Consider the following 72089-nt stretch of genomic DNA (forward strand, 5'->3'; position numbering starts at 1 on the left):
CCTGATTCCCACAGTCTTATGTACTCTTTAGATAAAACTCTCATGTAGCTTACCAACATCCTACTCTTTTGGTTTGAATTTCCCAATCTGACATTAGCCTGGCAAACCCAATGCAATCCACCCATGAACCCTAATGAAGACATGTGCTCAGGTCTTGCTTCTCTATCTGCACTCTGGCTTGACTTCCCAGTGTGACCCCTTAAGATATGATGGGTACTTTCTCCAAAACCTGTAAGTAACAGACTTCTCCATTTCAGTTCCTCTTGTGGTCTATTATTGAAGGGGTGAATGAATGTTGGGATCCATTATTAGAAGTTAAGAGCCAGGATGATGATTATAGATCACCACAGAAGACTTCTTTGAATTTAGGGTGGTCTCTACCCCTAACATTTATATAAGAAGCTGACCATGTATATTTGTGCCAAATTATGTTTATCAATAAAATGAAGTACCTCTTCCTTCCTATAAAGAAAAACATATATAAATCCCAAAATCATGTTAATATTTCATTTCTATTTTGTAATTTCTCTGCTTATATTAACCTAACCTGTGTTAATCTTCATTATTCTTATCCAAGAATAAAATATAAGTTTATGTCAAAAGCCATATACCTTTGCCTAAATTATTTTTCCCATAATGACTAAAATATTTGAAGCAGTCAATGACAGAAAGATATGAAAATATTTTGGGGTAAAAATGCTAATAAAGGTCAAACAATTTAGGTTTTTATATGTACAATGCCAATGTACCTGAATAACAAATATTTAGATAATTTCAAAGCAGCTACTCTTTTGGGAATCTCCATGTGTTTGACATCTGAAAACAAAGAAAAACTTATTAAATAGTTCATTTTTTTGCTGCTTTTTGAGATATTATTACTATTGTTCATCTGTAAAATAGTACTGATTTTTATCTTATTTTACTTGTTTTAGTATTTCCTCTATTTTACTTTATTCCTCTTGCTTCTTAAGGCTCTGCTTTTCATGCACTTTGATTTTAAGTTACACTGACACAAGTTTACATGAAGTCAGTAACACTGTAAATTGTTTTTAAAAGGCCAAAGATGTTTTTTGATTCATCAGTATTTAAATATGAAAAAAATGTCATTTGTATTGCTTATTTTATAAATTTTGCATTCCATTTTTTCACACATTGAGGGAAATCACGTCTGAACTTAATGACTTCTTCATTGTGAACTTTACATAAAACTATGAGATAAAAATGTAATCAAACATGTATTACCTTGAGGCATTAAGGAGAAAAAACATTTTGCTAAATATGAAGACATGAATAATCCCATGAATAATGTTTAATGGGATGGCCGTAGTCATTCTATTTCTTCACTACCTGGACATTCTGATCCTTCATTGACATATTATTATAGAATTAATCACTCATTAAATTACTTATAATTGTCTAAATGTTTTGTACATGCTGAATGGCATAAAGGCTTGCAGAGCATTGAAATAAAATAAAGAAGGCCTAAACTCAGAATTTTACTGACTTAAGCTAGAAAACTGTACTTAGAAAACTGTACTTAGTTACCTTTTTTCACTCTTTCAAAATCCTCAAGAATACTGCAAAATGGCTTTTCTAAATTATAAAGTAGAGGACTAAATAGGAAGAAAGGACCTCTTCCCATTATGGTTGGGAAAGAAGAAGGAGAAGAAAGAGAAAGAGGAGGAGAGGAGGGATGGGAAAGGATAGGAGAGGGGGAGAAGGAGAAAAAACTAAGTAACAAACTAACATAGAAATAGTGCATATACTCTGAAAATTGGGAAAATGAGAAACAAAACCAGACAGAAAATCACTAGTTTCAAACATCCAGTCAAGGATATGATGAGACCCACAAAGCACCAATTACATCACAACCAGAGGAGTTTACTTAAGATATGGTTCTTAAAGGTAGAAATATCCATAAAACTATTTAAAATGATTTTATTTTCTGAAAATGGTTTGAGGTAGAGCCCAAGCTAATTACACATACTTGTAAAGATTGCATGTTGGTAAAACATTTATCTCTGACTTCTCTACCTTTCTTTGGTTCACTGAGAGGCCAACGTTAAAAATCAGAGAGATTTTAGCTTACTCAATTACTAAGTGATTATGCATCATTATTCCATTTTAACAAATGAAGTCATAAGCCCTAAGAAAGTAAGTACATTTTAGGTCAACCGACTTTTAGAGTATTAAGCCTGTTGATCTGAACCAAGGCTATGTCACATCAAACTACATGGTAATATCCTATTGAGACCATAGTATCAATTTCCAGAATTCCAACGTAGAATTGAGAATTTGGTCACTGCTAATCATATACCACAGTAACATGAACTTTGCTTGACACAACAAGAAAACATCATCAAAGGATTACAGAACACTAATTCTTTATTATCTGAAATATAGTACATTCCTTATTATCTGAAACTATGTTAAATAACAGCACATGGCACCCAAAACATATTATCTGCATTTCAATTAAATGGCATGGGAATAAAAATAGTCACAAAGCTATAAAAGACTCTGCCTGTCTCATAGCACATTAAGAAAGTGTTTTACAACATTTTAATACTTTTGTTCATGTGAGACTATGTTAGAGAACCTATCACTTGATTTCCCAATACAGTAAAACTTTGGTTTGCGAGCATAATTCTTTCAAGAAACATGCTTGTAATCCAAAGCACTTGTATATCAAAGTGAATCTGCCCGTAAGAAATAATGGAAACTCAGATAATTTGTTCCACAACCCAAAAATATTCATATAAAATTACAATACTGTATCATAATACAAAATAACAAAGAAAACACAAAATACAAAGAAAAATAAAACCTTCGTGGCTGGTGTGAGGGAGGCAAGAGAAAGGAGAGTTATTGTGTGGGACAACTTTCACTATCACTAATGGAATCACTGCTACCTATTGGCTCAATGGAATCTTTTCCTTTTTGTACAACTTTAACAGGAACCTATCCAATGACACTTGTTTTTACCCCCTTTTGAGGATTTCACGGAAATGTGACATTGCATTGTTGTGAAACAGATTCATTGCTCACACTGCTAAAACCTTAGCTGTGTAGTGCTTTTCTACAAAATGTTGCACTGTTTCCCACATTTTACACATCTCCCTAATCTCATTTGAAGTGAGGGATTCCTCTGCCGTTTTCTTCTCCTGCTCTGTAGATGAGAGGGATAGACTTTTTATAAAATCTTTCAATTTCAGCCACTCGTATACCTCATTCATACTTCTCAATGATTTACTTCTTAACTTCCACCATGATCATCTTCTTACCACCTTATTGCATGGGGGCCATTGTATACGCTCACATGGATGTTGGCAGTACAGTATTAATAAACTCTTGTCATAAAGTGTATACGTAACTGGCAATAAGGCACCAGAGGAGAAAGGGTCTGTATCTGCAGGCAGCCTGACCTAGAATGAAGCAAAGCATTCCTAAGTTTCCTCTTTTATGCAAAAGCAAAGGACTGTCCGTAGGTGTTTTGAAGTGACAAAAAACACACTAGTGCCAGTTATGGGCACCTTCCAACGTTCTGAAAAGCCACTTATTACTGCCAAACACCGTGGCCTGAGACAATAACTCACAGTCCTGAAGCAAGAGAGAGTAAGAGAAAAGATCCATTCCTCAGTTGCGATCACGTGCCATTTGGTGTCATGTGCTACTCGTACTGGAAGACATCGCTCCTTTATCAAGTTAAAATTCATTAGAAATGTTTACTCATCTGCAGAACACTCACAGAACACGTTAGTAACAATCTAAGGTTTTACTATACTTCTAAAAATATATTTTAAATTCAAATCTCAGAACAAAGCTTAAAGACATATTTATGGCAGCAATGTTAGTAATCACATACAAAGTCAAAGGAACATTTTTAAATTACCTTTTTTAAAAAAACTTTTTTAATGTTTATTTATTTTTGAGGAAGACACACAGTGTGAGGGGGGGAGGGGAAGAGAGCAGGAGGGAGACACAGAACCTGAAACAGGCTCCAGGGTCTGAGCTGTCAGCATGGAGCCCAATGCAGGCTCCAACTCCCTAACCATGAGATCACGACCTGAGCCGAAGTCAGACACTTAAACGAATGAGCCACCCAGGTGCCCTGATTTTTTAAATTGTCTAAATCACAGTACCCATTAAAACCCACAGTACCCGTTAGTATTCCACTAACATAGGAACTTGTGAATATATTTCCTTCTAATAATTATATTTATACTTATGTTTAGATTTATAGACATACATATAAAACTAACTCTGGTACATATCCCATTTATTACCAAGTTTATTTCTCTTATTTTAATATTTGTCTCATATTTCAAATATTTTCAAAATTATATTACTATACAATAATGATATTTATCCTTACCTCATGTTTACTCATGCAATTTTAGTTAAATATACCTGTTTGTGGGACATTCAGTGTTACATTCATTTCAATTTGCAACTGTACATTCTATATTGAACAATAAACTTGTATATAAATTATCTTTTTTCAAATCATAATGAAAGAGAAGATAAATGAAATCCTACATGTTATTACTGATCTCAAGAACTATTACAACAGAAAAATTTATCAACAATTGGAAAAAAATAAAGTGGAAAATTTATATTTAAAGCGTATGCATAAAATAAAGCATGGTCAATATGCAAGCATAAATCTTAAATAATCACTTGTCAGGTGAGTACTAAATTTAAAATACTTTACCAGGTAATTAAAATTTCATTTGGCAAGTTTCAAAAGCACCTGAAAAAAGAAGATAAAAATGGAAACCAGGGACATTTTATACTTTCTATCTCACTTTGGTAACGTGCATTTGAGTGAAATGTAGTAATGAAGTAGAATTCTCACATACACATTTGCTATGCAGACAATAAGTAAAAATATAAAAGGCAGAACCTCAGGAAGTACTATGCATTCCAAATTAAATACAGGGTCTTCATATGTGGAAGATGAATAGACCTGGCCCACTATTCCTTAAAGCTCATCTTATGTCTTATAAAAAAAGAACTTTATATAGATAAACACTGTATCCAAAAACACATCATCTCAGTATCTCACTTAAGAACATTTGTAAAACTTGTCTACTAGACCAGTAACATCTACAATATTTATAGGTAAATATTTCATTAAAATAAAAAGACTTTAGCCCTCAGGAAGGCAGAAATTTTCTTACTTGTGCTCAACAGCTGCATTTCACAATAGTGAGAAAAGTGCCCGTTGTCCAAATGTATAATGTGAGTTTACTATTATCTGATGCAAATCATAGATGTGTAAAAGAAGACATATTTGAATTAATTTTGTATGAATTTTAGTACTGGAATTTCATATTTTAGTTATGACACTATGGTTTTCAGAAAAGGACAATTATATTTTATCTCACATGATTTACACACAACCCTGTGAAGTAAGCAGTTACTGTTATCCCCTTGGAACAGTTAAAATAATTGTAATAATAATAAAAAAAAGTTTTAAATGACTGAACCAAAGTTCCACAACTTGTAAGCAGAGGAACCAAACACACAAGTGGTTTTATGGCTGCTATTCTTTTGCGAGTCTTTGGAAACACTGGAGTTGAAAAAAAAAAGTTCTATTAAAACTGAAATAATAAAACCAATGAAAATATGAATGGTTTTCTTTTAACTATCATTTTTATATCCTTAGCACACTTCATATGAATGCCTATATGTGGGAGGAAAAAAATGGGAGGGTATAGCTTTAGTTAAAAATTTAAAAATGTGTGTATTAAAAAAAAACCCTAAACATTAGAGATATTAAGTGAGATCATTAGCTTCATAAACAAGTACCTGCATCTGTGACGTATTGATTTGTGGCAATAAACTACATGTCAAAATTAATTTACACATTTTACTTAAATGTTCTGGATATAACACAGGACCCTCAAGAGATTTCATGCAATTTTAAAAGTGCATAACTGAGTAACAAAATGGCATACTTAATATTTGTAAACTAATACATACAAAAATTGGTAAAGCCAGAAAACGATGAGTTATTGACAAATTTATCAGGTAAGAGTTCTTTATAAATAAAACAATATAAACTTCCCGACAGGAGGGGAAAAAATGCATGAGCATCAGCAGGCAAATCAGCTTGCACAGGGGATTGCTGGAAAGGGCCTGATGCCTCAGCAATTCTCTTCTCTGTGGAAAGAGACCTATTCTTGAATTAAAGCTGGCTAAACAGATAAAGGTTGAACTTTTCAACTGCAAAGTAGGTATAGGAATTACTCCCTTTTTTACTGAGACAAGCAGTAAAATTTTACTACACTTCACCAATTGGGCTTTTCAGCATTAAATACCAGAAAGTCTATTGTGTAGCTGTCTGCAATATAAATGAGGACTGGAGAGGTAAATAGTCATCTAAAATGGTTCATATGAAGACAGAGAATCAAAAGGTAGTAAAGCACCTGTTTTTCTTCGATGAGGTTTCTTTTTGGTATTTCAACTTACACGTGACAAAAGTGGTCTAAGTTGAAGTGGAAAAGAAGGACTGAATGCAAATAAGAAAAGTAAAAAAACTGGAGTTTGTATGGCTGAGCCAGATGTATAAAATCATTAGTTTTATCCCAGTGACAGGATTTTATGGAAAACAATAAAAGCTACATAAAAGGATGCTGATAGCATCACTTTACTCTCTATTAGCATTAGTTTAGATGTGTATGAGAGCGAATATGCACCAGGGAGAAGAAAGTATGGAGAATTTTTTTTTTGACCATTAAGTTAATGGAGCTGATAAATGGAATTGTAACATTGACACTAAGTGACAGTCTTGTTCCTTTAAAATCTGCTGTTTCATTCTAGTTACTTCAACCTTGAATATCTAATGTGTGCAGCTATTACATTTAATAGTTGTGTTTGGTGATTTTATGTGATTCCAAAGAATAATAAAAGAAATGCCACTTCTGCCTGAGTAAAGAAAGTTAAAACACATTAGTGAAATTTCAGATCTATATCCACATATCTGTTAGAATTTATTTAAAATAAAAGTCATTGATTTTTCAGACTGAAGATCAGAAGAAATAATTCCATGTAGCCAATGGGGGGGGGGGCTTTTTTCTCCCTGTATTTAAAGAACCAGTGCAGAGAATAAAATTATCTTTTTGTTTTCACATAACTGTTCTGTTCATGTGAGGGCAAATACATTCACATGTACATTCCTGGAAAGAGAAAAATGGTCACTTTCTGTAACTTTTTTAAATTATTACTATTTGAGAGAGACAGCAAGGTAGGGGCAGGGGGAGAGAGATTGAATCCCAAGCAGGCTCCATGCTCAGCACAGAGCTTGATGCAGGGCTTGATCCCATGACCCTGAAATCGTGACCTGAGCCGAAGTCAAGAGTTGGATGTTAAACCGACTGAGTCACCGGACACCTTACTTTCTATAACTTTTCACATGCAAATCTGACATCCATAAAAAAGAGTAACACTTGTGGCCTATAATTTTTAACAATTTAACAACATAATTGGGAAAGAGTACACATGAAGTTTCCATGTTAGTATTCTTGGAATAATGTGTTGTTAGAAGTGAAGAATAAGGAGTAAGATTCCTTTTATTAAATTTACTTGAATTCCAGTACACACTTAATTAAGCATATTTATTTTCTAAGAAATCTAAACTATTTGTTTTATTATTTTCTTTTTTTTTTTTTAAATTTTTTAACGTTTATTTATTTTTCAGACAGAGAGAGACACAGCATGAACGGGGGAGAGGCAGAGAGAGAGGGAGACACAGAATCGGAAGCAGGCTCCAGGCTCTGAGCCATCAGCCCAGAGCCCGACGCGGGGCTCGAACCCGCGGACCACGAGATCGTGACCCGAGCCGAAGTCAGATGCTTAACCGACTGAGCCACCCAGGCGCCCCTGTTTTATTATTTATTTTCAAGTTAGTTAACATACAGTGTAGTCTTGGCTTCTGGAGTAGAACCCAGTGATTCATCTCTTATATATGACACCCAGTGTTCTCTCAACAAGTGCCCTCATTAATGCCCATCACCTATTTTAACTCATCCTCCCACCTGACACCCCTCCAGAAACCCTCAGTTTGTTTCCTGCATTTAAGAGTCTCTTATGGTTCTCCTCCCTCTCTGTTTTTATCTTGTTTTTCCTTCCCTTCCCCTGTGTCCATCTGTTAAGTTTCTCCAATCCCACATTTGGGTGAAACCATATGACATCTTTCTGTAACTCATTTTGCTTAGCATAATACATTCTAATTCCATCCATGTTGTGGCAAATGGCAAGATTTAATTCTTTTTGATCACTGAGTAATATTCCAGTGTATATATATATGTACCGCTTCTTAATCCATTTATCAGTTGATAGGCATTTGGGCTCTTTCCATATTTTGGCTATCGTGATCGTGCTGCTATAAACATCAGGGTGCTTGTGCCCCTTCAAATCAGCAGTTTTGTATCCTGTGGATAAATTCCTAGTAGTGCAACTGCTGGGTCGTAGGGGGATTCTATTTTTAATTCTTTGGGGGAACTCCACACTGTTTTCCAGGGTGGCTGCACCAGTTTACACTCCAACCAACAGTGCAAGAGGGTTTCCTTTCCTCCACATCCTTGCCAACATCTGTTGTCCCTGAGTTGTTAATTTTAGCCATTCTGACTGGTGTGAGTCGGTATCTCAGTGTGGTTTTTATTTGTATTTCCCTGATGATGAGTGATGTTGAGCATCTTTTCATGTGTCTGTTAGCCATAGGATGTCTTCTTTGGAAAGGTGTCTATTCATGTCTTCTGCCCATTTCTTCAGGGGATTATTTGTATTTGGGTGTTGAGTCTGGTAAGTTCAAAACTGAAATTCGTTATCACACTTGTGTATCTCCACAAAATTCTGGAAAATTAGGTTGTAATTTTTAGTAAGATTAATAAAGATTTAGCACCAGATGTTTTTTTACAGGGAAAATTAATCATAATTCCAGAGAATAAAATGTTCATGAATTTTTATACTGGAAAAACAACAACTCTGGCATAAAAAATGGCATCTGTTGAAAGGGAAGAGAGAGAGAGAAAGAGAGAGAGAGGGAGGAGAGAGGGTAGAAGGAAGGGAAAGAAGAAGGAAGAAAGGAGAAAAAAAAGGTGGGCAGACAAAAAAGATAACTCAGAATAAAGAAAGATCACTGAAGTTGTCCAATAGCAAGTTATTCATTTTTTATCATAAGATTTTAGAAGATTCAAGTTCTTAAAAATACAAAGTTGACTAATCAAATAAAGGAACAAACAAACTCATGGAACAGCTGTTTCCAAAAACTACATCTTCCATATAAAAACAAACAAAACCAAGTTAAAAAACAAAACAAACAAAGAAACAAACAAAAACAGACCAAAGGACTGCTTTTGTAAAGTTATCATGTACATAAATGCTTGCTGGAGGGTGAGGGTGAAGTTGATCTAACTGTTGTGACTGAAATTAAATAGGATACATTGACATAAACATTTTATAAAGCTACATTAAATAAACACTAGCTAATGCTGGCATAGTTGATCAATACGTAAAAGTTCAAGTTGGCTAATGCTAGATTTTTTTTTCCAAAGGACATTTCAATGAATTGTAATCCTTGATTGTAAAGTTAGCTAGCATAAACAGGTGCTTTGACAACTTGGCTATATTTATTGACCATGAGTAATAGTGACTTTGCTTTGAATAGGGCTTCTCTGCTGTGATTTGGTTTAGAACATCTTTGCTGCCTATTCAAGATGTGAGACACAAGACCTTGTTTGTTCTTACTCTCACTTAGTGCTCATTTATTTATATATTCACATTTATATCCTTTAACATAAATCTCTAAGGGTTTGAGGGAAAGAATATTAACCAATCATTGTATTATATATTGCTGTATAACAACTCCAAAACATAGATGTGTAACACAATTCTTATTATTCTCTTCCATTATTCTTTTTTCTGATTTTATTGAAAATATAGTTTACTTACACTATTACATTAGTTTTGTGTGTACAGCAAGCCATTTGACATCTTGTATACATTGTGAAGTGATCACCACAGTATATCCAGTTACCATCTGTCACCATACAAAGTTAATACAATATTATTGATAATTTTCCCCATGGTGTACATTATATTCCCATGACTTATTTATTTTATATCTAGAAGCTTGTACCTCCTGATCCCTTTTACCCATTTTGCCCCTTTTCCTCCTCTTACACGATTTTTTAGAGTGAGCTGAGATCAGCTGTGCTTCCCTTATGGTGTGGCTGCATTTGGATGGAGGGTAGAGATTAGAATCACCCGGCTCACTGAGATGACTGGTGTACTGGGTTGAACAGTAATTCCTTCCAAAGTCACATCTACCCATGATTTCAGCATGTGACCTTATTTGTAAACAGGGTCATTGAAGATCTAACTGGCTAAGATAAAGTCATGCCAGATGAGGATGAACCCTAAATATAAAAAATGGTGTCTTTATAAAAGAAAGAAGAGAGAGTCACAAAGGCAGAGAAGACTTACACACAGAAAGAACATCTTGTGAAGAGAGAGGCAGAGATTGAAATGGTGTGTACAATAGCCAAGGAATGCCAACGGCTGCTGGTGACCACTATAATATAGGAGAGAGGCATGGATAGATTCTCCCTCCAATCCTCCAGGAGGAACCCACCTCACTGACATTTGTTTTCAGACTTTTAAGCTCCAGAACTGTGAGGGAGTAAATTTGTTGTTTTAGGTCACACAATTTGTGGTAAGTTGTTAATGCAGCTGTAGGAAACTGTTACAACTAGTCATCTTTCTCTCTTCATGAATTTAGCATCCTTCCCTTTCATGTGGCTTTGTCATCATGGCGTCTCCAGCTGGACAGATGGAGTTTTTTCATGCATGTGCAGGGTTCCAAAGTAGAAGCTGTCAGAATTCTAAAGGCTGAGAACTGCAAGGAGCATAGTGTTATTTCTGCTAAATTTTATTTATTTTTCAAGTTTTAATTTTTTAACGTAATGTCCACACCCAACATTGGGATTTAACTTACAACCCTGAGATCAAGAGTCACAGCTCCACTGACTAAGCCAGTTAGGCACCGCTCTGTTAAGGTTTATTAGCTGAAGCCAAACCCAGATTTGTTGAGAGGGGACTGCAGCAGAGAATGAGTACTAGGAGGTATGTATTCCATTGGTGGCCTCCAATATCAACAATATATTAATAGTCTCCCTCACACAGTTAATGATGACAAATGTCAATCAGTTGGTGTGGATTAAAACACATTGCAAAACTTTAAGATTTTATATCAAAATAACTAAGAAACAGGCATGCTGTGAAACAGATCAGAATTTAGCAGTTTTTCCTTCTTACTATGTCCATTTTTTTGGGGTACACACATATGGAATCTCTAATATTTTGACCAGTAGCTACTCAGGACAAGCCAGGTTATACCACATTGTTCTTAATTATTCACATCTGACTTTACAGTAATGTGAAGCTTTACAGTAGAATATATTTGTAACATTGAACAAAGACATGTATTTAGCTGAGAGAGTAAACCACCTGAAGATCTGGGGCAAGTTGTAGGCATAGAAAATAGTGAGAACAAAGGTCCACAGATAAAAACACAGTTGCAATTTCAAGAATTTGGGCAGCAACATCTCAATCATTTTAGTTTGGTCCAAAGTGTTATTTTTTCAAGTCTTATTTTTTCCTGATGAGCCAAAACCACACTGGCTCAGCTAAAGCTGTGATACAAATCCTTGTCAATTAGCTCACCATTTAAAAGTATCTTGCTAGATTTTATTGATGGCTTTTAAATCTCTGCTGCCAAAAAAGATTTACTTCTTTAGGGAATTCTTGGCAAAAACTGATGCATTATGAAGGTAGACTCACAACTCAAAATCAAGTGAAAGAAATCATGTGTCTCAAAAGCCTATTATTTATCTCAATTCCATATGTAACTTTCTAAATAAGGGTTCCTAGAACTTTTTGGAAGCTTGCAAATTACTGAAGTATAAAACTTATTACAAAAGTTGGAATGAAAATTCTAGTTTATTTATTTTTAAAATTTCTTTTAATGTTTATTTACCTTTGAGAGAGAGAGAAAGACAGAGTGGAGCCAGTGAGGGGCAGACAGCAAGAGGAAGACACAGAATCCAAAGCAGGCTCCAGGCTCTGAGCTGTCAGCACAAGAACCTGAGGTGGAGCTCACACTCAAGAACCATGAGATCATGACCCGAGCCAAAGTCAGACACTTAACCACTGAGCCACCCAGGCACCCCTGAAAATTCTAGTTTAAAACCATTACAGCATTCGTGTATGTTGATTATCTTCTTACCTCATTAAATAAAACTACACCTCAAAGAGGCAAGTAAGTTGTAAAAAATAAAAATAAAAAATCACAACAGACATTATTGAGTTTATTTTGCCAACATTAAAATAGTTATGAGAAGCGTATCCAACAAGTACAAATGCATTTTTCTCTCATCTTTGTCAGCTGATGTTTTGAGAAGAAACACATTTTCTTCAACAATTATTTCCTTGATGTGGTAGTCACGTTCCAAGTGCTTTGGTGGTTTGTTTTTTCATTTGATTCCATTCCCCACAGAGTTCCCCTTCATTTTTGCCCTGCCTTTGGTCACTCTGACCACTCAAATCATCTTGTCAAAATATGGCTACCATCTTTGAAACAAACAAACAAACAATGTACAGCAGAGATTTCAAAGGCTATATTCTTGCCTACTAACAGTGTTCTTTTGGAAATGTAATTTTTAATTTTTCCTCACTGAAATTAGAGTAATGAACATACTTGTAAAATTATCACTACTGGGGCACCAGGGTCACTCAGTTGGTTAAGTGTCGGACTCTTGATTTTGGCTCAGGTCATAATCTCATGGTTCATGAGACCAGTCTGTCTCAGGCTCTGCTCTGGCAGTACAGAGCCTGCTTGCAATTCTCTCTCTCCCTCGCCCTCTGCCCCTACCCTAATCTCTCTCATGAACACTCATCTCTTTCTCTCAAAATAAATACATTTTACAAGAAATTATCATTACTATCTTTTACTTTTAACTGGTGTGTTCAGATAATTTATATTTTGCATAATTTTGATGTTTGAGATTAAATCTATGATTTGGACATCTGTTTTTTGTCTAATCTTGGGGTTTTTTTTTATTTTTTGTTTTTTGTTTTACTTCTTTGGAATAACTTTTTGTGATTTTGTCTCCTTTTTTTGCCTCTTGCCTATTACTTTATGTTATTTTAGTGGTTATATAAGGGTTACATTATAGTACTGTATTTTTATCATCTTCTATTTTCAAGTAATATATACTATGTCCCATAAAATTATAAGAATCTCCCAGCAACATACTACCACGTGTCCTTTCCTGGCCTTGATGTTCACATTATGACATTTTACTTCTATATGTATTATAAATCCCACAATGTGCTGTTTTATTGTTTGGTTTAATCAGTTCATTATATTGTATAGAAATTTATGATTTAAAATGTATTTTATATTTCCCCACATTATTCTTTTCAGTGGTTTTCATTCTTGTTGGTATGATTTTCCTTCTGTTTGAGGGTTTTCAGTTAATATTTTTTTCCGTATAGTCAGCAGGTTTTTATTTCTCTCAGTTTGTTATGTCTTAAAAAAGTCCTTATTTTTCCTTCATTTTTGAAAGATATTTTTACAGGAGTAGATTTCTTAAGTTGTCAGGTTTGTTTGTTTATCCTTTAGTACTTTAAGAAGTTTCTCCTCTGTGTTCTAAATTACACTGTTTCAAAGAGAAGTTTCAATAAGAATAAGATTTATCTTTGTAACTCTGTATATAATGTGTCTGTGTGTTCTTTGGTCCCATGCTGCTGTCCTCTGAGCCTGATGACCACATTTTCCTATATTTTTTTTGGCCAAAATCTTTTCTCCCAAGATAGGGAACACAAAATATTTATCTTGAGCAGGGCTTGAGAGCCTTGGGATCACAGTCCCTCTATACAATGACTTGGTCTGCAGTCAAGGGCAGAGGTGGAAGCATAGATCTCTGAAGGTTGGACACTTTCTGCCCTTCTTCATCATCTGAACCCTCATCCTTGTCTTGCACTTGGGCGTCCTGATCTAGCTGGGATGGACACTACTCTACCTTGTAGTGTTTCTTAACCTTCTCATCAGACCCCGCCTCTATCTTGACCACCCCACCCTCCCCAAACTTTTCCCAGTGCTCCTGAATGAGTTTTTTGGGCCCCCAGATTCTCCAAGGTGGCGAAGGGAGAAAAGTTCAAGTCCATTGTTTCTGCCACTTCCACCACTGACTGATCTGATGATTTGCAAATGTACATTCGCTCCTTCTCCTCTTCTTTTTCTCATCTTGGAACTTGGCTTGCTCCATTCAGTAACATACCTGGTCCAAATCTTCTCTTTTTTGAGATTATTTTATTTTATTTTATTTTATTTTATTTTATTTTATCTTAGGGGGAGAGAGAGAGAGAGAGAGAGAGAGAGAGAGAGAGAGAGAGTGTGTGTGTGTGAGAGAGAGCAGGGAAGAGGGGCAGGGGAAGACACACAGAAAGAGAAGATCCCAAGACCTTAGGATCATGACCTGAGCTGAAATCAAGAGTTGGACACTCAACCGAGTCACCAAGGTGCCCTTCTTTTTTGAGCTTTGCAAATAAGCCTTTGGGTGGAATTACGACCTTGGTATAATGTTCCACCAGCATGGTGAAGTAGTGTCAAACTGGTAGCTGTGCTATTCTTTCTGTATCAGCTGCGTCAGAAACAAGTGCCCATTCCTTGCCACAGGCTGAGCCATCAGCTTCATCACATCCAGGTTGAAGGCTGAGATGCAGGCTGATTATGAGATGGAGGGGCATGCTATGATGAAGTCAAACTAGAGGGAAGGCTCTTTGGGCATGATGGTCTCCTGAATTACCTAGTGTTGAGCATTCTAGGGCAGCTGTTGTTGGGTGGCTTGCTTCTAATGCTGCCTAATAACCTTGAGGATGGAAGCTGAGGGCTCCTGAGCCTTCCCCTCCTTGCATTCACTGACCTAGTGATGGTGGTAGGCATTGTAAGGGTTAATGGGGTTTAGGAAGTTGTACTGAGGGCTATCTAATTCTGTTATATTCTAAGCTTCAAATTCAGGTCTGTTTCTGGCCACAAATTTGTCAGTGCTATCAATGATATCCCTGATCTTTATAGAAGAGGGTAAATAATCCCCACCACCGGTTTGGAAGGGTAAGAATTCTCTTTTGAAGATGATTCTTCTGTGTGTACTCTGGGCATGGTGGCTGTTGGTAGTGATGAGGACACTCCTCTGCCTGGGTCTGGCCTTCATGACTACAACAGTCAGCACTGCCTAGGGGTTCATGAGTGCTGTTGCCTTCTTCAAGACAGGCTCCCTGCACCATTGGAGGATGGCTAGTATATGTTAAGTGTGTGTATGTGTGTGTGTGACTCCCTTTAAGAGTTTCTCTGTGCCATTGGTTTTAGGCTATTTGATTACATTGTGACTTAATGTAGTTTTCTTTATGTTTCTTATTTTTTGTTGTTTTTAGCTTATTTGTAAGTTTATCATTTCATAAATTTTTTATTTTTTAAGACATATTTATTTAAATATCATGTTTACCCCCATTTCTTTCTTCTTCTTAAGAAACTCCAATTTGATTTGGCCTACATGAGATTGCTTTATTTTGTGGCTCAACTCACTGATGCTATGTTTATTTATTTTTCTTCCTATTTCATTTTAGTTTCTATTTCCATGTTTTAAAATTATTTTTCTCCTATGAGCACTGGGTGTTGTATGGAAACCAATTTGATAATAAATTTCATATATTGAAAAAAATAAATAAAAAAAATAAAATAATAAAATTATTTTTCTCCTATAATGTATAATCTGTTGTTAATCCCATGTAGTACATTTTTTTTTTAATTTTTTTTTTCAACGTTTCTTATTTATTTTTGGGACAGAGAGAGACAGAGCATGAACGGGGGAGGGGCAGAGAGAGAGGGAGACACAGAATCGGAAACAGGCTCCAGGCTCCGAGCCATCAGCCCAGAGCCTGACGCGGGGCTCGAACTCACGGACCGCGAGATCGTGACCTGGCTGAAGCCGGACGCTTAACCGACTGCGCCACCCAGGCGCCCCCCCATGTAGTACATTTTTAAGACTTCAGTATATATCTCTTAAAAATGAGATTTCTTACATAAATTAAAATAATATAATTTGAAAAAAAATTGACAATAGCTTGATGAAATTTTCTAGTATCCAGTCCACACTAAAATTTCACCAGTTCTTTTCAGAACATCTCCTAAAGTCATCTTTCTTTTGACAAGAATGTAAGTAGGGTTTACATATTACAATTGGTTTGTGTGTGTGTGTGTGTGTGTGTGTGTGTGTGTGTGTGTGTATGTTTTAATTTTAGATATTGTAGCTTTTTTAGGGGATATTTATTTACTTATAATTAAATTTTCATTTTAATTCCAGTATAAACATACAATGTTCTATTACTTTCAGGTATATAATATAGTGATTTAATAATTCTATAGATAATTACTCAGTGCTCATCATAAGTGTACTCGTAATTCCCTTCACCTATTTCACCCATCCCCCCACTAACCTCCCTTCTGATATGCTAGATATTGTAGTTTTTATGTACAGAGTTTTCATATGGGACTTCTTTACTACTCACGTTCCTTCTAACATTCTCAATATTTCCTGTATCTTCTTGATATGAAATGCATACTTTAATAATAATTGAAATATACTTTTAAGAATCATTGTAATATTCTTGCTTACTAATCCTATCATCTAGGTCATTTCTAGGCCAGATTTGACTGATTTGCTTTTCTCCCCATATGGGTCATATCTTTACAGTTCTTGTATATACATAATAATTACTCCTAAACTCCTATTCCAGAAAAAGGCCACAGGTGCAACACAATTTCAAACACCAGAGGCATAATGACACTTAAAATATTCCAAAATCTTTTTTATGCGGCATGTATAATATTGAAATTTAATGGTTATAATCTTTGAACATAAAATTATAACCTAAACTAACTTAAATAGCCATATATCCTAGATATATATTTGTTAACAGAGTAAAAGCATATAAAATTATGCATCTTCACCAAGTGTCATTAATTCTAGAAACTTAAAGATGATTCAATATTAGGAAGTTAATGAATATGACTACCATAGTGATAAGGCTGAGAGAGAAAATCACATGATTAACCTCATTAATGTTGTAAATAACTCAAAGTTAAACACGCTTTTGTGTTCTTACTTACACGGTTTCCCCCCACTCACTCTCTTTCAAAAACAAATAAATAAACTTTAAAAAAGTCAGTTTTAGGGATTTAATTACATGAAATGCTCTACCTTTATTTAGGAAAATAGATTTAATTTAGTTAAAACAGTAAACAATACTGTTTAATTCTTGATATATTTGTATTTAAAACTTACTTAGCATGATGTGGTATTCTCATCTTTGTTTCTACTTTTCCAAGGTAAGAAAAGTCATATCAGTATTATGAAGGAAACAAATATCTGCTCTATGGTTTGTCATACAAATTTGAATTTTAAACAACAGTAAACAGGAGCACCTGGGTGGCTCAGTCAGTTAAGCATCCGACTTCGGCTCAGGTCATGATCACACAGTTTGTGAGTTCAAGCCCCACATTAGGCTCTGTGCTGACATCTCAGAGCCTGGAGCCTGCTTTGGATTTGATGTGTCCCTCGCTCTCTGCCCCTCCCCGACTTGTGCTCTGTCTCTCTCTCAAAAATAAATAAGCATTAAAAAAAAATAAACAACAGTAAACAGACTTGATTGTTAATGCATGTCATTTAAAAAAAATTTACTACTGCCTATCAAGCAAAACATGAAATAAAAATATAAAGAAAAATTGGGTATCAATCCATCAATTATATGAAATACTAATTATTTCAGATCTTTTTCATTAAGAAGCAAATATTATGGAAAAATTGAAGCCCCAATATTCCATTTGCCAACGTATTTCCTGGAGTGCCTGGGTGGCTCAGTCAGTTAGGTGTCCAACTCTTGGTTTCAGCTTAGGTCATAAGCTGGTTTCCTGAGTTCAAGTCCCACATTGGGTTCTGTGCTGGCAGTGCAGAACCTGCTTGGGATTCTGCCTTCTTCTCTTTCTCAGCCCCTTCCCAACTCACGCTGTCTCTCTCTCTCTCACTCAAAATAAATAACTAAGCTTAAAACATAAAAAAATAAATAACATTTCCTTTTATTTTTTTTTATTTTAATTTTATTACTTATTTAAAATTTTTAATTTTTGTTTCAGAGAGTGTGTGTTTGAGTAGTAGAGAGGGGCATAGAGGGAGAGGGAGGGAGCGAATTCTAAGTAGGCTTCATGCTTAGCACAGAGATGAATGAGAGGCTCAATCCCACCATCATGGGATCGTGACCTGAGCTGAAACCAAGAGTCCAACGTTCAACCAACTGAGCCAGCCAGGAGCCCCTCAACATATTTCCTAAAACTTTTCCAAGAGGAAAGAATTCTAAATTTGGGGTTTATGATCCTTATTTATTTAATACTTTAACTACATTTGAATGTCCTCTTAAACCACATTTAATATTGCTTCACACATTTTTGAAATATATGTTAATTGAGAAAACCACTGCCTGTGTGATGCACATGATGATGCAGGGTTTACTGGATATGTACAAAATTGAGAAAACAAGTATTTTTTCCTCAACTATCATGTTTTTATGTTTACATTTTTTTTTATGTTTTTTTTTATTTGAGAGAAAGGGGGGGCAGAGGAAGAGGAGAGAGAGAATTCTGAGCAGGCTCTGTTCTGTCAACACAAAGCCTTATGAGAGTTCAGACCCATAAACCATGAGATCGTGACCTGAATCAAAATCGACGTGGACATTAAAGCAACTGAGCCACCTAGGCACTCCAGGTGCCTATTATGTTTATATTTTTAACTTTCATATATCTTTACTAAAATCTTCCCTATTTTGTTTAATGTAGCATATAATTTATTAAACTCTTCATTTCCATTACTAATTGATATATTTGTATTATCTTATTCTATTCATTATATAAACCACAGCAATATCCAGAAAATTAGAAATGAAAGTTTTACCCTTTTTGCAAGGTTGCTAGACTTGTCATAAAGTGTGTTAAGTATATAAAACCTTCCTTTGTTGGCGTCACTCATGCACCCATTTTCAAAAGTTAAAAAAAGTCCCACATTCCATCTAATTGAATACTATAGAACACATAATGCCACTGACATAGAAAATAAATTCTTATATAAGTAGTAGCCAAGAGCAATGAAAGAGATAACACACATAAATCAGTATTTTATATTTTTCCTCATATTCTCTATCTGTGCTTCTATGAACTACAGTATTAATCATAGGGCTTATTAGTGTTAAGTCCTAGTTATTTTTAATTTTTTGAATGAACATGTGTGATTATTACAGTAAATGCAACCAAATTAACATTAAAATCATCTATTTGAAGAAAAAAACCCTGCAATTCCAATCATTTCTCTATGAATGTAGTTTCACTCTATCATGGACAAAAAAATACAGTTTGTGCTTGGGTTGTATTGCCTTGGGGCAATTACAGTTACATAGTTTTGATCAGTGGACCAATACAAAAATAATGCAAATCATATGTTTTAGATTTCTCTGATATATTGAGTATTCACACAAATGCTAACAGATGATCAAATAACATGATTAAATATGTAAACATATCTATGTATTCTGAACAGGTTTCAAACAGGAATAGCTTTATATATAGAAGTTTCCTTAATAATTTCCTCATCCTTTTTCATCTACCCAACATTCACTCATGCTTTAATCTCCACTACCATAGTATATCATGAGAGTAATGGTAAAGGTTTCCTAGTGCCAGACATCTAGTCAGAGTCTCCAAAAACAGGTGTTTGGAAATGTGCCAGTTTGTAATGGAGTTAATAATATAAAACAATAAAGTGGGGTTCCCACAAAGCTTAATGACTTCAATTAAAAGGAGGAACTCTTTCTTATAGGTACTGAGCATATGACCTTTGCATTTTTATTATGCTGTTTTTCTTTCAATGTAGTAAATATTAATGGTAATAGATATTTACAATATGCTTTTACTTGAGAAATTTGGAAGAGAATTATTGTATTTTTATTTTACAATGTAGTGTTTTGGGTAAAAGATGAAATGTAATAAAACAGTAACAAAAAAATAATGTTGTTTTAACTGGTAATAAACAGCCTGCATCACTGAATCATTACAAGGAGACTTAGTCATAGTATCTTCATGTTTCACAGTGCACTTTACCTGAGTGTGAAATATCCACTGTCACAGTAAACCACTGGGAATTATATTTTTACTATTTTGCAACCCAATATATGTTTTCTTTTTTCTTCTTCTTTTTTTTAATGCAGGCATAATTGGCATATAACTTTATATTAGTTTTAGGTGTACAACATAATGATTCAATATTTATATATATTGTGAAATATAGCCACAATAGCCTAGTTAACCACAATAGCCTAGTTAACATCTGTCATACTTGTACATTTTTTTCTTGTGATGATAAATTTTAAGATCTACTTTCTTAATAAATGCTATATATTTTTTCATTTTATATTTTATGGTGCTTCCTGGGCCAACTATTTTTCAAATGAAAGATATTTTAAAAATAACTCAGGGGAAGCATGTTTTCAAATCAGAGGGGGCATAGTTCTTTTTTTGTGAAAATATGTTTTGTAATATATTCAAAATTTTCCATCAACACACTTAGATTTTCCTTTTATTTCTTTCCACACTGTTTCTCAATATATAGCTGTTGGATCTACCTATTCAGAAATGAAAAGTGACCAAAGGAACCAACTAAGGATTTATGAGTAGATTTACCAAAATATGGATAAAAGAGGATTTTATAAAAAAGCATATGTAAAATAAACCACAGGAAATAACGAATCTAGGAATACACATAGAATTTCAGATATATTTCTTTAAGACCTCAAAGCAATTATACTTTGATATTAAAAAATATACATCTAATAAAATAAATAATAAATTAACAGGAGGAAATAAAATGTGAGTTAACTATTAACAAAATAATATAAGAAAAAGATACTCATAAACTATATTACATGCACTAAAATGCACAAACATCTGAATAGAGAAATAGTATAAGCGAAAGGCATCTAAATAACATGTGAAAATAAATGGAAATAGCAGACACAAATAGCAATAGAAAAGCACTGGTGAAAATGGATAAAGAACAAATAGGATGCCATATATGTATGTAAAGGAGAAGAAAACAGAACAAGTAAAGTTCTTCATATGAAAATAAATATTTATGTATAAAAAGGAAATCTGAACATCTATATTGAAAGGTAACTTAAAAGGCACCTGAGTGGTTCAGTTGGTTGAATGTCTGACTTCGGCCCAAGTCATCATCTCGTGATCAATGGGTTCCAGCCCCACATGGGGCTCTGTGCTGGCAGCTCCAAGCTTGGAGCCTGCTTCAGATTCTGTGTCTCCCTCTCTCTCTGCCCCTTGCCCGTTCATGCTCTGTCTCTGTCTCAAAAATAAATGACCTTTAAGAAAAAAAGAAAGGTAACGTAATACCATATGGAAAAATGATGTAAATTGATAAACAAAAAAGCCATATCCTAATAAAAATACCAAACTTCAAGATCCAATTGTTAGGATGTCCTTAGAACCATAGTAGAGGGGACGGCCATCTTGCCAGCACACCCAAGGAAAAGCCCCCAGTAGCTGCCAGAACGAATTGGAGGTCAACCAATCACCCAGCAACAGCATGACCAGCCGGACGGGAAAAAGGCCCACCCGGACCTAAACCAGGAACCGCTGCAGCTTAAAAACCCCACCCCACCACACCTGGATGCGACTTCCCTGACTCCTCTCTCTCTCTCCCTGAGTCATGGAACCTTGCCCGAGACCTTAGTTCCCAAATAAAGCCTTTGACTGCTAAAATTTTTTAGCCTCTGACTCCTATCTTTACCCTGCCTTACGACTGACCCTAACACTAAACATAATGGGTAATTAAGGGAAAAGAGAAATCACATATTACAATACCCTGAAGAAAATAGTAACCCAAGAAATTCGAACTTATTTTTTCTTTAAAATATAAACACAGATGAACAACAGAGAATTTTTGTGGCTGTGAAGTCATTCTGTAGGGTATCATAATGATGGATATATGTCACTATACATTTATCCAAATCCACGGAATGCACATCAAAAGTGAACACTAATGTAAACTATGGACTTAGGTGATTGTGCTGTGTCAATGTAGGTTTATCAGTTTTGACAAATGTAACATCTACCAGTGTTGATAGATGAGGGTGGCTATGAATGTGACAGTGGGCAGCAGTTTATGGGAGAACTCAGTCTTCCTCTCAATTTGCTGTGAACCTGAAACTGCTTTTTAAAAATAACCTCAGAAACAAATAAAAAAAAAAAATACTGGCCAACACAGCCTGAATATTTTCTTAAGTTTAAGTAAACTTGAGGCAGATCTCTTCCTGCCTCTAGGCACATGACCTCCCTCCTATTCTGGCCTTCACAGAATCCAAATAGCTTAACCAAAGAGGTCCCTCCACTCTCCTTTCTTGGAGCATTTGCTTTTAAATCACTTCTAATTGCAAATTCTTCCCCTGCCTCTTTGAGATGTAAATCTTTTTCAAATGTCTCTGAGCAGCTTTATAACCCAGGACTGACTTTCTCCCTTTGAAATGTCATCATCAAGGATAGTAGCTAGCTACCCCATCTCCTAGTATATGTGGGGAATTGGAGCCTAGCCTTAGTGAGCATCTTATTCAGAGTCCTAAAGCTACCTCCTGTCATGAAGAGAGGAGAAAGTTTACATTTCCTATGGGTAAGTCCAAAGAGCAAACGCAGATGGCCTAGGATTCCCCCAACTCTGCTCTTAAAACTCCCTTGGCCCCTCTTTTTAAAAACAGTTAGACTGTTATGTTCTCTCTTTGCTGTTGCAAGAGCCTCCAATAAAATCTCCGTTACCATTTACTGTATCTGGTGCAATTTTTGCTTTAACAATACTTAGTGTCATTTTTATTTTATGAAATGACAGTTTCAAGAACTGCAGGGTGCAAAATACAAATGAATATTATTGATTAGAAATAAACTGTATTAGAATAGTCATCTCTCATTTTCTTCAAAATACCCTTAAATATGGATCCATACAAGTTTTAATTCTAAAACTAGATATAATAGCTTAAAAAGGTTGGACTAACAAAAATTCGTTACTTCACTGTGACTGAAGGATAGCAATTGTGTTCATTTTAATACTTCTGATTTAATGTGCAATCATCAGAATTTGCCCTGCATGTAAAGGAAATTTCTCAGACTAAAAATCAATAATAGCAGTTTTGAAAATCATTTTCTATTGATGAGATTCTGCTTCTAGAATAAGACTTACCCCACAATTTGAAACTTTATCGTAACATGAAAACAGTTCACAATTACTGTAATTTTGAATTTAACTCACATTCAAATTGAAATGGGTGGAAAAATAAAACCCTGTATGAAACTGTTTTCACTGTATGTGTTTTGAAGCATCTTTTAAAATGTAAAATCAACATTGCTATTCTAGTCACAGCAAAGTACTTTCCCAAATGTCATATTAAACTCATTACTGGGAGAATGACAAGGCTTTCTAATGTGATTGTCATTTTCTCATAATAAAGGCAAAAACTGCCAGTGCTTTGGAACTTAAAATAAGATGTGATTGGAGCTGGATGAATTAGCTCTGATGAATATGTATATCAAATGGTAGTATTTAAAAAAATATATATATACGCTTTGTTTCCATTAAAACCTGTATTTAGCCGACTACATTTTTACTTAGAATATCCTCATTATCAACTTTCTTGACATCAAAGTTGCTTCAAAGTTACATTTTTAAGAAACAGTTGACACAATATTTGTTACACATTGAACATATTTTGGCTGCTTTTTTTCAAGTCTTTGTTATTTACTTTTATCATATTCATGCTCTTCATCACTCCGCTTCGCAGTTCCTTGGCTTGCTTTTAGAACACTATAATGTACTTTTCTCTTTGCTTTAATGTTGGGTTGTTAGGAAAGAACATTGACAGATATTCCATGAAACATTTTAGCTATATAAAACATAATTCTAATTTTTTAAATTCATTTGTTTATTGAGAGAGAGAAAGGGTGAGAGAGAGAGAGAGAGAGAGAGAGAGAGAGAGAATGCAAGCGCACGTGCTCATGAGTGGGAGAGGGGCAGCTCCATCACATCAATACAGAGCCTGGTGAGCTCCGTCTCACCAACCCTGAGATCACGCCCTGAACCAAAATAAAGAATCTGACCCTTACCCAACTGAGCCACCCAGGTGGCCCAGAATTTCAACTGTTTAAAGTCAATTATAATAGACCCTTTATAATAGACATTTGCTATTATCTCACGGCTAAATCCACAACTATTATGCTTATAATAGAATTACAATTTTCTTAACAGATTATATTATTGACTTGTGTGAATAATTTTAAGCAAATGATACAAACAATTTTGACTAGGGAGAACGTTTTTTAAAAATAGGATAATTTTAGTCTAGAAGATTAGGTTTTGAAAGATACATCTTTGCATGTAATTTTAATTTCTCTTCAACAATTATTGAATGAATACCTAACATTTTTTCTTCTTTATATCTCATTCTTTTTTGAAATTACTCTATTTTTTTCCCTTTTTTCCTACACTTCACTGAAAATGACCTTGCTTAATAAGTGGTTAAATTGAAATGGAATTTTTCATTTTCCATTTTTTATCTTCTTTAGAACATTCCAAATATTTGACCAACCATCCTTGAAATGCTCTTTGAAGTCAATTCCTCACAGTATAGAACACAGTATTTTTTTTAATGTTTATTTGTTTTAAAAGAGAGAGAGAGAGAGAGAGAGAGAGAGAGAGAGACTGTGAGTGGGGTAGAGGGGGAGAGGGGGGGAGAGAGAGAGAGAGAGAGAGAGAGAGAGAGAGAGAGAGAGAGAGAATCCCAAGCAGGCTCCATGTTGTCAGTGCAGAGCCAGACGTAGGGCTCAATCTGATGAACTGTGAGATCATGACCTCAGCCAAAATCAAGAGCCAGATGCTTAACCGACTGAGCCATCCAGGTGCCCCAGCACACATTTATTTCTGATACTTTACTAGTTGAAGCTAAACTATATCCTTTGCCGAGCCAAAAATCTTCTACTAGAAATGAATGTCAAAGTTCCTTACGGTGTGGTGTTAGGGCACTTTCTACTCTTACTCTTCACTGTCTCCCTTGTCCACTTGTTCCCAAGCATATTCAACATCAGAATCACCTAGGACAAATTGAAAACCTGTACATTTTTGAGACACCTCCTCATAAATTTACTACTAAAATAACAAACAATGTAGACTCTTTCCATAGCTCTTGGAGTGGATGTTGAAGATGGGAGTCCCACCAAAGCAATAGAATATCTAGGTTCTAGCTTTTAAACTTGCAGGAATGAATGAGGAAAGAAATCACGCACAGAATTTTACCTGACCCGTGATCAAGACAAATTTGAACTTCAAACTTCTACCAAGTCTTGGTGTCATAATGTTAACTATTAAGAATTTACAGTTTTCTTCACTGAAAAGATACTCTACTGAATCTGGTTATTGTACACACACACATGTATTATGCTAGAGAAAGAACTGCAATAGTGTCATTATGCTGAGTTGTATCTATTCTGCATGAAAGGTCATGTTTATATTTGTTGCGTTTAGAAAAACATATCATCCTTAATAAGGATTGCTTATATATTTTTCTGAGGTTTGTACTATTTATATTTGCAGATGTTTCTGTCTCTGTATGAGTGCATTGTGATAAGAATCACACACATTTGTGATCAAGTGATTAGAAGGTTTTTGTTCTTTTTTTCATCTCACCTTGGACCAGGGTCTGGTGTGTAATGAACAAGTAAAACATCTGTGTTAGAAAAATCACCTTGAAGAAGATATTCATCTTATTGTTAACCATGGAGGGCATTAATGGAAGAGAAATCTGCTTTGATTTAGAGAATGCAAACTCAATTCAACAAATATAAAATATTCCTGTGGTCAGAACATTCTCATTATCACACTACCAGCTACTTGGTATGGGCTCCTTAGTCACTTGATCTATGTGAGCTAAATATCATTTTCTGGTCTCTGTCATCTCATCATCTTAACAAGCAGGGGGAAAGCTTCATCTTTAATATCTTTTCCCAGCATTCCTATTTTTCAGATAATGACACTTGAACCATTTTTCAATTATTGTGGCCATTACTACATCAGTAAATTTCTCAACAATTTAATGAAGGCTATTATGGGACCTCCAGGGATGATATGATTAGGTGGTGGATGGGCAGGCCACTTATAATGACTCTACACCACCATTACTATTTCCTTGATATTTGGATTTTTGATCTATGATATTACAAGGAATTTCTAATTACTCACTTTTAAAATAATGTCCATCATCAGGTCCCAGTGGCTGAAGCTAGCACATTGGGCTAAAACTAATTGGTGTGCACATTCACATTAATAGATTCAGTCTGGTAGAAAATGATGCTGTTTCTTCTTTTTTTGACAATCATACAAATGAGTTTATGCATACGCTTCGGTAAGTCCAGCTTCTGTTTTTTATCAGAGATATTTACAATTAGAAACAAGGACACAAGGGTCAAAGAGAAAGTAAAAGCATAGATGCTACAGAAGTGTCCCATGCTTGAGGAGACAAATTGACAATGAAGCTCTACCAAGACAGTACAGACATGAGGGATCAAATTTAAGGAGAAAAGGGAACTGTAGGGAACTAAGCCTCACAATGTGAGACATTTCTCCCAATGAATTTACTAATCCCTAAGCTTTACAAACAAGAAATCTTGAACCCAAGCAGAACATAGTGGCTAGGGAGCTGTCACTCTGAAGAGCTTTTTATAGTCTCATTGACCGAGGAAACAAACATGAGACTTTAAAAAATATCCACGGAGGTGTGTTCTTGGCAAATATCCTTGATTTCCATTAAAACCCCAGAAAGGCTATACATTAAGATTAAAATTAAGTAGTTCAATCCTCTTCAAAACTAAATTCTCACATGAATCAATTCAATTACTGTTTAGATATAAGAAATCTGATCCTATTATAATTACCTGTGGAATATTGTTAATTCCCCTTTGCAGAAAGATACCATCAAGAACTTTTAAATTTTTTATATGCAATTCCAATCATTCTGTAAAAAGAAAATAAGCAGTGTGATAAATAGAACCAGATGACAAAATTCAAGATGTTGTCAAATAACTGATGTCAGGTAAACACAGAAAACCATTTCTTACAATTGCAATTTACTTTAGGCTTTATTCTTTTCAAAGAAATTTCTTTCAGTTTTCTGATTTCATCCATACAATAGTCCTGTGAGGTAGATGGGGCAGACAACAGAATAGATCCAGAAGTGATCAATATATGGTAGTTATCATCTATGATCTCTCAAATATTTTGTTATTAATTTCTGAGCAGAATGTTCAATAAGGGGGAAAATTACTCCCTGAAATCTGGAGTCTACATTATTCAATACAAATTTTAGAAAGGAAAAAGAAAATCATAAGATTTAAGAAATAAACAGATTAATAGTATGCAAGACAGCAGCAGATAGTAATAATGACTAAGAAAAGGGGTCTGAAAGAGGTTTCTGGCTCAGTCAGCTGAGTGTCCGACTTTGGGTCATGCTCTCGTAGTCTGTGAGTTTGAGCCCCATGTCGGGCTCTGTGCTGGCAGCTTGGAGCCTGGAGCCTGCTTCGGGTTCTGTGTCTCCCTTTCTCTCTGCCCGTCCCTCACTAGTACTCCCTCTCTCTCTCTCTCAAAAATAAATAAAAACATCTAAAAAATTTAAAAAGAAAAAAAGAGAAAGGGTCAGAAAAAATATCCAGACCGATCATAAAGAGACAAAACTTACATAGAAAGTATGAAGAGATGAGTCATATGACAGACTGTTACACACACACAAAAAGAAGTTCAGCAACCCTCCATGTAATGAGTCCCCAAATGAGAGGAGACTATGACAGAGGTAATTATTTTGAGAAAAACGTGGATTAAATACACTGTGAAAGGATGGTGTACATACAGACTTGGTTCATATTAAGAACAGCATATTGAATAAATAAAAGAAAAATTAGTGTATCAGAGGAAAAAAAACTCCTTAAAACCCAGAGGAAAAATTATGAGCAAGAGTAGAAAAAATATATTATCATTAAAGAAGCAAAGATAAAACCACAGTCAAATTATCAATAGAAATATGGAAAGCCAGAAAACAATGGATAATATCTTTAAGTACTGAATGCTAGAATTCTATTTTAAAAAAATATTTCAAAAAATGAAATAATTTTCATACTATTAAATTTGAATTTCACATTAACCAGCCGTTGTAAAAATAACTGAAGAGAGACTTCAAGATAAAAAATGGCTCTGAACGGAAAATAGCAAATGAAGAAAGGAATAAAGAATATACAAAATGTTAAATATTGTATGAATCTAAATAAATACAATGTAAGACTGTATTTATTTGGCTTTTGAAGTTTTACATGCTGATTATATTAAGACATGAAAAAGTCAAATTTCATGCATCTATTTAAATTTTGAACCTTTGAAATACAATTATAATTCCTGATTAATAACCTCCCCTGCTAATTATAACATATGTCTCATTTCTCATTCAATTTTGATGACATCATTACTTTTATTAACATGTTTCATTTTTCCTGCTTCCTTGGATGCCTCTTTTTTTTTTAACCATTTTATTTAGGAATGATTGACAAAAAAGATAGCTGTACATATTTAGTTTGCACAACCTGATGAGTCACCATAGCCACTGTGTATTCTCCACACCCCTGATGAAGATCAGTTGACGATATAAGTGTGGGTTTATTTCTGGGCTCTCCATTCTGTTCCATTGGTTTATCTGTTTGTTTTAATACCAGTACCATACTGTTTTGACTGTTGCTGCTTTGTAATGTATGTGGAAATAGGGAAGTGTGATAACCTCCCATTTTATTTTTCTTGCTCAAAATTACTTTGGCTATTCAGTATCTTTTTCCCCCCATAGGTATTTTAGAATTGTTTTCTATTTTTGTAAAAAAAAAAAAAAGTCACTGGAATTTTGATAGGGATTACATAAAGCCTGTGGGTCACATCAAATAGTATCAACATTTTAACAATATTATTTCTTCCAATCCATGAACATAAGATGTTTTCCACTTATTTCTGTCTGCTTTAATTTATTTCTCCAGTGTTTTATATTTGTCAAGGTGCAGATCTTTTGCCTCCTTGGCTAAGTTTATTCTTAAGTACTTTTTTTTTCATGCTATTGTAAATGGGATTGCTTTTCTTAATGTTATTTTCAGATAGTTCATTATGGGTGAATAGAAATGCACTAATTTTTATGTTGATTTTATACCCTGAAACTTTACTGAGTTTTTTTATTAGTTCTAAAAGTTTGTGTGTGTGAAGTTATTGGGGTTTTCTACATATAAGAATCTGTCATCTGCAAACAGAAATTTTACTTCTTTTCCATTTTGGATGCCTTTTTTTTTTTCCTTGCCTAGTTGCTATGGCTAGAACTTCCAGTAATATGTTGAAAAGAAAAAGCAAAGTTGGGCATAAGAACAACCTAAGCCCAAAATTAGCAGAATGGAAATGATAAAGATTCGAACAGAAATTTATGATATACAGAATAGAAAAGTTATAGGAAAATTTGAAAAAACTAATTTTTTGAAAAGATAAGCAAAATCTACAACCCCCTAACTATACCAAGAACAAAGAAAGAGAAGACTCAAATAAACAAAATAAAAAATAAAGACAGAGGAATGCCACGGGGGAAAAAAAGTCGTAACAAACTATTACAAAAAAAATTATATGCTAACAAATTGGATATCCTAGAAGAAATGAGCAATTTCTTAGGAACATAGAACCTGCCAAAACTGAATCAAGAAGAAGGGTACCTGGGTGGCTAAACTAGTTAAGTCTCCAACTCTAGAGTTCTGCTCAACTCATGATATCATGGTTTATGAGATTGAGCCTTGCATTGGGCTCTGCACTGACAGCCCAGAGCCTGCTTTGGATTGTCACTCTCCCCCCTCCCCGCCCTCTCAGCCCCTTCAATTCTCATGCTCTTTCTCTTTCTCAAAATAAATATTTAAAAAAATTAAAACAATAAAACTGAATAAAAAAGAAATAGAAAGCTTGAACAGACCAATAATAAAGAGACTGAATCACTAATCACAAACCTTTCACAAAGAAAGCCCGCAACAGGTGAATTTTACCATATTAAAAATAAATAAATAAGTCCTAGCAACACTTCTGAAACTATTCAAAAAAGAGAGCAAAGAACACTTCCAAACACATTTTAGGAGGCCACATCAGCTTGATACCAAATCCATGAAGCTACAAAAAGACATTGAGGATACCTAAATGCATATCATTAAATTAAAGAAGCCAACTGAAAAGGATACATACTCTATTAACCCAACTATAAGACATTCTAGAAAAGGCAAAACTATGAGACAGTAAGAAAATGTCAGTGATTGCCAGGGATTAGTGTGGGGAGAAGGGATGAAGAGGCAGAGAACAGTGTTTTAGGTCAATGAAAATACTTGGTATGATAAAGAGTACTTTAGGGTGGTGAATATTTTTTGTATGATACCAAAATGATGAGAACATGTCATTATACATTTGTTCAAACCTAAAAAAATGCACAACACAAAGAGTGAACACTAATGTAAACTACTGTCTTTGATTATTGTGATTTATTAATGTAGATTCATCAGTCATAACAAATGCACTACTTGGTGGGGATTGTTGACAATAGGGGATATTATGCATGTGTGAAGGCATGGGGTATATGGGAAATCTCTGTACTTTCCCATCAATTTTTTGTGAACCTAAAGCTGCCTTAAGAAAATAAAGTCTAAAAAAATTAAAAAAAATAAAACAATACAAACAAAACAAATTAAGTATAGAAGAAAGTAACCTCACCACATAAAAGGCATTTATGAAAAGCTCATATCTAACACCATACTCAATGGTGAAAACTGAAAGCTTTTAAACTGAGATATGGATGCCTCATAATCTTTGATTGGATACCAGATAATATTAATTGTACTTTGTTGGATGTTGGATATTTTTTTGTATCTCTATAAATAATTATATTTCTTCTGAGCTCTGGTTATTTAGACATAGTGTGATCCTTTTGGGTACTGCAGAGCAATTCTAAGTATTCCTTTCTACTCTAGTAAGACTTTTTTTGGTACTTTGTGAAGTATGAGATTTTCTAGACTGACTGATGAGAAGAGCCCATGTTCCCATCCCTGTGCAGTGCAGGTATTATACTCTATACTCCATAAATCATGGCACTATTTATATTTTGATCTGGATAATTCTATATCGTGAGACCTGTGACAGTCCTGTGCATTGTAGGATATTAAGCAGCAACACTGCCTGCTATGAGCTAGATGTCAGTAGCACATCCCAGCAGTGAACATCCAAACTGTCTTCAGACATTGACAAATGTTTCCTGCAGAATAAACTATCTTTGGTTAAGAACAGCTGCTTTAATTCTCCCTACTCCCTAGCCATACATAGTTTTCTCCCATGTACACACTGACTACCATTCTACTAAATGGTTAGGTGACCACTTCTGCAAATGTCCAGGGTTTTTTTTCGTGTAGCTCTGTCTTATCAGAGATTTTTCATATGCTCTCTAGGTGCCTTGAACTTTTCCTACTCTCAGCTTCATCTCCTTAACTTAGGGATTATGCTGGGCTTTGCCTCAGCTTCCTCTCCCTATCCCACAATCTAATAAGCTGGGACAACTGTAATATTCGTCTTGTTTTATTTTTTTTTTTTGTTAGTTTTGTTTTTTCCTCAAAATGTCTCAGGAACATTGTCCTTTGTTGCTAGCTAACCAGTGTCTCAAAAAGTTTTGTGTCATGTATTTTGCTTTGTTTGCTGTTCCTGTTGTTTTCATGTAGGGAGGAAAATCTGATAGCCATTTACTCCATGAAGTCAGAAGTGGAAATCCCTCAATGCACAGGACTTGTTTATTTCAATATAATACCAGTGAGTTCAGGGATTCATATACATTTTGAAAAGTTTTAATTTTTAGTAGACTCTATGAAATCATAGATGTATATTAATTCTAGAATAAGTACAGAGAATGCTCAGTAATGGACATCCAAAGATATTAGGTCCTATTAGGTCCTGGAACCTATACATCTTAATTTATAAGGAAAAGATGTTCCTTGCAGATGTTTAGATTAAGTTAGGCATCTTGACATGGCCAGATTAACCTGGACTATCTAAGTAGGCCTTTAATCAGTTACAGGTGTCCTAAAAAACAGGCAAGGGGAGATTTCATATGCAGAAGAGAAGGAAACATGGCCATGGTACAGAATTTGGGGTGATGTGGCCACAAGTCAAGGTATGCCAACAGTCACAACAAGCTGGAAGACCCAAGGAACAAATTCTCTGCAGCCTCCAAAGGGAGCAAAGCCCTACTGACACCCTGATTTCCACTCAGTGAAACTGATTTCAGACTTCTGGCTTCCAGAGCTGTGAGAGAATAAATTTCTGTTGTGTAACCCATCAAGTTTGTGATCATTTGTCACAGTACACAAAAGAAACTAATACAGAAACCATCAAACAACAATAAAAAATATGCAGAACAAACACATGGAAGAAGGGATCTGTTGAAAGGAAGGAAAGAAGAGAGAAACAAATGTGAAACAAATAGAAAGAGCAAGGCTTTAAATCCAAATACATAAGCAGCCTGTTTCCTGAACAAAACATGAGATTTCAGTTTTGCCTCATGCTTGGTATAGGCAAGTCCTGGGGAAAAAAACACTGAAGATGTCAGCTCTTCATTCAGTGATACCCCCCCCCCTTTTTTTTTAATGCTGGCCCCTCTAATCTTGGTTACGTCAGCAATCCTCTAACGATTAATATATGAACATATATATGTATGTTGGTGTCACTATTGCATTTTCTATATAAACAGTCAACACAAAAGTTGTAAATTTTATTATTTAAGAAAAATGCCCTGAAATAAAAGCATTCAAACAGAAGTTGACTCATTATTTATTCTCTTAAGTCATTAATAATCTAAATAAATTTATAAAATGACCATCAAGACCAACTACTAGACAGATAGGAGTTACCAAGATTACTACTTCCATTTACTCCAGAAAAGTAACTCATCTGATTATTTTAAAGACAAAGTTACTTCTCATAGGAATATTCTGAGGTAATGGTGACAAAAGGAATTATTCAACAAGTTAAATAATGAATCTCTAGTCATATACTTGAAATAGAAAGAGTGGGTGAGTTTTAAGATTATCCACAGATTTAATCTTTTTTAAAATGAAAACCTAAAAGTACAAAAAAGAAAACGTAAGAAGTTGAGATATGCTATAAAACAAAAGGGAATTTTAATTGCCAATAAATAATTTGTAACATAATAATCATCTAAATGCACTATTGGTTCATAATAATATATTGAAAGTAAGATATGCAAAATGTTTATATTTGCATTATCCTATTACAAAATTTAATCATGTTTATTTAAATCTGTTAACTTTATAAATTTTAATATTCATTAATATTAATATTCAATAATCCATTTGTAGTGTTATTTATATCTGTTTTATGCAGTCATGGCTTATCTTCTAGTACTTTATTAAAGAAATAGTGAGACAAATAATGTTTCTTATTTTATTAGCCCTACCATATGAAGATTCAGAAATGGTACCATTTTTGAGAAAGATAGTTAAGCAATGGGGAAAACTATAATTTAGTTTTTAAGCTAATGTGATTAAAAAATAAATCCTGAGTCAACTAAGTTATTACCTTCCCCATAAAATGTTGTTACTGTCTTTCAGGGAAATTTATCCACTCTATTTCATAAGTTTTGTGATATTTTATTTGCAAATTTATAACACAAATTATTATTTATATTGTATTTTTATTTCTTTCTGTTTATTTCCCCATATATCATGAGTGGTCAAATCCAGAGACTATGGATTAATAATATTTTTGTTTTTAAAATTAAAAGATTCTTTGAAGTCATCACAAGTGGACAGACACAGAGTGAATTTCTCTTGTTCAACTGAAATAATTTTAACAAAATGGTTAATCTTTTCATCAGATAATTTTAAAATTTAGATAACGTTTTTCATTTTATAAATATATTATTCAATTCACTCTTTTCTCCCTTCTTCAATTATAGAACCACAAAGCTGCATCATAATTATCTATTGTACTTGTTTCTTCATTGAATAAGGGCAGAACTTATCTATTTACCATTTTGTTGCAAGATTCTAGAATTCCACCCAGAATAAAGAGGAAAAAGTAACATTATACACTGAAGCCATTATTTGGTTACTGAATATATATGGTTACTTTATTCTTGATCTCAAGCAAGATGGAAAAATACAAAGCAAATCCTTAAAAAGTGTCCTCTCTTTCTAAAATTCCTTGACCACTCTCTTTTTGAGAGAGAAATATTTTATTTCTCTAGCCATAATGATAAAGCAACTAATTTTTGCATGTGGAATTAAGATAGAATGTCAATTTTAATTCAAAAGTAGAAATATGAATAAGACATAGATAGATATGTATTCAGTTTAAAATACTTAGCATTTACATTTTCTATCAAACAAGTTAATTCTCACTCTATTTCAGGGGCCAAATTGTTAATTTACCAGTTATTTATGCTATTAAAATATGACTTAAGGGTTTTAATTTATAACAAACAAGGTTCTTACACTCAATATTATAATATGTCCTACTATCAAGAATATGAAATGTTAATTATCTTTTTGATAAAACCTTTCTTCATATATGAACACAAACTAAACAAAAACTATTGATAAAACAACTTACATTACTTTTATATACAAACGAGGAACAGCATAATAAGTTTTATGTAATTCTATTCAATCATATGTGAAAAAGTTATAGGTATGATTTAGCCATATCAAAAATACTTCTTATTCTAATAAGGTCAGTAAAAATTGGCATTAAGAAAATCTTTCTTCCTAAAGGCAAAATGAATTTGTGGGCCATGAGCTCCTTTCTTGACTTAAAAATATCTAGATATGTTGACCTGTTTTCTTTCTTGGTAACATAATTTTGGGAAAATAATTATCTTTATAGATTGTGAACACATGAAATATGTTTAGTGGTGTTTTCTATGCTGCAATAGAATAATGGACTAGATATAAAAAAATCACAGAATTAAATATGTAAACATTCAAAGTCATTTTTTTCAAAAAAAAATTTCATCTGTTATGGCCTCATGAAGGTAATGTTTATTCCAATTCCTAGGTTTCAGTAATTTTCTTAAGATTATAATTTTTAAAAATCCAAATCAATTTCAGAGCTGTTCTTTTCCTTTATCTTGAGTGATTCTCTAAATGTATTTAACATAATCATAGGTGAGGGATACTTTAATAATGTCAATCTGTTTATAGTATCAGTGTCTTTACCTCTTTGACATAACCTGTGAAATGTCATTTAAAAATGTCTACCATCTATTATTTATAATACTATACATATACTTCAGATTGTGCTTGCTTAACTATTAGATGTTCAATGAGTAAGAAAACAAATTAAAAATGGAAAGAATTTTTCATTCAAATTTTTTAGTACTGTCAATACTAGACCAGAAAATATTTCATGTTTAAAATTGTGATATTTGTGCTTTGAACAGATTATTTAAAAATAATCATATTTACATAAGGATTTTATTTCCAAAGAGAACGTATAAGAAGTGATTATTTAAATATGAGTTAATTTTAATTTTCTGAGCCAGGAATTAATTGTTCAAAATTTTGTGAAAGAATTCATGATAGCTATGTAATAATTAACATTAGGAATAATAAAGGACATAATATTAAGATGAAAGCCCAAACACAAGGTAAATCGGCTGATTAGGTTTGAAAGTATCTTATATATCACAGTATGATTTATTTTTCAAATCTCCTGTGGGAAGACTGCTATCATGTTTCCTTTTTTAATAGAGATTTTGACATTTTTAAATGTATTACCCATATTTGTGTACCCAATGGAAAAATATCAAATGATAATTATTTAAAATTTTTAAGACTCTTTTTGCAAGGTAAAATCATAAATACTTGATATAGATTGTCCCAATTCATTGTCAATGCTCAGAATGCTATACTGCAGAAATTTTAGGGTATATTACTATATCCATTTCACAGGTAAAGAAGTCAGAGCTTAAAATTGTGACTTGGGCAAAATCACAATGGTGTTTAATTGACAAACTTTAGAACTCAAAATAAGGTCAGTTAATCTCCACAAACTTGAACCTTTCCACTCTGCTAATCTATGTAATAAAAAGATGTTTGTAAATATCTGATAAATGGGAAATAAACCAAAAATCAAAGCAGAGAGAGTAAGAGAACGCATAATTCAATTGATATATGTGATATGTAATGTTGGCAACTTTCTTCTAATTTACATTTCTTACATTTGGTAATCATGATAACAGGAAAAAATTAAAATTTATTATTATTATTTTGAATTATTTAAATATACCTTAGTGTGAGATCATATAAGGTATGGTCTTATACATCTCTTGAAGAGATGTATAGTAGAAAAAGGCAAAATAAATATAAAACAAAATGTTGAATCCAGGTAGTTGTATTTAGCATAAGCAAAGTTGAATGAGTGAATGGAGAGCAGGAGGTCTTGTTTTAAAAAATATCTTTACTTGATATTTGAGTATTTGAGCAGAAACCTCAAATGCTCTAAGAAGGCAAGTCTTATGGATACTGGAGACCAGCAGTCTAAGCACAGGCTCCAGCACTGTGAAGGCTGGGATGGGATATCTGTGTTGTGAGGCTGAAATGATAGGATGGAGGTAAAGTTGGGTCCAAACAGAGAGGAATGAATAGAAGCAGAGGAAAAGGGGGCATAATGAAGGCAAAGAATGTTGATAAGGAAAGCGGACTTTTTACTTATTTTTTTTTTTGAGAGCAATAGGAAGCCTTTGGAAGGATTTGAGTCAGGAGTGACAAGATCTGCTATATTTAAATGAGATCATTTGGGGAATTATCTATTTGGGGCAAGCATAAAAACAGAGGAAGCATTTCCATTTAGAGGATATAGAGATTGTCCAAGTCAGAAATGAGGCTGGTTTGGGCTGAGGTGGTTGGTGCTAAGTATTTAGATTCTGCATATAAATCAAAGATAGAGACAGCTGTAATCAAAGATACATTGGATGAGATGTGTACAAAGAGACCCATAAAGAATGACTTCAAGATCTGGGACTGAGAAACTGGAAGAATTAAATTTAGAGCCAATCCACAAAACCTAGATTAAAAAAAAATAACCTCAGAACCTTTTTGCTCCCTTAGAAGGATTATCTCTGATTACTTTCATTCAGATTTCCAATTTCTCTGGAGTAAAACTAACTGAATAAGTAAACTTAGAGCTCTATAAGTTGAAATTCTACTTAGCTACTAGATGCATGAATTTTAGTCCTCCTTCATTAATGGACAAGCAGTTATGTAAAATCCTTTTTATCCTGTGAAATTTTCTTTTGGGTTAAATATTTAAAACCTCAAAGAAGTTTTTGTAAGTTTGGTTAGTCAGAGGAATAAGTGAAGTGCATTTTAAAAGTGATCATCATGGCCAAAGGAGATAGCTGAAAAAGAGCTTGTGCAAGCTAAAATCCTGTCCTTGGACCGGGTTTGAAATATACTTCTTCCCTGTAGTAAGAATTCTAAAGAGTTTTGCATTTGGTTAAGCTTGCTGTGACGTTTGCAATTTTAGAATTGCCAGTTATGGTACAATTAAAAGCTTTCATTTTCAAGTACATTTATGAGTACTTGAGAGACATTTCTGACCTAAGAATACAACTGCTTTGGTCTGTTTCTTTTCATCGGCTTATATATGGTTGATATCCTAGCAGTGACAACATAGTAGCAATTACTACAAATATTTTCCTAAACATCTGTTAACAGCTATCTTGTTTCAATTTAATATAAGTGAAACAAAAATTGTATGGTGGTATATCTTCTATTATTGCTAGAATTCAAACACTGAAATGACTGCATATTTTGAAAATGTGCAGTTCAAATAAAAAAAATAACTTGGAACCCAAATTCAAAACATAACTATGAAATTGCAGCCCAGGGAAGGCAAAATACAGGAATTTATATGTTGATTATCCTAAATCAATGAAAGATTGTACCTGCACATAAAAGCATAGCAAGGAAGAGGAATAATTGCTCATTTCATGTGTCTTTTAGCTTAATTTATGTTTTATTACATTTAACACTTTTGTGTCTAGTATATTGTAAAAATTCTTCCTTTAATTTAGCTTAATCTTTTATCATGTTTTCTTAATTTTAATATGTTGTTTTTTGTTTACTCTTACTATATATTAAATTTTAATTTCCTTGTTTTGTCAGCTGATTTTGTATACTTACTTCTATTATTTAAGTTTATTTTTCTCATTTTGTATAAGCTAAGAGGAAACAAACCCATTAAGAGAATATTTTTTGTCTTTCATGATTTCCATGAAATTGTTAGCTTCCCAACAATTCTCATATTCTATAAAGTAAACTTCAATTCCCTGTGTCTTGAGTCTAAATCTACTAGAAAAAAAAATCTAATACACTTAAACACTAATATAATCTTCTCCCAACATAGTGGTAATTCTGCTGGGTACTCCAACAGTACCTCTAGAAGTTAGAATCTGGCTTCATTGTGGTCTATCTCTTAATCAAATACACCTGCAGATTAACTGTAAAGAGAAATAGAAGTTTGTTGGGAGGAAAATACTCCTGAAACTTTTACTATGGATTCTAACATTTTAACTGAATGAAAAAGCCTATGGTTAAGTCTCCCAAAAAGAATCGCTGAAATGGGGAATTATAAAATAATTACAAGAATAAAAAATAATAAAATAAAATAAAATAAAGTAAAATATATCAATTAATTATAAAGATAATTCAGAACCAGGGTATGAGAATTCTTTCCCTGTTACTTTCTGATAACCATATTGTGCAATATATTCCCTTTCCATCAAAAGAGAGTTTTGAAATATTCTCTTTGTTTCTTCAATAGGGTTCTTTTTGAAAGTAAAGTTAAGGCAGAAAGTAATAGGACTCTGAACATGATGCATCCAATTTTATTCTATGAGATCAATTGATTTCGCATGACTTAATGATGGCAGTTTCTCTCTAGATCAAGTCTAGTCAAGTAAATACCTCATTTTGACATAAAAGAATAACAGAAAATATGTATTGAAATGTGGGTGCAAAAGTTAAACATGAAATTTATATTCATAGGGTAAGAGGAAGCTCTTTTCTCAGGGAATTTGAAACATAAAATGTCTAAAATTCTCCATCAACTTTAGGCACCATCATTAAAATACACTGTTAGACTTTTGTACAAGTTCATAAATGGTACTATTTTCATTCATTTAAATCCAGTATCATTTGATAAAAGATGAAGGTTTGTTATGGCTTCTGCCATGCCTAGGGATTTCCATGTTTGTGTAAATGGTATGGAGTTTATGAAGTTTCCATTCTCATCATAGGTACCATTCTGACTCTGCTAGTTTTCTTTCATTTTTTAAAAATTAAAATTAAATATAATTACATTTATTTAAATTCTTATACAAGCTAGCATTGCCCTATTGGCACAGATTACAAATGCTACTGAAGTTGAGCTTGCTATTGTACCACATGCCTAAGTTCAATGTTATTCAGTAGTATCAACTAGAACTTGGTGTCAAAGGACCACTTTGACAATGTATAATGTGCATAATTAAAAGTTGCCCAACTCAGTGTACAAAACAGAGTTCCTGACCCTCACTCATCACAAACCTGGTCTTTGTTCAGTTTATGATACAATTATCTAGGTGCTAATTCCAGAAATGTTAGAGTCAACCACATTCTCCTACACCCCCTATCCAATCCATCAGGAAATCCAAATTTTGACTATCTTTGACCATCTCATAGCTGAGGATCGAATTACCACTGGGTCACTTAAGTTTTCAAGGCCTTCTAACAAATTTGAGTAGTTTATTTTTCTTAGCCTAATTGATTACTACAACAATAGAATAGTAACAGTGTTGTTTCACACTCAGCATTTCGATCATGTCACTCCTCTGCTCCAAGACTCTCAACAGCTCTCCATCTTCACACAGAAAAAACATACAAAGCCCTATGTGACCTGCTACCCCTTCTTTGACTGCATATGGTACCATTACTCCCTTGCCCTCTTTGTTACAATCATGCTGGCTTCCATGCTGTTTTTACAGCATGCCTGGGACAATTCTGCCTCTGGGCACTTATACCTGGTCTTCTCTTCTCTTGAAATGCCCTTTCCCCAGATATCCACAAGCTTGCTTACTGCACTTCTCAGAACTCAGATCAGAAGTCAGATCTCAATGACATTTTTCATGTTTAACTTTTGGAAATGTCTCAACATGTCTTATCTTCATCTTTGATTTAATTTCTTCTTCTGCACATAAGAATTTTGTTGGTTTTATTCATTGCTATAACCCTGGTTCCTAGATCATTACCTGACACAGTAATAAGCACTCAATATAACTTCACTAAAATACTCAATAAATGAATAAAGCTGTGTCTATGCAAGTAACAAGATCTAGACATTCTCAATAAAATCAGTACTTCTACATCTCAGCTCCAGAAAAAAAAAAAGGCAGAGTTTGGTGGGGTTTTCAAACCACAGTTACTGCTCATACAGTGACTTCATATCTATGAATTCCTAAACTGAAAAGGTAATGGTTTCATTTACCATATGTAGTTGAATCTGGGAAGGACTTCTCAAATCTTATAATACTTTCCTGGAATACTGCAGATTAAGATTACAAAATAAATGAACTTGGTTTGTTACAGATCTTTAAAGTATAATATTTTCTTTTCTTACAAACCTGAATTTAAAAAATAATTTTATTTTTAAAAGAGTTTCCTATGAGTTAATAGCTTATAACAAATTGAGCCTGATCATTTAAGTGGTTCAAATGATTTGGTCATACATATATGTTTGTATATATTAGATTGATAGATAGACAGATAGAAACAAATAGATAGATAAATCTATGGAAATGGATTTTTCTCCTAATTGTAGAATTACTAGCTTGCTTTTACTACACATTATTTTATCTTAACTATGAACCATATAAAGGATTATAACATACTATAAGTTTTATTTCCAATGTGAGTGAAACTTCTCAATAATTCAAAATCAACAGACCAATATTTTCTCTTGGTTGTTCTGGGCGGAGATCAGCCTTCCCTTCATCACTGCAGCTTGTTTGATAGCTTGTTACCTGCAAGCAGCATGGTATGTTTATTTCAGCTTGAACATAGTCAACTTCGGTCAGGCTGAGCCACACTGCTGGGTTAATTTCCTTGGTACTAAGTTCTGCTATGTTATGTCGGTTATGATTTTATATTATATCATATATATAATTTTTTCTTGCTAGAAACCTTGAGGCTGCCCCTCAGTATCTGTACTGTAGAGAGTGCATGTGGATGAAGTTGTCAGCTGGAATTGGAATCTAATTTCTTCACCTGGTCCACCATGGTCGGAGGTGCCGGTTATGTTCATCTTGATTTTTTGATTATTTTACTTTCCCCAAAGCAATGCAGACTGATAACTTTCTAAACCATAATAAATGATTTAAAAATAGAATAAAAATACATACAAAATAGAAGCCTTTAAAGATACCAGATTCAATAGACATGAATGTAGTTATCAAGTTATTACAATTTTCCAAATGTTTTTTCAAGTTTTGTATTTATTGCATTACAGACATATAATAACAATTTATGGGCTGGCACTTGTCCATGGAAACTACTTGTCTATGGACCTCACTGCTCTGGTGAAAACTGAACTGAGAATTGTGTTTTCCACCAGAGGAAGAAAATGCCACTTAAAAGAATGAAGTTAGACAGTTTGCCATATTTACATGCCAAAGATATCACAGCCTTTGAAATAATCATACTTATTGAAGATACCTGTTATAGTCTAATGATACGTATTTCTGTGCTTAATGTTTTCAGGGGTCAATGTGGCTAAGACTAATACAATGATCAGGAATCAGCAAGGAGGAGTTAGGAATGTAGCTATCTCATAAATTCAATTTAAGAGTGGTATGAAAGAAAAGAAAAAAACAAAACAAAATAAAACAAAACAGCCACTAGCAATGTTCTCAAGGGAGATGCATAGTTCAGTTAAGAGACAGAAGTGGAAGGAAGTAGAGAGAGGTAGTAGTGGTAAAGATTAAAGATAGAGTGTATTTTAATTATATTGGCAATAAATATTTTGCAGTTGGGACAGGGTGCATGTGGGGGATGGATAAGGGAATGTACAGAACTATGCAGCTATGGAAGGGATAGGTGATAAGTGACATCCCAGGACTTGTGGGTTTCTTGAGTGAGTGATGGAACAGACATGACTGTGATGAGGGGTCGTGTCCTGATTGTTTCTTAGGCAGACTGGTGTGGTTGCGGTTGAGAGTGTTTTTCTGTTTGTCATTAGAAACACGCACATCATACTCTGTGTTCTCCATCTCATTCTTGCCTCAGGAAGAGCAATGTAGTAAGGGACACACAGAGTTTGGGAGTCTGGTACTCACTCTTGCTAAGGGTGTTTTCCAGACAGAAAAATGTTTCCAGGATCAGAATGAGCTCTGCATTTCCCTCACTCTCACCTTTCAAAGAATCTCTCAAAAAATTAATGCTAATGGAAGGACTAGTTTCATGGTTTACTGCATTTCATTTTCATTCCCTTTGTCTTCCCCATAGACAACACTGTCTATAGCAGGTGGAGGGTTATAATATTAATTATATTAATTATATAACATATAATATTAATATAATATTAATTATATATTAATATATAATTATTTATATATTATTTAATATATATTAATATATAAAATATATATTAATATATATAATATATATTAATATATATTAATATATAATATTATATGTTATATTATTATATATATTATAATATAACATATTAATATAACTAATAACTATTAAGTGTTTGTTATGTGCAGGCACCTTATATGGATAATCCAATTTAATTTAATCACTACATCAACCCAATTTGATTACGAATGCACAGTCAGTAAGTTGATGAGTTGCTATACCCCCTCCCCCCATGTACTCTTACTCCACAAACTGCTTTGCATGTTTCTCCCATTTTTAGATCATCCGGGTCAGAACAAGGACAGTGAGTGTGGCAGACTAGACAGCGTGGGTCCTGATTCAAATTGTGCTTGCTTCTCATTTTACAAGGCTGCCCTACTTTATAAACTTCATATGTTTCAAAATAGGTTAAATGATCTGACCATGACTTTTTATTAAATATTTCAGCTACATAAACATGCTATAATGCATAAAATGAGAGCTATTCAATGTGAGTTTGTTCAAGATATGTTCTTAAAAGCATGCTGTGTGGGTTTGAGAACTGAAAATGGTTGAACTTATCTGAAACCTAATAATGGTTGAACCACACATTTCAGAATTTCTATAATTCTGGGGTCAAGCATAATGTTCACAATTATATAAAAATACCCTTCATAATTTAAAAAAATCATTGAAGGACCTATATATACTGTGACAATCTCGATCAAAGTAAGCTCACTGGTGATGTGCTTTTAACAAAACACTGAGAGGCCCCTGGAGACACCAAGGACACCAATCTGAGGAATTCCTGGAACAGACAGACCATCATTAGGTTTGGCCAGGGTGCATAGCAGGGCAGTCATTTTCAACCACAATCAAGTAGAAATAAAGTGAGTAATCCCTGGGTTGCATATATTCCACATCAGCTACTACTATTTTAATAGCCTGTGGGAAAAAGGAACTTTTTAAAAGTTAATTCCTTTGGTTAGCTCATTTAAAAAAGCATCTCTCGGGGCGCCTGGGTGGCTTGGTCGGTTAAGCGTCCGACTTCGGCTCAGGTCATGATCTCACGGTCCGTGAGTTCAAGCCCCGCGTCGGGCTCTGTGCTGACAGCTCAGAGCCTGGAGCCTGCTTCAGATTCTGTGTCTCCCTCTCTCTCTGCCCCTCCCCTGTTCATGCTCTGTCTCTCTCTGTCTCAAAAATAAAAATAAAAACGTTAAAAAAAATTTTTTTAAAAAGCATCTCTCATAAATTAACATTATAAGGGGCAAAAAAACCCGTGTACATTGACTGTGTATGGGAGAGAAATTAATCAAAGTCATCTATTAAATAACTACTTGAAATCTATTTTTAACTGCATTTCAGAGTTTGATCTGAATATCAGTGTAGGTTTTTTTTTTTAAGGGAAAAGAGTCCACAATCACAAGAAACAACAAATCCCAAGAAAATATCTTTCCATAATTCATACAGTTTTCTCTTTTCTTCAATGACTATACCCTGAGTTTTGCTTTGTTTTTTTTTTGCATAGACATCAATAATGCATTTTAAGCAATAATTCAGCCTGTAGTCCTATAGTCTGTAAGCCACTTGATTAATATTATTTTACAAAGAAACCCAACCTATATCATTTGTTGCATTTTATTTTCTTCAGTGGCACATAAAATATTTCCCCATCATTGGAGTAATAAATTGTTTCTATTCTCAATCAACTTCTAGTCTAGTTGGTAAATACAGCATGAACATACAATACCTGTAGCATACTACTGTTAATTACATGTTTGTTGAGTTAAAGAAAGAAGGAATAAACTCTACTAGCATCGATTATCTACTTCCTTTTCTACTTTAAAAGGGTTTATTTTTCTCTGACATATAATATTAATTTTTGCCTTTAGTTCTCATGTAAAGTAGCTTTAATTTTTTTAGTAACATTAGTCTTTAAAAGACTATTGTTAATATAGATTAAGCACATAACATGTGCCAGACTCTACTCAAGGGAAATATCTACGGGTCAACAAGACAGAAGAAGTCTGTCTATATCAAACTTGGAAGTTGTTGAAATTTACAGATATAAAAAAAAATATATCTAAATTAGAGGAGAGAGAATCAGTAAAAGTAAAGAAATGAGGAGGCAAATATAGTACTTGGAATATAAGAAGAAGAAGCAGAAGCAGAAGCAGAAGCAGAAGCAGAAGAAGAAGAAGAAGAAAAAGAAGAAGAAGTAATAGTAGCAGCAGCAGCAGCAGCAGCAGCTACAGCGTATTTCCTAACCTGGACATAATGTGATTAATCAGAAATAAAATTGGAGATATTCAATCAAGGAAGACTCTAAAGGAAATTAAGAACAAGCTTAAATCATATATTCCCACTGACAACAGGGAACAGAGAATCTGTCCCCACTGAACAGAGAATTGACGTATCAAATAAGTTCTGAGGAAAAATGAACAGCCTATAGAATGAATACAAGGAAAGAAACATAAGAAAGGGCACAGTTAGAACAGTTTGAGGGTACCTGGTAATTAACTCCTACAAATGGTGGTATCTCTGAATACAGAAAGGAAGAATGAAATTTTAAGTCAGAGGGAAGGGGGCGCCTGGGTGGCTCAGTTGGTTAAGCACCCGGCTTTTGATCTTGTGGCTCAGGTCACAACCTTGTGGTTTGTGAAATCAAGCCCCATGTCCAGCTCAGGCTGACATTGCACAGAGCCTGCTTGGTGTTTTCTCTGTACCACTCCCTGTGCACTGTCTCTCATGCTCTCTCTCAAAATAGATAAATAAATATTTTTAAAAGATAAACAAGAGGGAGCAAAATAGCATTTATTAATAGCCTAGGATATGTGTGCTTCATGTGCAAATGTATTTAATCCTCATAAAACATTTTATTGCATTTTAAGCATGAATAAACAACCTGAACAAGAAAAACTTTTTTTTTAATTTTTTTGAATGTTTATTTTTGAGAGAGAGAGAGACAGAGAGAGAGACACAGAGCATGAGCGGCGGAGGGGCAGAGAGAGAGGGAGACACGGAATCTGAAGCAGGTTCCAAGCTGTCAGCACAGAGCCCGAAGTGGGGCTCTAACTCAAGAGCCCAGTGTGAGATCATGACCTGAGCCAAAGTCGGATGCTCAACTGACTGAGCCACCCAAGTGCCCCAAGAAAAACTTTTCTTAAAGAGACAGAGTAGAGGTTCTAATCTAGGCATTTCTGAATAAAACACTCATGAGTAGGAATAGTAAATAAACGTATGAAAATATGATCAATTAGGGCAATAAAACTAAAATCACTATGAAATACCACCCAGGAGAATGGCAGAAAGGAAAGACAAAGAAAGAAAAATACAGTGTATATGCTAATTGCTAGGGACATTTGAAGCATTTGGAACTCTTACACAATATTGTTGTCAATGCAAAATAGAGCATTCTCGTTGGAAGTTGCTTTGCCAGTTTCTTATAAAGTTAAGCATGTATCTATCATATGACCCAGCAAACCAATACTCCTAAGTATTTGTCAAAGCAAAGACACAAGTCCATGCAAAAGCCTAACACCAATGGTAATAGCAGGTTTCTTCATAATTGCCAAAACCTGAAAACTAAATACCCATTAACTTGTGAATGAACCAACTGTAGTGCATTTATATGATACAATACTACTCAGCAATAAGAAGGAAAGAACTAGTGACACATTAAAAATTAAAAATCTATATGGGGAGAGATCTCAAAAGCACTATGCTAGATTAAAGAAGTCAGATATACAATCATATTCTATTACATTTGTATGACATTCTGCAAAAAACACGGAAGTATAGGGACAGAAAACAGATCAGTGGTTGCTAAGGGCTTGGAAAGGGGAAACGGGGTTGGTTATAGAGACATGAAGCTATTTTTGGGGATGATGAGAATATTCTCTCCCTTGAATCTGGAGGATGTTTACATGACTCTATACATTTGTCAACATCTTAGATTTGTACACATAAAAGGAACAAAATTTGCTGTACCTAAATTATAACTCAGTTAAAAAAAAAATCATGTGTATGCCATGCAGTGTGGTAGATGACAAATACGGGCTCCTTGGGAAAAGACCTCCAGCTATTAATATCTACAAGTCTTTGAGAGTGAAAAGGATTAGGCGTGCCGTTTCGTTGTTTTGCAGGTTAAAAAATTACTTAATTCCTATGTGCTTTAGTTTCTTCATCCATGAAATGGTAATTCAAGCATCCCTTCATTCATCTAATATTTACTGAGCACTTACTATTGTGAGACATATATTTTTCTACTGGAAACAAATTAGTGGGAAAGTGACTAAATCCCCAGCTTTGGCCCTCTTGGAACTTTCACTGTATTGCACAGTAAACGGAAAATAAAATATTAGTAATTCTTCTAATTCATAGAATTGTTAAGATTATCAGTTACTATATATTTAACTTAAAGAAGATATATATGCATGGCACATATTAAGGCAGGTATATATTGCTATTTTTTAAGTAGCTTTATCATTTGCTCAATAACAAATCTCCCAATAATGTGCCAAAGTTGAATGCCAGGCTGTCATCATTTTGTAAGACAAGTGATTTAGAAAGGGCTGGGTAGGGAGAGGAGTGGAGATGGAGTGGAGGTGGTCTCGCTAAACAGAAGGTGAATTTCTTACTTCTCATGGCTTCAGCTTCCTTTTAATGCCTTTGTTTCTCCATACAAAGTGCTGGACTTGTGTACAAGACTCCCCACAAGTCTTCTTGTAAGCTGAAATGAGATCCTGGTGTGGAAATGGAGGTGAGGGTAGAGTCTAAGGTACTACCGCTTCGTACATAGGCTTTATAATCTGTCCTCCTATTTTCAGTCATACCCACGTAGCCACTTTCACACCAGTTTTTCAAACCTTTAGAAGTTCTGTTATGTGAACTGATATTTTCAGGGATACCCCTTGGCCATCTTGGGTTGTGTTGTGAAATCAGTGGTCGTTTTGCTGGCTTTGTTCCTTTGCTTTCTTTATAGCTTATTTCTTCTCTTTACTGGCACTTACGTGAGAATTTGGGAGATATACGTTAGTTAGCTAGGGCTGCCCTAGCAGAGAACTACAGGTGAGGTGGCTTAAGTGACAAAACTACATTTTCTCATGATTCTGGAGGCTAGAAGTCTGAGATGAAGGGCTGGTTTCCTCCGAGACTCTCTCTTGGGCTTGTGGATGCCTGTCTTCTCCCTGCATCTTCATGTGGTCTTTCCTCTGTGTGCCTATCCTAATCTGTTTTTACAAGGACACGGGTCATGTTAGATTAGGACACACCAGTGTGACCTCATTTCCACATGCTTACCTTGTGGAAGGCCCTATCAACACATACAGTCACATTTTGAGGGACTAGGTGTCAAGACTTCTACATACGACTTTTGAGTGGATACAGTTAAGCCTGAAACAGGAAGTATTCAAATCAGTTATTTCTATCAGGAAACTGTACTAGGCATTTTACTCGTTTTATGCTATCAAGTGTATGTAAATAAGAAAATAAACACAGGCTATTTCAGCCTGATTGAATCGAGTAATCCAGAGTTGTTTTTTAATTAAGTTGGATTTTCTATCTAGTCTAAAAATAGCTATGTTCCTTATAAGAGATATTTGTAGCAACTTTTAATCCTAATATCTAAATGTGAATGATCTATACCCAAATTAATGTCATTACTTCTATAGATTACACTGAATTATGGAAACTATAAACCTTAAATAAGTATTTTGTAAGTGAATAAATGAATAACCGACCTCGAAAATCTATGCCATTTAGGGCTACAAATTCTGCCTGAATTCTATTCAAACATGCAAATTAACCCTCACATAATTACCTACTTGCCTCCTTTTTGAGTCAGAATCCCTTTAAAACAACAGTAAGGTAATTTTTAAAGAGACAAAGATTTTAGGATAACACAAATCAACAGAAATTATATCAACCAAGTATCTGGACATCAAACAGAGGATGGATTGTGCCAGGGCAGATTCTTCTTTCTAGAGAAATTAATGTAAGTGAAAACCCTACTGGAAGTGCTACTTGTAAATCTTACAAAAATGTTGCCATGTTTTCTCCATGCCACCCTTAATAAGTGGTTCTCAACTAGAGGTAAGGTTACCTACCCGCAGGTGATATGTAGCTAAATATAAACACACTTTGACACACTGAGGGGGTGCTACTGGCATCCAATGGATACACATCTTACAATGTACAGGACAGCCAGCACAACAAAGAATATCCAGTCCTAAATGTCCACGATATTACTCTTGATAAATCCTGTGCATTATAAATCCCACCACTTCATATGAACTTTTAATTAGCTTTCAGTGCTTCATTCTTAATAACCTGTGGTGCTTGAGGGAAACTATATGAAAGAGATTAAAAAAAAAAAACAAGTGAATTAAAAATAAAATAGTAATCTGGAGAGAAAATAACTCTGGATGTTATTGTCTTAATGTGGGTGGGTAGGATTATCAATATATTCCTACAATATTCCCCTATCAATATCAAACTAATTGAGAAAAAACTCTGAGGGTTGGCAAATAACAGACTAAATGTCATATTTATTACTAACATATAAAGCTATTCCTAAATCTTAGATCAATAAGATCTATAAGTAAACGTGCTTAATATAAGATCCCAAAATTATCCAGACATGGCAGAAACAACTTGTGCCACATCCAGTCCTCTGCACCTCTGCCTCGAAGGGACAAAGCTTGCATGTGGCACACAGCACTGTGTAGCCTAGACAAGCAACTTGATTCCAAGAAACAAAAAAAGGAGAGCACAGAGTTATACATACTTATTTTCTCCTTCATAACTCACCACTGGGGTTTTCAAAATTCACCTCCTCTGGGTTACATGGTTGTAAGGGGATTGAGAAAGATAGGTATGTTATGTTAAAGATTTCCGTCCATACAGAAGTAATCATCAAAGGTGGGAGATCAACACTCTCTCAAACAAAGAAACAAAATTAATAATAATAAGAGAGAAAATAAAGAATTTAGAAGATTTGGGTATTTATAAACAAAATAGCATAACATTAAAAGAAACAACTCTCAGAAAACGTATTACACATTACAAATACAATTCATGAAATAAAAAAAAATCTTGGAAGAATTAAAACATAGAGTTAAGGAAATTCCACTTGATAAAAACAGAATTACCATATGATCCAGAATTTCACTACTCAGTATTTACCTAAAGAAAATAAAAACATTAACTCAAAAAGATATACACATCCCTATAGGTGTTGCAAAATTACTGAAAATAGCCAAGATATGGAAGCGACTCAGGTGTCTATCCATATATGAATGGATCAAGAAGATGTGGTGTATATATAAAGGAATACTCCTCAGCCATAAAAAGGAATGAAATCTTGCTATTTTCAACAACATGAATGGATCTAGAGAGTAAAATGCTAGGTGAAATAAGTCAGAGAAAAATAAATACCATTCATTTCACTCTTATATGGAATTTAAGAAACAAAAAATACAGAAAGATAAAAATCCCTCTTAAATATAGAAAACACACAGCTGGGAAGATGGATGAAATAGGTGATGGGGATGAAGAATACACTTATCACGATGAGTGCCGAGTAATGTGTAGGACTGCTGAACACTATGTTGCACAGCTGAAGCCAATATGATGCTGTATGTTAATTATATTTAACTATTTTTTTTAGTTGAGAAAAGAAATGTCACATGAAGAATAAAACCCAAAATATGGAAAATAAGAGACTTGAGAAAATTGGGAGATAAATTCAGGGAAGTTAGCAATCATTCTTTGCACCAGAAAGAGAATGGAGGAAACTGAAGCATGAAAATAATAAAAGAAATAAGAACTCTATGAATCACATGTATCCAATTAAAAGGTTGTGACCAAGTGAACCCCAAAAATGAATATCAACCCATTCTGAAATTTCAGATTCTTATGAAAAAAAAGGACACGTTAGTGCGTATCAAAATTGAACAATGTTATTACATATTATTGCGTGTGTGTGTGTGTGCACACACACGCGTGCAAGGGCCATGGAGAAGAGCCTAATACTCACCTATCATAATAGTAAGTCAACACACTACATCTAAAATTGAAAATACATAATGGATGCAAAAACCTAGATAAAGAGCTCAAAGAGCTAAAACAGATTCTAAGAATCCAGATTATAGGCTGCAGAAAGTTGAAGAAGACTGCTTGTAAGCCTTCATGCATACACTATCAGAAAAAAACAGCACACGTGCGTCATTTCTGAAAATCACAAAATTTACATCTTTGCTTTGTTAATTATATACAGGTTATATAAATTGTTTTGACTCATGAGATGGGAACATCTTGTAAGAGTTGTCTATAGTGACCGAAACCCCAAACAGTGACCGAAACCCTAAATATAGTGTGTATATATGTATACTAATATATACTAAAATTTCTTATATACTAAAAACATTTATATGCTATTCTTTATTCAAAATTGGGATCATATACCTCAAATGGCGGATAGCCTTTTTTTTCACAACTATACACTAAAAATTTTCTGTTCCACAAATTATTATTCCACAGTATACATTTTTAAAAATGAACAGTTGTCCAGGTTTTGGATACACCAGCCCGTCCTTCTATCATTTACTCCTTTGGAAAATGTCTGAGAAATAGAATTATAACTATTCATCATATAATTAATGTATATTTGACCTTTTAATAGCATATTAAAAGATGTTCAGCATCATACATCATCAGAAAAATGTAAATTAAAACTACAATGAGAAGTCACTACACACCTAATCAGTGCTTAAAATCCAAAACACTGACAACCCTCAATGCTGAGGAAAACGCGAAGTAACAGGAAGTCTCATTCATTGCTGGTGGGAATGCAAAATGATACAGCCACTTTGAAAGATGGTCTGGCAGTTTCTTAAAGGTGGAACATAATCGTAGCATAAAAATTTAAGACTCATCCTCCTCGATATTCATACAAATGAGTTGGAAACAAGAACATACAAAAACCTGCAGCTATGGTTTGTAGAGGTGTATTAATAATCATCAAAACATGGACACAACCAAGATGTTCTTTAATAGATAGATGGATAAAGAAATGGATAAAGAAACTGGGGTAAATCCATATGATTGAATATTATTAAGAGAAATAAGGAAGTGAGCTATAAAACCATGAAAAGCCATGAGGAACCTTAAGTGTATATTGCTAAGCAGCTACGTACTATATGATTCCACTTTATGACATTCTGTAAAAGGCAAAACTGTAGAGATGTAAAAGATCAGTGTTTTCTAGGGGTTCAAGATGAGGACAGGAGGGATGAGCATATAGAACAGAGGGGATGTTAGACCAGTGGAACTATTCTAAATGAGACTGCAATGGCGGATACATAACATTACACATTGGTCAAAATCCACAGAACTATAAACACAAAGAGTAAACTCTAATGTAAACCACAGAATTTAGCTAATATTGATGGATCAATATTGGCACATCAGTTGTGCCAAATACATTACAAGAATGCAATATTTTAATAATAGAAGAAATCGTGTGTGAGGGAAGTAGAGGTAAATGGGAATTTTCTGGCAAATTTTTCTGTAGACCTAAACCTCTCTAAAAATAAAGTCCATTGTTTAAAATGGATTTTAAAACATTTAAATAAAATAATTGTTTATTGTTTAATTTCTGTATATGTATGATTTTTTCTTATAAGTATTATTTCTATGAGAAAATACCTAAGTTGCTTACTGAAAACAAACTATTATAAAATATTGAAGAAAATCATTACAATTGTTTTGTTTTTAAATGTTCTTTATATATATTTTAAGATATTTTTCTTCATGTCTTATGCCATTAAAGCTCTACCAATAGTAAGAAATTTACTCTAATGCCTCCTTGGAACTTTCCTTGTGTGTGTGTGTGTGTGTGTGTGTGTGTGTGTGTGTACACTTGTATTCTTCTGATTTAAATAAACCTGACACCTATTAAGCATTGCTCATCTCAAGTAGAACTGTATGCTTTTTCAAAGTAGGTGACAATCTTTCATTTAGTCGATGAGTTGGTACAAAATACTGCACACTAATTTAATCATGGTAAGCACTCACAATTTCTATGGTTCTTAAATATATGAAGTGTTAATTATGTAAGAGAAACCATAGTTGATCAAAGGCAGTTCACATGTGAAAACAAAATATGTTACTACCTTTGCCACAGAGATATCTGACATGCAGACTTGCTGTTATCAGATGACACAATGTTAATATATAAGCAACAGATATCCACAGACCTTCAAGTAAACTTTATGATAAAACTATTGTGATGGTTGGTCGGTTGTGTCCGACTTCAGCTCAGGTCATGATCTCATGGTTTGTGAGTTCAAGCCCCATGTCAGGCTCTGCACTGACAGTCCAGAGCCTGCTTGGGATTCTCTCTCCTCTCTCTCCACCCCTTCCCCACTTGCTCTCTCACTCTCTCAAAATAAATAATAAACTTAAAAAATAAAACCATTGTGATGGTAAAAATCTACTACTACTGCCAAAATTATAAGCCTTTCAAAGAGCAAATAATCATTCTTTTTCTAATGTGAATTTAGTGATTTAAAAAAAATCTATACTCACTCCTTCCATTTTGCAATATTGTAGCACATGACATTGTATTTCCTGGATTTTCTCTTTTCCTAAAAATCATGGAGAAAGTTGGCTAAAATATAACCCTCTCCATAATGACTATAAATACTATAATGCCAATCCTCCATTTAACCATCATCTAAATAGAAGTATCCATGGCAACAACAAAGGTTTTTAATACATTTGCAGCTTAATTTAGTTTTCAAGTCAGTTTTCTTTGAACAAACTAGCCTCGAGGGAACATTATATAAACTTCTTGGTGGCTGTGAACTCTATACCATGTTCTCATTATAACACACTAGGTATGCTTGAGAAATGAGTGTGGTTCCACAGAAAAGAGGCAATTTCACAAATTATTCATAAAAATGCTGAGTTTAGGTTTGTATCATTATGGATGGAGCATTTTGAGACATACCTGATAAGTTATCTGCATCGATTTCTGAGATATTTGGTCTTGGTAATTTAGGTTTAACTCAGGTTAGGTACTTCTTCCTCTCACTCATAAACACCTTAAGTACAGTACTGGTGTCACTGACAGAAGGAACCATGTTTTAATGACAAATTCAGCATCTGGATGGGCTCAGATTCTTCAGAGGGAAGCTAAGCTCAATGCCAACTTCTGTTTTTCAATAGCAACATTTTTGATAATATTTGATAGTTCTTGTTTGGTGATTCATTAAATTGAACATTCAGAGAACAGCTGTTCATAAAGTAACTTCCTTTTTGGTAGAGACTACAGGTTCCATTTTTTTTAGTTTTTTTTTTTTTTCTTTTTTCCCTCTTGAGCAAATTGACAGTTTTGAGATTGCTTATTGGATGAGTCAGCAAATCAGGAATAAGGCATCTGGAGCTAGTGGGTAGAAAGTTTATCCGCTATCTCTCAAAAAGTCACTTTAAGACTGAATATAAAAAAATCTGTCATGGACAAAATTCAAGATGAGAGGAAATTTTAATAAGGCAGATTTGTTTATATTAAAGGCTACTGGACAGTGTGGTCTTCACTATTTTTTTTTTTCTGAAAGAATTAATTAATTACAGTTGACCCTTGAACAACATAGGTTTAAACTGTGTGGGCCAATTTATACAGTTTTATTTTTTCTCTTTCAAAAGCACAGTACTATACTTTTAGAGTATAGTACTCTTTCTTTAGTATAGTACTATAAACATATTTTCTCCTCCTTATGATTATTTTTAACATTTCCTTTTCTCTAGCATACCTTATTGTAAGAATACAGTACATAATACATATAACAGACAAAATAGGTGTTAATCAATTATGTACTGGTCAACAGTAGACTATAGTTAACTCTTGGGAGACTCAGATATTACATGTGAATTTTTGACTCTGTGGGATGTCAGCACCCATGACACTTGCATTGTTCAAGGGTGAACTGTAAAGGTTCTTTTTAAGTTTTTATTTAAATTCCAGTTAGTTAGCATATAACGTAATACTTATTTGCCATAATCAACACTCTGCAAGATGGAACTATGTCCTTTCATGTTAATTCTAGTTAAGATTTTATGATAAATTTCTCTATTGCTTAACTAAAGAAAAATGAATTAACCAGTTCTATTACTCACTTGGACAGATTATCAGTTTATGTCTACTCTTTAAAAAAAAAAAAAAAAATCGGGGCGCCTGGGTGGCGCAGTCGGTTAAGCGTCCGACTTCAGCCAGGTCACGATCTCGCGGTCCGTGAGTTCGAGCCCCGCGTCAGGCTGTGGGCTGATGGCTCGGAGCCTGGAGCCTGTTTCCGATTCTGTGTCTCCCTCTCTCTCTGCCCCTCCCCCGTTCATGCTCTGTCTCTCTCTGTCCCAAAAATAAATTAAAAAAAAAAAAAAATGAAAAAAAAAAAAAAAAATCTTATTTTCTCTTGACTAATGTTATTATATGACTAGAGCAACACTGCAAAGATCTTTAATTTCTTCCCATAAATACATAAATATAGATACAGGATGTAGCAAGTTTATTTCGTTAAATTATCTTAAACTGTGTCCGTTGGCCATCTGTCTTCTTTGGAAAAATGTCTACAATATAATGTGTCAACTAATACTCAATTTAAAAAATATATAAAAAATAAACAATTTTAAACCTGTCATTCGATCTAATTCCTTTCCTTGTGTCTTTCAATATTTACAGAAATATAGCTGTCATAAAGAATATATTAATCATAGCAAAGTAATTTATCACAGGATTTTTGCGATAACTCAGTATTTACATGAAACTTGTATCTAGAATAATGTATGTAATAAAAAGCAGGAAGACTAACTCAATTGTCTGAACACTAATTTGTGACGAGCACATTTTATATATTATTTATTTCTCAAAATTCCATATTATTTTCCTTATATTACAGACAAAAAAGAACTTACCCATGGCATTTAAGTAATTGCTCTAAGTTAATAAATTTGCAAAACTAAGATTCAGGTCTGCTGTGCCTTGCCCAAAAGTGTGTCTGTAACTACTACATGACACTATGTTCCAGAAACTTCATTTGTACAATAAAGCTAAAAAAAAAAATTAACAATATCTTTCTAAAGTGTTCTGGATGACGATTAGATATTTGCATTAGTGTTTTGATCATTAATAGCTTTCATTTATAACAAAGTAAATACCTGTTATTTAGTTATTCCGTATCTGTCTGCAATACTGTTTCAGGAATTTGTACTACCCAGTATCAGCCTGTGAAGCAGAATAACTTATGTAAGTTTGATATAACTCTTTGGTAAGTCTTCTGGTCTCAGGAGGATACAGATTGATGATATTCAGTGCTAAGTTCTGAGCTCAGCACTTACAAGGTATTTCTTAAATCTTTCTTACACTTTCTGTTCAGTCAATTGCCAAAAAAATTCTGTCCTTAGAGTAATTGAAAACTGCTCCAGATTGTCATTGAATGATATACAGCAATACACTTTGATTATAGTAACAGACATTTTTATTTTTTTACTACCACACTGAACCATGAAAATAAATGATTTGTCAACTGTCGACAAGCAGATAATTGGTGTCATTTGTTCAACTAAAATTATGTCTAGTTTTTAGATCTTCTGCAAGGTTCAAAATATTAATGCCATAAGTCACGTTTCAGGAAATTTGATAGCCCTACATAGTCTTCTACAGTTTAGTCAAATATTTGTTTTGCTTTACTGCTATATATTGTACCTTAATAGCAAAAATCCAAATCCTAGAAGTATCTCCTGGATAACATATAACTTATTCAATCAATGGTTTATCATTTGATCAAAGCACTGTGTATTTAAATATTCCAGCTTCAAAGATTTAGATGGTAATCTGAAAGTATAATTTAAATAAAACCCACTGCATTACCTAAATGCTCATATCCAAGAAAGCTTTCACTGTTTCAAGCAAACACATTTGGGTTTTTCAAAACATCAGTAGAAAGTATCCTAGTGAAACCAGGCTCCAAAGCTAATATAATACTGTAAAAAAATTTTAGCAATATAAGATTAAGTTTTGAATCCTGAGAGCTATTGCAAATCCCAAAACTTCTACAGGGTACTCCAAAGGACTATCTTGTCCATAGGACAACCTTATATAGCCAGGAGAAATTTAGACATTAGATAATTTTAGTTGTTGCAAAATCTGACAGCCAATTACAAATCAGATTTCAACAAGTGTATTTTTTTCTTTGTATTACATGTGATAAAAGCATATAGTGTACACATATAGCACATGTATGTGTATATATATATATATGTGTATAGATATAAAATATCTATTATATACACATAAACACCCATATATACTCATATTTTACATTGGACCAAAATACATGAGAGAATATCTATATGTTTCATTAGTATTTTAAGTCTTTCAAAATCAAAACTTGATCTTTCAAAATGATATGAAGTAGAAAATATCAACTTCCATACATCAAAGGAGTTTAAAGAAAACATACTTTGTACTAATATACTTTTCTTCAGTCACAAGAATTGCAAATCTTATTTTAAAAAACTACTCAAAGCTGAGAAAACTAAAAACAGAAAAGAATATTAAAATATTGAAAAATATGTATATATAGTATACCAAGATTATTGGTAGTCCAGTAGAGATTGCCAGTTTGCATTTACTCCCAATATGGGCATATAAGACATTAGTAGACATAGCTAGCTTCATATGCAGTACTCACATTTATTGGTAACATGTAATTATACTTATACAAAAATAACTTGAATGCATTTAGGAATTACTATATGACTAAACAGGTGAAAATGAGCATAGGAAAATTAAATGATTTACTGAAAATAAGATTGTCAATCTATATTAATAAGTTACTGAATTCAAACAAATAATAAAAAGTTTAGTTAAATCATTGTTTAATTGTAAATTTTTGTTAAACACAAATTATTGCTGTTTACAATAAATGCCCACACATCTGTGTTGTCTGATGTATATTTTGTATTTTTTGAATAAAAGTAGTTCTCTTGTTTGTATTCTGGTTATGTAAATAAAAATTCTAATTGATAAAGTCATTAGAATTCATTTTTGTCTAATTGAAGATTTTTGAGACAGGTTATCTAAAATATAACTAACTGCTAGGGCCAAGGAATTCTTAATTTGTTGCAGGCATTATATTCTTAAAATTCCAGGTTATCATGGGGGCACCAGTCAGTGCTTAGTGGGTTAAGCGTCCGACTCTTGGTTTCCACTCAGGTGATGATCTCTCAGTTCATGAGTTTGAGCCCTGCATTGGACTCTGTGTTGACAGCTCAGAGCCTGGAGCCTGCTTTAGATTCTGTGTCTCCCTTTCTCTCTGCCCTTCCCCCACTCACGCTTCCTCCCTCCCTCCCCTCCCTCTTTCTCTCAAATAAACATTAAATTTTTTTTAAAAAATCCAGGTTATCATCAAAAAGTAAATGGCATACTAGAAAAGCATTTATTCATTTATCAGGATTTATCTGGCTAAGATTTAAAAAGATGTAGGTCTAAATGCTGGTATGGACTCACTCTTTAGAAGCTGTACTATTTTATAAAATACAGCATTCTCTCACAGGCGCCTGGGTGGCTCAGTTGGGTAAGCGTCCAACTTGGCTCAGGTCATGATCTCATGGTCATGAGTTCAAGCCCCATGTCAGGCTCTATGCAGACAGCTCAGAGCCTGGAATTTGCTTTGGATTCTGTGTGTGTGTCTCTCTCTGTGCCCTCCCCCACGCATGATCTCTCTCTCTCTCTCTCTCTCTCTCTCTCAAATATAAATAAACATTAAAAATTTTAAAAAATAAAATAAAATACAGCATTTCCTTAACCAAAATTCTAGAATTTGCCACCTATTTATGTAAATCTGTTTTTATTTTGTTATTAAATTGTACTATCTAAAACTATATTGGGAGTGTTAACTGTGTGTCAGAAATACCAAGCATTAAAAAAAATTAAATTTATATATGAAAATCTGTGAACAGAAAAACAATATCTAAACCACAAAAATTACAGTGCAAAGCGATATTAAAAATGGGCACTTGCTGGGATGAGTGGGTGTTATATGGAAACCAATTGGACAATAGATTATATTTAAAAAAATCAATGTGAAAATGATAATACTTCTGTGACACTTATTTCCTTGTTAAAGCATTAAAAATTCTGTTGGTCAAATATGAATAAAGAAATTTAAAAAACTAGTACAACTAATATTTAGGGCACTGTAATGGTAAACATCAGACACACTGAGAATTATAGTGTTACTTTCTTCTGTTTAAAAAACAGCAACAACAAAAAAACAAATTTGAATAATGCTCTCCTTCTTTTCTTACCATATGATTTATGATACACAGTGAACATCTTTCTATGCCTTGATGAATTATAATTACTTTCTCATTTTGGATAAGCTTCCATTTATCCTTCGAAGTTTTAATGTCATAAAATATCTCTCAGGGTCTTTAACGGAAAGTTTTTGTGGATGTTATTTCCTCTGGGACATCTCCATCCTTTTTGTCACAATTACTTCTCTCATTTATGTTGATAAGTTTGTGTAGAGTAAGTTTCTCTGTCTACATACCCAGAATCTCTAGATAGGCAACCATATTAACATGCCTGTGGTCAGCTATGATTTACTATATATTCAATTTAAATTTTCCTTTCAGATTTATCACGTTTATTTGTTTGTTGCAGTTTCATCTTTGTTGGACAATTATAAATACACACTTTGCTGTTTGTGCAAGAGCTAAGTAGCATAGTGACCAAATACTGACCAACTTTGATAGAATGGATGTGACTGGTCACTGACCATAACGTGTGTCTGTTATTTACATAGTATTTATGGACTGAAGAGGTAGCAGCCATGTTTACAACATGAAATTACACATGGCTGATCTATTATGGTAACTAAAACCTGTGTCATGTCAGAGGGGGAATAAGACATTTAACTAAGCTATGGTAAAAATTTGTGCGTAGAGGAACTGGGTATAGTGAAAACCGCCTTTATTTGTATGGCAATGTATAACTTGAAATGGATTTGCCATATGACGGAGGTAATAAAAAATAAACTAATTATTTCATTCAAGACGTCAGAAATAGTTCAACAATGCAGTCAGGGAAAAAAATCACAAATACAAGGATCTGTATGCAATGATATGTATCAGCTTGCTTCATAACAGAAAAAAGAAAAAAACAAACAAGCAAAACTTAACCGTCCAGAATGTCTACTGATAGCAAAACCACTGTATTTATTGGGCATACTACTATGTCAATGCTTTGAAGCCATTTACAAAAGTAAAAATTTATTTTGTATGATGATGGTAAAGCGATACATATTAAACAAAAACAAATAGTAAATTGTTAATAAAACAAGATTGAGAATAATGTCTATACTATAAGCTTGTTTTTGTGAAAAGTGAAATAGGGATTTCTATCTAACATCCTCTATCTCTTTTTCTTTCCTGCTAGTCTAATTTTTCCATAACCCATTAGAAAGATAATTCACATTGGTTAACTCACATTGATTTTAACATCGGTTTACTTGGTGGTTGGAAATAAGGGAGAGTGTGAGGTACAGTGTGTGTACTCAGAAAATATGTATGACTATTTTATATGTCTAGTAAAATAGTGTAGAAACTGGGAAGTAATCATAAGGCATAACTAACTGATAATGATCTTATTTAATACAACTGTCAAATTTTTATGGAAAGTGTCTTTGTCTGCCTCAGATGTTATGGCAAAACACCACAGACCAGGCACCTTCAACAGACATGTAATTCTCACTGTTCTGGAGGCTAGGAAAACCAAGATCAAAGTGTCAGAAGATTCAGTTCTTGGTGAGGCCCTCTTTCTATCTTGTAGACAACACCTTCTCACCATGTGCTCACCTGCCCTTTCTTCAGTAATTACTCCTGGAGAAAGAGATTTCTCTCTCTCTTCCTCCTGCTATAAGGGCACTAATCCCATTATGAAGTTTCCACTCTCATGGCCTGACCTTTACCTAATTATCTCCCAAAGGCTCCTCCTCCAAATATCATCACATTAGGTGTTAGGGCTTCAGCATATAAATTTTGCTAGCAAAAAAGTTTAGTTCATAACAAAAAGGCATTTAATTTTCAACAAATTGTTTGGAAAAATGAAATATGCCTATATCAATTAGGCCATTGGTTTGCACCACGCACCAAAATAAAATCAGGCTGAAAAGGCAGTGTGCAACTTGTCTTGATATATGTGAATAGCGTATTCAGACTGACGGAAAGATGGCATGCCAACATTGTGAGGGGTGCCCTGCACACTCTTGGATAAATCAAACAAAATTTACTTACCTAAAGTATAGAGAGAAGGAAGTTAGTCAATCCAAGATAAATAGCAGAATGATCAACAGGATTTGCTAGGAAAGATGACACCACACGCTATCAGGTTTCAAAAATCCTCACCTGGAGAGATGAGCTGCAGATAATAACATGTGAGTGAACCAGAGGCACATCAGGTATTCAATCCTCTGGATTCTGCAGCCTCATGGAACCAAGGCTAGAATTGTTCTGTGATAAGGCTATCTTACATGTTTAGTTTAGATAATGTTCAATGTGAATACAGGATTTGGTGGGAAGAAGTTGTTAATATCCATGATCTATAAACACTTTCAAAAGAGTAAAACTGCTATTAACCTCCTTTTATGTGACAACACTCTCATAAAACCATGCATGTGATATCTAATTTAATGAAGTACATATTACAGTTGCATAAATCTCAGTCCTCACTTTTCAATCTTTAGCCTTCCCAGACCAAGGCAGCCTAATTCAAGTGCTCTCTTGAACTCAGAGCAGTGGAACTAGAACAGGAGTATTTATTAGTCTACACAGGCTAACTAACTACTCTAACAACCCCCTCAGTGGCTCAACAGAAAAAGAGCTGGTTTTCATTTGTGTTTATTTCCCTTCTCTCTCACTAACATCACTGTACGTTAGTGGCCAGGGCTTGCGTTCAAGCATTTACTCAGGAACTCAGATTGTTTCTGTCTAGAGGCTCTTCCATTCCCCAGGGCCTTATGATCTGGCCAACAGACAAGGACCTGGTGGGGAAGGGCACAGAGGACTATGGAGAGAGTTTTATTAGACACATTATGAAAGTGGCATTCATCACTCCCTCACTTCATGTCTCAACTTGAACTCAGTTATATAGTGGCATCTACCTTTAAGGGCTGGACAGTGAAGTCTAAATTTCCATAAAGAAAGGAAAGTGACTTGGTGGTTGTATAGCCCTGCCAATTCCTCAGAAATCTCTGTGAGTCCTGCTAAGAGAACTTTAGAACAGGCATGGAGCCTATGCTTCAAAGGTAATATATAAAAATGAAAACATACAAAGAAAACATAGGTAGATATTTTGTGGATTTTAAGAGAAGGAATAATGTTTCAATTCTTAATAAAGTACACAAAAATCACCAATATATATTTTGTACTAAATGAAAGTTTAAAATATATAGAAAAACATGATCTAGAAAATATTTATACAAAAAACATTACTTGGAAAGATACCCCCACTAAATGTGGCAAAAACATTAACAATTATTATCAAAGTATTAAGATTAAAAGATTTCAAAATATTAAGATTAATATTAGCTATTTTTAACGTGCCAGGTATCATGTTTTCAAAAAAGTTATTCATGTATTTTCTTATTTATTTTAAAATAAGTCTCAGTGACTGTTAGTATCATTTTATTGATGAGGATACTCAGGTTTAGGAAAAGGAAAGTAATTTGCTTAAGACCACAAAGTTCATAAAAATTTTAAGGAAAGAAAAGAAATTCAACAATAGCAATCAGAAAGTTTAGGAGAAGCCAAAGAACCAAAAGACATTGCCAAGATTGAATTTAGATTGTGACAGCAGGTTAGGAAGAAATTGGAGAAAAGGAAATGATATGATTGCCTATTTATGCAGTAACCTTTTGGTCTAACTAGGCACTGCACAAGGAGTTGTGGGCAAAAGAAGAGATCAAAAAAAATGTGGCCAAGGGACAGATATGAATAAACACACACACACACACACACACACACACTGTGTATGCAGAACAGGGACCCCCCAAGTGATGTCAACATCCTAGACCTCTGAAACCTGCAGGTAAATTAAATTATATGGCAAAGGGGAGTTAAGATTACAGATGGAACCAAGGCTACCACTTTGTGTGTCAACTTGGCTAGGCCACAGTACCCAAATGTTTGGTCAAACACCAGTCTAGATGTGCTATGAAGGTATTTTTTAGATGAGATTAACATTTAATTCAGTAGATTTTACATGAAGATTACCCTCCAAAACGTAGGTGGGCCTCATCCAATCTGTTTAAGGGTTTAAGAGGAAAAGACCTAAGTGCCCTGAGAAAGAGGGGATTCTGCCCTACACTGCCTTCAGACTTGAACTGCAACATAGACTCTCCCCTGGGGCACTATCCTTCCAGTCTTCACCACAGATGTTGGACTTGCCTGCCTTTACTATCACATCACCCAATTCTCTTTTCTTTTTTTCTCCTTCCTTCCTTCCTTCCTTCCTTCCTTCCTTCCTTCCTTTCTTTCTTCCTACCTCCCTCCTTCCTTCCCCTTTGAGGCCACCTTCTTTCTTTCTTTTCCTTTTTAAGTTTTTATTGAAATTCTAGTCAGTTAACATATAAGTGTAATATATGGTTTCCAGAGAATTTAGTGATTCATCATTTACATTCAACACCCAGGGCTCGTCACAAGTGCCGTCCTTAATAAACCCATCATCCATTTAACCCCTAGCCAATTCTTTAAAATAAATCTTTCTCTACAAATATGTGCACACATCCTATTTATTATGTTTCTCTGGTGAACTCTAATACATTGATCATATGATGTTAAAATAAGAAAACTATCCTGAATTGTATTGGTGTGCTCAATGCAATCACAAGGATCCTTAAAAGTGAAAAAGGAAGTGAGAGTCCGAGTGATGGAGGTATAGAAGACACCATAGTGATGCAATGTGAGAAGGACTCGGCCCACCTTTGATGGCTTTGAAGATGGGGGAAGAAGCCCAAAAGTCAACAGAAACTGGAAAAGACAAGGAAACATTTCCCCATAGTGCCTCTAGAATAAAAGAACAAAACTCTGCTGACACCTTGCTGTTAGCCCAGTGAGAACTGTGTTGGGCTTCAAACATATACAGAATTGCAAGATAATAAATGTTTGTTGTTTTAAGCTACTAAGTTTGTGGTAATTTGTTACAACAGCAAAAGAAAACAAATGTACTCTTTTACCATACAAAAACAAGAGATGCATAACCATATCAGAAATATGCTTACTGATAAAGAAACCTTTAATAAATTCTGAAACTACCTGCTGTATGTCTTGAAGCATTTGAATAGCATCATTTATTTTACTAGAAATAAGATAACCCTCTGTACATTATAATCACCTCAAGGATGAGGGATCTTGTGGGATAAACTGTGCAGAACATTCTGGTACTGAAATCAAATAAATGAGCCAGATAATCATGAATTAATAATAGATGGAATTTACATGTGAAATATTTATATTTAATTTAATTTCACTTGATGTATCAGATCATAGTTTCTATCTTGTATGCAGCAGCTATATGTATAGCTATTAAATGCACTGCCAACTGGAAATGCTGCTAAATGTAAAATTTCTGCAAGATAATATTTGCATTAAACGTGTTACATATTTTTTATTGTTATGGAGAAATTAGAATGATATGTGTATTGTTTTCCATTATTTTGTCCCTATCTCTGTACTGCCCACTATCTGACTATGCAGTGGAAGAGAATATAATTCAGAGTTACATCCTCTCAAGGAGCATCATCATCTTATGTTTTGTATGATAATAAGGTGCCAGTAATTATATTAATGACTATTTACCCCTTTACATGACTGCTATCAAACTGCTGATCTGATCTATTTATATTGTGGTCAGTCACTGACAAAACTCTTTAGACAGTGACAATGGACAGAACTAAAGGACATAAAGAAGCCATTATCTATTTTTAAGTATCCATAGAAAACATCCCAGGTATATTAATTTCAAGGACTACTTAATTTTCAGAGGCCTCTTATCCCTCTCTAAGGCACTGTGATCAGGGTAGCAGGTTAACTAATTGTCAAAATTTTAAAGGTATTTAGTAATTTCTATACTTCAGTAAGACAGACCATGTTGCACAGGAAGATTTTAGACTTTTCAGTAGATTTATTTTTTGTTATTGAAAGTATCTTTAGCCTTTTCTCGTACATGCAAAAATAAAAATAAAAATAAAAGCTAAAAATCCTTGGAATAAAATTGTTATGTGGAATTATTAATATCTATATACTGTTTAAAAATTAGTAAAATTAAAAACTGTTTACAAAAACATATATATTTAAGTTTATTTATTAAATTTTTCCCAGCAAGCATTTAAGAATTGTGATTAGACATGATTCTTGCCCTGGTAAGCAAGTGTCAGGAAGGAAAAAACTTCTCCTTTTACCATCTTAAATCTCGACACTGGGACCTGCAAATTAAACTAACAAAGGACAGACTAAAGGAAGAAAGAAACATACAATTTTATTAATATTTTATGTGCACAGAAGTTCACAGAAAAGAAGTGAAACTCAAAAAAGTAGTCTCGGGGACTTATATGCCATTTTAACAAAGCAAAGGGGTTTTGGGGCTTCAAAAGATGATAAATCACAGGATAAATCACTAGGAAAATATGGTACTAATAAACTAATGGAAGACAAATGTTATTTTATCTATACTTTAGGAAGGTCTGTTGATGCAAACCCATTTCCGTGTCGACTCTCAGTCTCCAAAGATGAGTGATCTTCTCTTCCTGATACAAGAGGGACACCTTCACGAAGGGAAATGTATGCCCTGCTTTTTTAAGCAAATAAGGGGATCACAGAAAACTTCCTGAATCTGCTGATTCTAAACTGGTTTTAGCTCAAAATAATCCTTATGCCAAAATCGCATATTTTGGGGTGGCATATTCTGTACCCCTTCAGAAGACACTGTACCTAGACCTTGACATACACTATGACACTTAATTCTTGCAGCAACCTGATCAAGTAAGTACCACAATTACTCTCATTTTAAAGACTTATAGAGTCTTAAATTTTTTTCAACTCATATTTCAATATAAATGACAGAGTTAATATCTGAACTCAGATTTGTCTGATGTGAAATTCTGTGCTCTTTAGCCACATACTTCATTAAGTAGAAATTAGACTTGTGGAAAGGGATAGAAAATGCATTCCAAGAAGAGGAAAAAGCTTGCAAAAAGACTGACACGTAATACATAACACGAAGAAATGTACATCGGGACATTAGAGTATAAATCAGAGAAACGACAAGAGATGAAGTTAGAGAAATAATCAGGGGTCAGCTAATGAACTGTTTTAATGAATCTGGACTATATCCAAGGAATTTAAACTGAGAAATGATTAGAGAGAGATTTACATTGAAAGCTCACACTACTGGGAAGCAAAAAAGACTAGAATGGGAAAAGCCTAGAAGCAGAAAGGCTAGTATAAAGAAGCTGTATATCAAAATGATATGATCCAGCTGAGAAATACTGGTGGCTTGAGACAGTTACACAGGAATGGCAGAAAATAAATAGATTACAGAAACACTGAAACAAAATAGAAAAGATAGTGTTCCTTGAGTATCTGAAGGGATGAGATTCAAAAAACGAAGGAGCCTGACTTATGTATGGGGATGACATTGGGAAGAACTGAAAAGAGCTTTTAGAGAAAAGGATGAGATGGTGTTCTGAATATACTAAATTTGAAACGCCTTCATAAAACCCAAATACAGAAGACCAGTTGGTAGTGAATATCAATCTCTGGTCCTCAGGAGAGGGATATAAATGTATAACTCAGGAACATGTGGACCATAAGTGAGGCAAGAGGAGATGAGGTCACTCATGTGATGTGTGTAGAGTGAGAAGAAAAAAGGTTCTGTACATAGAGAAGAGTTCCAAAAGAGCACATGTGACTTGTGGAAAACAGGAGAAGGAATAACTGAGACAGAGGAGTGAGTAGTTATTTATTTAGAAACAGCAGGGGTAGCTAATGTGAAGAAAAGTAAAAATTTCAAAAGAATTGCTCACAGTTATCATGATACTGAAACAAATGTCAACCATTTGGATATTCTTTTAGTAATACAAAAGTGTCCATAACCTACACCAGTGGTGAATTATGGAAGAAAAACAAGAGTGAATAATGCTAAAAATTAAATATGATGGTAGGTACATTTTTTTACGTATTTATTATAGGTGTTTGTCCACCTCTCACAGCTCAGAGGTTAAGTTCTGTGAAGGGAAGGATTTCCCTTTTTATTGCTGTAACACCAGCACACTCAACATACAATTAATTATAGAAGTCTGGTTGACTAAAGTCTAATAAATTAGTTACATGATTACTTTTTCCTAAAAAAGATTCAGAGTGAATATGAATACAAACTCCAAATATTTAATTTAAAAATCATAATGAATTAAAATAATTTTAAGGATTTTAGAACTTTGTGAAAGGCTAAATAATATTCAATCAAAATTCTTTCCCTCACTAGGTACAGTGATTTGAGCATCCCATAAGATTTATTTCATACTGAGATGTTTTATTTTTGGAAAAAGCCTTTTTATAATTGTTTGCTCTTTCTCAATTGTCAAAAAGACATCATGGGAAAAATTCATGTAACGTTTTTAGACAACATCTTCTGGGGTAATGTTAGCTGAATTCTCATGGAAAAATGTAAAGACAAGAGGATGCATTTGATTCAGGTAGTAAGATACCATGAATATATATATTCGGTTGTGCCACATATTTAAATATTTTATGGAGACTATTTTTGTGACTTGATTACCACAAGAATTCAGGTGAAGCAAACAGAAAGTGGAGGGTTTGGTTATAAAAGTTTTAACATATTTCCTACTAGTCAAGGCCTGCAAAAATTTTAGTTACATTTTGATTTTCTTAAAAAAAAAGTGACATATTGCTGAGACTATACTATACTGAAGACGAGGCTAATAAATATATTTATGGGAAGAATTGTTGGATTAGCTCAACAAGAAACACCCCACGGCATTTATATTCAACTTTTGTACATTTCCAAGGGCAGGCCACCTGATATGGTATGTCCATGAAAAAACATGTAGCTTAGATACTGGTAAGTCCCAATATAACCTCTGTAGAAACCATGCATGGGAATATTTTCTTCTGGGAGTAGTAAGAACTTGTTATTATTTGCAATAGCATATTTCTTTCCTATTTACATTTTGCCAAACTCTGCAAAGCTGATAATGCTTTTCAAAACATGTTTATTTTAAAACACATTGATGTTAAAAATCACAATATCATATCGAGATCTTCAGATAAATAATGATTGGCTCTGGATTTGACTGCATCTGTTTGTTTGCATACTCATGTATTTTCTTTGCATACTCATGTATTTTGAGATGGAATTTCGTTGTTACATTAAGTAACAGTTTAGTAAGTTCTCTTCCAATGGTGAAGAGCCTTCCATAGTTGGCTGTTATATTGTGCTGGTATAAAATCAAATGGCTTTGATGAAGTTGATATGCAGTCACATACCCTTTTAAAAACGTATTGGGATTTGGGGCAACTAGGTAACTCAGTCAGTTAAGTGTCTGATTTTGGCTCAGGTCACCCGGTTTGTGAGTTCAAGCCCCACATCAGGCTCTGCACTGACAGCTGGGAGCTTGGGGCCTGCCTGCTTCGGATTCTCTGTCTCCCTCTCTCTCTGCCCCTTCCCTGCTTGTTCTCTCTCTCTCTCTGTCTCTCTCTCTGTCTCTGTCTCTCTCTCTCAAAAATAAACATTTAAAAAACTACTGAGATTAGAGTTCCTTTGTCTTTTTATTTCCATAGATCAATTATTTTTGAATGATTTTATTTAATTCCATTTTATTCTTTAATGGGGAGTTCTTTTGCCTCCCCATAATTCCTGCTTACCTCTTTAGGATTATTTAAGAACATCAGGGTTTTTTTGTTTTTGTTTTTTTTGCTTGCATTTATACATTCCTTATCTTTATTTTTTATAATAGTAAAAAGTTTCAAGAAGAGATCAGAGGTCAGTCTCCTTTCATAATTTTTAAAAGGCTCTTGTTCTCATTCTCCAATCAGGAAGGTCACCAAGGTGATCTACTCACTAGTTTAATGGAGCAACTAGTCTCGCAACTGCTGACCTCTCTTACACTTTCTATTCTGCTCAATCTCTCTCACCATATAATGAATACTTTCATTAGCCTTGAATCAGAAACATACTATTAAGACCTGACATTTTTACTTTTATAGTTAATCTCATTTCTTCAAATTATTTCTCCTCCATTTTTATCATAATTCTCCTCAAAGTGCTCACATCTTTATTTTTTACATATCCCAAATTAAACAGAATTAAACACAGTGTGTGACTGCACAAAACCTTAGTTCTCCACGTAGTCTTACTAGGAGATCAGCTGTTTGAATGTCATTGAGAAACCAACTTCAAAATGCATGATTTCTGTAAAAGAATCTTCATTCCATTCAACTAATTATTTTCCTATGCTGGCAATATAAACTAGATAAATGTCCTGTGATATCACTATTTAACTACCCACTTTTCAAGTGAATTCACTAAGTCATCCCTTCTTGGTAGCTCTTATTTATGTAACATTATCTAAAGTAATATACTGCTCTTCTAACTAGTTTCATTATATAAAATTATTTTAAATAGTTATTAAGCCCTGATCCAACACCAACTGGCAGTTCCTAAGTTGAATTCTATAGGGAAGAGAAAAACATTTTTACATTGTGGTCATTTACTAGAGTAATATTTATGGAAATGTGTTCTACAGAACATAGATTTAACAAGCGTTTCATGAGAAGGGAAAGTCAGTTTTGAAAATGCTGGCAATCACGAGGATGTGAAGAAAAAGCAACACTCATGCACCATCTGTAGGAATGCAAACTGGTGCAGCCACTCTGGAAAACAGGATGGAGGTTCCTCAAAAAACTAAAAGTAGAATTACCATATGATCCAGTAATTCCACTACAGGGTATTTACTGAAAGAGTAGGAAAACACTAGTTCAAAAAAATACATGCGCCTCTATATTTAAAGCAGCATTATTTACAGTAGCCAAGATATGGAAGCAACCCAAGTGTCCATTGATACATGAATGGTCACAAAAGAGGTGGTATACGTATACAATGGGATATTAGTCATAAAAAATAATGGAAACTTTTCATTTGCAACAACATAATGGATCCAAAGGGTATAATGCTAAGTGAAATAATAAGAAGGTCAGAGAAAGACCAATACTATACGATTTCACTCATATGTGGAATTAAGAAATAAAACAAATGGACAAAGAAAAAAGAAAAAATGAAAAAAACAGATGTTTAACTATGAAGAACAACCTGAAGGTTACCAGAGGGTAGGTGGGTGGGGTGATGGGTGAAATGGGTGAAGGGGAATAAAGGGTATACTTATTATGATGAGTACTGAGTAATGTATAGAAGTGTTGAAGCATTATATTGTACACCTGAAACTAATATAACACTGTATGTTAGCAATGCTGGAATTAAAACATTAATTAATTAGTTAAAACTTTACAAAAAAAAAAAAAGAAAGAAAGAAAAAAGGCTTCCAGTTATGTTCTCCACAAAGTGATTTAGTATATTAAAGGCTCTGAGAATGCCTGAAGGAAGGAAAAGTATTTGACTTTGCTTAGCACGGGAATTCTCAGACTTGTTTATCTAAAAATGTCATCATTATATCTTTGTTTTTAAAAGCACATATTGTCTTTCTTTGCTGATAGCGCTCTCACAACCATGGTGAATGTTCCTAAAACCCACCAGACTTTCTGCGAGAAGTGTGGTAAGCACCAACCCACAGAGTGACATAGTACAAGAAAGGCAAAGATTCTCTTTATGCCCAGGAAAAGTGACATTATGACAGGGAGCAGAGTGGCTTTGTTCGGCAAGCTCAGCCAATTATCCAGAAAAAGGAAAAAAAAAATATAAAGAAGACTGTACTGAGGCTTGGATGTGCTGAGCCCAACTGCTGATCTAAGAGAATGCTGGCTATTAAGAGATACAAGCATTTTGAAGTATGAAGAGGTAAGAAGAGAAACGGTCAAGTGATCCAGTTCCAAGCTTCATATTTTGTTATATTATGAAGAAAATAAGATCTACAGGTTATGTTCACTTCATTTGGTTGCAGTTGGTCTTTCGAGAGGGAAATAAATGAGTGTCATCAATAAAATTCCTCTTGTAGGGAAATTTATGCTTGAAAAAAAAGCACATATTAAAAATACTTGGGACTAGTGTTTCATCATTTATGAAAGGTTATTCTAAAATAGTTGGAAAAGGAATATGACCCTCTAAAAAGCTCACAGCTAAGTCCTGATTAGGCAAATCTGGACAATATGGTTCCCCATATTAACTGGTTACTAACTTTGAGGTAGCTGATATAACATTTCTGCCAATGAGACTTAGGCAAAGTTGTTGAGAATTCTTAGAAAGGCTTCCTCATTTGGAGCACCTGGGTGGCTCAGTTGGTTAAGCATCCGACTTCTTGATTTCAGCTCAGGTCACGATCTCATAGTTCTTGGGTTCAAACACAACGTTGGATTATGTGCTGAAAGCACTGGAGCCTGCTTGGGTTTCTCTCTCTCCCTCTCTGTCCGTCCCCCACTCATGCTCTCTCTCTCTCTCTCTCTCTCTCTCTCTCCCAAAGATAAATATTTTTTTAAACAAGAAAGGCTTCCTCATTTATAAAAAGATACACATACGAAGAAACATTAGCTTGTAATTCATAAGCTATGTTCATATCTCAAACTGGTTATTTGCAAAGAATCTTACAGACAGGTGATAGAAGCTGTAGGTATAAAATGACTATGATGAAGCACAAAATTCAGCTTCTAGAAACCAACAAAACAACCATATGTTGACACACCACTAGGCACAGAGAACTACATTTGGAGGGTGGAGAAAAAGACTTTCAGGGAGTTACATTATCATCTGCTGCATTTAATCTTACTTTGTCAGGCTTCTTTCTTCAGCTAAGTTTTGGTATAGCTCATTCCTCATATT

At 34.1% G+C, this 72089-nt stretch overlaps 2 pseudogenes; one reads left to right on the forward strand and one right to left on the reverse strand.

Moving 5' to 3' along the window:
- Window positions 1-13898: 13898 nt before the first annotated feature.
- LOC125925815 (splicing factor 3A subunit 1-like) lies at window positions 13899-42618 on the reverse strand (annotated as a pseudogene).
- A 28208-nt stretch (window positions 42619-70826) lies between these two features.
- On the forward strand, window positions 70827-71173 carry LOC125925816 (60S ribosomal protein L36a-like; annotated as a pseudogene).
- Window positions 71174-72089: the final 916 nt, after the last annotated feature.

This window comes from Panthera uncia, chromosome F1 (genome assembly GCF_023721935.1).
Source record: "Panthera uncia isolate 11264 chromosome F1, Puncia_PCG_1.0, whole genome shotgun sequence".
NCBI lineage: Eukaryota > Metazoa > Chordata > Mammalia > Carnivora > Felidae > Panthera > Panthera uncia.